This window comes from Castanea sativa, chromosome 7, assembly GCF_040712315.1.
Source record: "Castanea sativa cultivar Marrone di Chiusa Pesio chromosome 7, ASM4071231v1".
NCBI classification, from domain to species: domain Eukaryota; kingdom Viridiplantae; phylum Streptophyta; class Magnoliopsida; order Fagales; family Fagaceae; genus Castanea; species Castanea sativa.
The window spans coordinates 12,689,820-12,761,908 of NC_134019.1; the positions used below are offsets into that span (position 1 = coordinate 12,689,820).

At 32.9% G+C, this 72,089-nt stretch overlaps 1 protein-coding gene across 1 annotated transcript; it reads right to left on the reverse strand.

The window, feature by feature from the left end:
- Positions 1 to 15,607: 15,607 nt before the first annotated feature.
- On the reverse strand, positions 15,608 to 49,626 carry LOC142643983 (uncharacterized). Its single transcript, XM_075818678.1, has 7 exons — positions 49,503 to 49,626; positions 45,733 to 45,971; positions 44,901 to 45,436; positions 39,810 to 39,865; positions 19,398 to 19,469; positions 16,112 to 18,103; positions 15,608 to 15,963 (listed from the first exon to the last, which is right to left on the reverse strand). Exons 1-7 carry the CDS (start codon positions 49,624 to 49,626, stop codon positions 15,608 to 15,610), a joined length of 3,375 nt encoding a protein of 1,124 aa, XP_075674793.1.
- Between the last annotated feature and the right edge of the window lie 22,463 nt (positions 49,627 to 72,089).

Genomic DNA, 72,089 nt, shown 5'->3' on the forward strand with positions numbered 1-72,089 from the left:
GATCATATGTCCACAGCTCTCCATGCAAAACCTTTTCCACGTCCACCTCTAACTCGAAAGCAAAAAGGGATATTTTATCACCAGCTGCCCTTATCTCGAAATTTCAATGCATTCTCCACAAGGGTCGGAACATTTTTGCAAGAGCCTTGATGTTAATCGCTCGCCGGGTGAAGAACTTCCCCACAAGAATAAATTCTGGTAAGGGCTTTTCCTTAGACAAATCAAACTTGGACCCCTCCATATCTGTTAGAAAGAGTTTTTGCCAACTTTGGGCAAGCTCCTTCATTAAACTGTTTCCCTATACCCCTGAAAAAATAACCCCACTAGACTCCTAGCAACTGTGTTGCTAAGAGGAGACAGCGCTTCCTCCTCCAAAGAGAAGGGACTCCTATGCTACAGGTAGATAGCTACTTCCCTACCAGAGAACCCCTTTTTCCTTTAACGTTTTTCTATTATACAATCTTAATTCATTTCTTTTAACAATTACCTTAATTGGTTGAATTTATACAGTTTTTATGTTATCATTGGCATTGGTGTATTATGATTCAATATAATTACTTTTCACTATCCATTTTAAGGATAATTATAACAGCAATAAGAAAATTTAAAACCCAAATAAACATGATCTTTATTGTACAGTTTCTTCAGCCTATAGGAATATGAAGTCAACATGTCCGGTTTATTGATGTGATAAAATCAATTTTGTTGAGGACACTATTTTCATGTAAAAAGAAAACTCCCTAAATATTTGCTGAGTAAAAATTCTAGTTTCATGAAAATAATATATCATTATATATACATATTTCTGGGTAAAAGAAAAATACTATTGAGAGTTTCCTAATCTAGAAGCAATATAGGTTTGTAAGGATAATCAGTGAAGATAGTTGGGTTGTTATATCCTGAGGCTAGCATGCGCAATGTTTAGTCTATTACACTAAAAACCCCATAGATGCTTATTTCGTCTCAAAACAGTGACATAGTACACAACTCAACCCCACCATCTAAAAACATTAATAAATTGACAGTAATTTGCTCTTGATGTTATGAGATTATTTTAAAGCATCATCAATGTAATATCTCTCTATTGTTCTCTAATTTTATGGTATATTCTAATTTATGTGAATTTTAATCATTTATATGATATGTTCAATGTAATGAAATTCAATTTATTTATCAATTATTATTCTTAGGAACAATAATTTGAGACGATTACAATGTTTACGGTATATATGATGTGGTTATATATATTTTTATATATATTTGATAAATTAGAGAACTCACACTATATTTCGTATCCATGAATAAAATTATTCCAGATCTTTTTTTGAATTCATTGTTTATATATGTATCAATAAATTGTTTATGGTGGCAATGGAATAACAATTTCGTGGAGATTCAATTCAAGAGCCTCGGAGTTCAGTGGTGGAAGTCTCAGCAAGCCCTTAAATGAAAGGCAATCTAAGAGGCAGGAAATTATGAGTTTGCAGATATATTGCTACCATATAAGAATAAAATTTTGTGTTCAAACGCTTAAAATATTTTGCTATTGCTTAAGATATGTGTATATATAATAATATAATTGGGGTCATATGTCAAAAAATTTACATGACATATAATTAGATATCTACATGAGAATTGAAAATAAAATGAATTTGTATTTATGAAATTTCTAATCTTGTTTTACGGAAACATAGGAAGCAATTGGTCAGCTATATACTTGCAATGTCCATAAAAGTTTGTTATGTGATTTAATGGGGAAAATTAAAGCGTTTTGTATATCCGAATTCCCATTAAAACTTTTGTTTAAATATCAGTAGTTTTTTTTTTTTACCAATTTCAAATCTTAGCGTCAGCTATATTTGGAAGTTTCTTTAATGCCTAGCATTTGGCTGAATATAAACATAAGATTAAACTACCAATCAATTAATGCATTATGACGCCCGCTGTCAAAAACGATTTCCTTTCTGAATCTTACGGACAAATATGTCTATATACATGTTTAATGGTTATACGTTTCAACAGCTATGTCTTGAATTCCACGTGAAATTTGGAATAATCAAAAAAAGCTCGTGTTTCATACGAAAAAATTTTGATGGTATTTCTGAGTATTTGAAAAAAAAAAATTCTCATGAATTTTTATGAACACTACAAATTATGGTGTTTCTATTTTCAAGTACTTTAAATTTTGAATTTGATTTACTTTCAGTATTTTTTTAACTAAAAATCTCATTTTATATTGACACGTGTAAAATATGACATGTGCATTGCACATTATTACTTAAGTAAACTTAACCCAATTAACATTAGTTAATTACACCACTAAACTAAAAAAGTAAAAACTAAAAACCTATACGTAAAATCTCTCTCTCTCCTCTCTCTCTCTCTCTCTCTCTCATCGACTGCTCTCTCTCTGTAAATTGTAACCCAGAAACGCAGCTCCCACTGGTTACCCAAAGCCTCCTATCTCCACCGCCGGACAACCTCGAATCCTGTACTGTCTCCACTGCTGGCCTACTGCCTCAAATCCTCCTCTGGTTGTATTCATCTCAACAAGTAAAGAAATTAATGATGTATCTTTGGTGGGGGAGCCGGTCAAAGAGGAGATGTGTAGATTTAATGATGCCAGAGATGGCATAAACATGAAGCAAGGAATTTGAGGCATAAATGTCCAAGCTAAACCCTGTTTTATTTATTTAAATTTATTATTTTTTTTATGTGAGCATGGATTTGTTGGGTATCTTCCAAGGTTAACAAACAGGAACATGCTTTGAGCAAGGAAGGGAAGGTGTAAGCATTGTGTAGGCCTGAATGGCATAGCTGTTGATGGTACAGAAGCAGGGCTTATTTTGGCTCATTGCTATTTGAGTATCCCCTTATCATGGTGTTCCACATGAAAGTATTGCGTCTGCTAATTCAATTCTGTCAAAAACCTTCCGAGCATATATTAAGTTTCCAAAATCCAGTGAGGCACTGAAAGTTAGAAGCCTGCTCACTGGAATAGGGTCTATAATAAGACCTGTTTTGTAAATGTGAGCAGGAATCTGCAATAGTCCATCATATTTGTACATCTCTCAAGCAGAGACACTGTTTGTGCTACATTTGATTCGACGGAGAGCTGATTTGGTGGATTCAACAAAATAGGTGCCATTGAATTATAGGTACTCTCTATTTCAACTTGACCGCCTAGGCTCAACAACATTCGAAAGATAAGCTTTTGATGATGACCATTTAAGAGGGCTATGATTCTGAAAACTCATTAATTAAACAGCTTTGACTACAATGAGAAGCTCCCTCCACAAGTTACTGACTCCAAATTTTTGATTGATCAAAGTTTGTCGGTACTGAATTAGAGAACCACAAGAGATGCTTGCAGAAGCATGAAGATGCAAAGACTTACCAAAATGAGCACACTTATAGAGAACGAAAATAACATGAATGATGCAGCATAGTTATGCATTGTGTAGCACTCTGCTATAGCGATAATGTTTACCAATAAATAGACATACAAGCTTCAGTAGAGCTCAATAAGGAAGTGCTGAATGGCAAGGTTTATCTATCAGGTACAAGATGCTTAGAAACCATGGGAGCCTATTAAAAAAAACGCTTAATCAAAGGAGCTCTGGAATTACCCACAGAATCATTCTCGCTCCCACAGTAAAAAGAAAATTGTTAGGTTCTAGGTATTTAGGAACTAATGTATTAGAACTCTAATGAGTATTGTGTTGGCAAACCATGATCAAAATATTTAGTCTAGGTTTAGACTTGCTCAAAGTTTGGTTTAATGTAAGTTTGGAATCAAGTAGTTGCAAGAAATTATTGTTCTATTTCTGCACGGCTGATCGATCAAAAAATAGACTCAATCGATCGAGAATCGTGTATCAAGAATTTTCTACAGAATTTTAAGTCGGCCCAAACACAGTTCAAGCCCATTAAAAATTAGGGTTTCAGATCTACTTCTCTCACTATATAAAGAAAACTCTAAGCACGTTTTTAAAGGCTTCTAAGAGAGAGAAGAGTGTGCCTCTTTTTGTATCTAGGGTTTGTACCCAAAAGCTCTCTAGAGTCTTTGTTGCTCATATTGCTGTTTGTGTGAATCTCTTGTGAGATCAGAGAGGTGCTTGTCTTCACACAAGTTTTGGATTATCAAAAAGGAGATTACTTCAAGAACTTGATGATTATTCAGTTGCTGCTATAAGAGCTTAAAGATACACAAGCGGGAGTGCTTGTACTTGCTGGAGAATCCAAGAAAGAAGGAGTCCGTAGTCTTGGAGTTTGTACGTAGTCGTGTCAGTAAGTTCTACTGGTGGGTAGCAATAGGATGTTAGTGGTCTAAGTCGCTATTGTACAATTTCGATTCTTTCATAGTGGATTTAAGTTTACCTTGAGGGTAGCTAGGTTAAATCCTCCCCAGGTTTTTTACCGATTTGGTTTTTCTAGGTCATCATATCATTGTGTTATTTATTATTTCCACTATTTTGCATGATATGATTATATGATTGTGTTAACCTAGATCTGGAATTCGGACTAAGTAATAACTTGGCTTGTTAACTAAGTTAATCCAATTGTGTGTTTAAGGGGTCTAAACAAACTATACAAGTGGTTTCAGAGCAGGTAACTCTTTTGTTTTAGATCTTTTGATCTAAGAGCTGATCCTTGATCCCTGTTATCGTGGATAATTTGAAGTGTCTTTCTGCTCATGTTTGTGATGATTTAAATAAAAAGGACACTGTTGTTTCTGTTGATTTTTTTGATGCTTTTGAAACTCTTCGTAAGGAATTATCTAAATCTTTAAAAATTGCTAAGAAATTCAAGGAAGAGTTAAAATTGGCTAATCTTGAAAAAGAGGAATTGATTGTTAGATTAGATGAATCTAATAAAAAGAATGAATTTTTGAGAAATCAAATTTCCTCTCAAGATGAGAAGATGAAAAGCTTGGAATAAGAGTTAGTTGAATCCAAGGCTAAAATTGAAAATTTTACTAGTACCAAACCTACTGTTGATAACAGAAGTGTTTCTGTTTCTCTTACGCCTAAAGCTGAAAAAGTTTATGCCCCTCCTTTCAAGAGAAATAATAAAGAAAAGACTTATTTTGCTAGGTTAAACAAGGGTAAAAGTTCTGATGTAGACGCTAAAGTTTCTACACCTAAGTCTAAACCTACTATTAGAGAGCATAAGAAATCTATTTTTGTGCCTACCTGTCACCTTTGTGGTGTTGTTGGTCATATTAAACCAAATTGTTCTTTGTTGAGGCAAAAATCAAAATCTGAGAATAGATTTACTGTTAGGAATACTGATGTTCCTAAATTTGTTCTTGTTTGTCACTTTTGTGGTGTCTCCGGTCACATTCGTCCTAATTGTCATAAATTGAAATTTAAACATTCTGTGTTTCAATCTAGGATATGTGATGATATTTCTCCTGCCATAAGTTCATATAAATTGTTTCATATGCTTTTCAAAAATTTAAGCTTGTTGGCTTGTGAAAGAAAATTGTAGGATTTTAGTCTTTTTAGAAGATTGGTGTAATCTCTCAAATACACTCTGCTTCGCATGGATTTTCACCTACAAAGCCGAAGACTCACGCTATATGGGTGAAAAAAGATTCTCTAAGGTGAGTGTTGTTTACTTGTCCTTGATTTAATTCTTTCAATTAATTGTGGACATATTTTTTTCTTTTAGTTTTTGGTTGTTTTATTTTCTTAGGTTGTTTTGTTTTAAAACAAAAAATCCAAAAACATTGAAAAATTTCAAAAAGGCAAAAATATTTTATTTTAAGTCTTGTTTTATTTTTCTTGAGAATTACATGAATTATGATATTTCTCTCTTAATTTAGAACATGCTTGACATTGTAAAGAAACTTGAATTGTATGTGATATATGAGTGCTAAGCTATTTTTTATTTTATGTGAGTATGTACTAGTTTGTACATGTATTCAAGGGTTAATTAAGAAATTGATATTTCTTGTTTGTGTACCCTCTATAGCTTAGTTAAGCACTGTCATGCATTGCATTTGCATTATTGTTCATCTAGCATAATGTGTGATCTTTGTTTTTGGTCATAAAATTTTTTAAAATAAAAAGATTTTTATTTCTTTTGTATTATACATCATGGATGTGTGATTGAGGTTGGCCATATTATCTTTATATAACAAGTTTATGTACTTTGTTTAACTTGGATAAGCTTACTTTCTTGCACTTTATTAGTTTGAGCTTTGTAGTGCATGTTGTGTGGGAAGATGTTTATAGTTTTTGATCACTTTGTCTTGATCTTGAAATCATATGCTTTTAATTGTCGAACTTGAACTTAATGAGAAAGGCATAAATAACCATCTCACCACTGTTTACTAGCCAATCATGAACACCTTAGTGCATATCGTAAGTTTTTTTACTCAAGAAAGTGTAGCACATGCACAAAAAGAACATAAGGTGTAACCTCGGTTTAAATGCTTAAAATTGGTGTGTACATTATCCCGGCTATTTTTAATAAGTTTCTGAAAAACTTAAAATTTGTGTGTACATTATGAGGCAAAATCAAGAAACTTACATGATTGCAAACTTTTATTTTAGGAGATGTGAGAGTTATATGATGTAACTCTTTAAGGGATAGTCTCTTTTAAATTTATGTGATGGATTTTGTAGAAATTGTGTTTGATTACTATCTACAGATCACCTCACATGTATCTCAAGTTTTTGCTAGTTGCACACACTACACAAGTTACTCTTTGTTAAACTTGGTACATGATTTAGTGTGTGAATTTGTTTTGGCCATCCAAGATTATATGTTCCTTGATTTTGATGCAAAATGTGTTTAAAGTTTTTGTTTTGAGGACAAATTGATTAAAATCTTGTTTTTGGAAAATCTGGGTTGAATTCATGTGTTTTTGAAAAATTTTAAGCTCATACTCATGCATTTCGTTCATGAAACACTATGCTTTGAGGAGTTCTTGCATTAAATTGCTGTATTTTTCAAAATTTTGATTTTTCCAAATTTTCGATCGATCGAATCTGTCTCTTGACCGATCGAAATTGCGATAAAAATTTTGGTTTGAATCTACCTGACTCGATTGGTATTCGATCGATGCTCAATCGATCAAAACTGAAAAATTTTCAGTTTCTATGTTTTTGACCAAATTTTTTTTCATGCATCATTTGTGTTTATGATTCACATGCATTGATTTTTGTATCCATCTTGCAGTTTTGCAGTCATATCTCTCATTGTTTTCACACATAACATGCATACACTTTGCCAAATTAGGTACTCAACTTGATTTAAAAAATTAATTGATTAATTTTTAAGTCCCTTGTACATTCTAGTATATGCTATTTTTTATGTGTAAATTGCAGAAAATATTTTTCTTAAGAGATATGATGGATGATCAATGTGCAAATATTTTCTCTACTTATGCAACTGTTTATGGATCACATAGTGTCAAGATTGAATTTATTGAAAGAGAGAATATTTTTTTCATGTGTATCCTTAACTTTATTTTTTTTAAAGTTAGGTTTGTGAGTTTTTTTTTTTTCCCCTCCTCCTAAATTTTCCCCAAAATTGTTTTTTCCAAAACTTGTTTTGTTTTTCCTATTTTTATAGGGGGAGAAAAGTATTTTTTATACCTTTGTTGTTCATAGGCGGAGTTATTGCTCTTCATAGGGGGAGTTGTCTCTATTTTCTATAGATTTATCTTGTTTTGTGTTCCCTTAATTCTTTATTTCCTCTTGTTCTCTTTTGAGTTACTCTTTGTTTGAGTTATCTTTGTCAATACGTGACAAAAAGGGGGAGATTTCAATGAAATGTGGGAATATGTGTGGAAAATACAAGAATGTTCTGTTTAGGGGGAGTTGAAATTGTTTTTGATCTATCTAACTTAGGGGGAGAGTTAGTTTGTACATTTGTTGTTTTACTGTTTTTCTGTCACACATACGTTTATGCGTTTTGTTTAGTGTTTCAGGAAATATACAGGTTGATTCAATTAAGCTGCTGTCTACACTTGCAACTGATGGATAGTAGTTAGGATTGGATTTGATGGGCATATTTTAGTAAAGGGTTTTTCTTTGTAAATTTTGAGTTTTTAGTTGTGTTTTGTCACGGATTGCCAAAGGGGGAGTTTGTTAGGTTCTAAGTACTTATGAACTAATGTATTAGAACTCTAATGTGTATTGTGTTGGCAAACCATGATCAAAACATTTAGTCTAGGTTTAGTTGCTCAAAGTTTGGTTTAATCTATGTTTGGAATCGAGTAGTTGCAGGAAATTACTGTTCTATTTATGCACGGCTCAATCGATTGAAGAATAGACTCAATCGATCGAGAATCATGCATCAGGAATTTTCTGCAAAATTTTAAGTCGACCCAAACACAATTCAAGCCCATTAAGGATTAGGGTTTCAGATCTACTTCTTCCACTATATAAAGGAAACCCTAAGCACATTTTTAAAGACTTCTAAGAGAGAGAAAAGTGTGCCTCTTTTTGTATCTAGGGTTTGTACCCAAAAGCTCTCTAGAATCTTTGTTGCTCATATTGCTGTTTGTGTGAATCTCTTGTGAGATTAGAGAGGTGCTTGTCTTCACACAAGTTTTGGATTATCAAGAAGGAGATTACTTCAAGAACTTGATGATTATTTAGCTGCTGTCATAAGAGCTTAAAAATACACAAGCGGGAGTGCTCGTACTTGCTGGAGAATCCAAGAAAGAAGGAGTCCGTGGTCTCGGAGCTTGCACGTGGTCGTGTCAGTAAGTTCTACTGGTGGGTAGCGATAGGATGTTAGTGGTCTAAATCGCTATTGTACAACTTCGATTCTTTCATAGTGGATTTAGGCTTACCTTGAGGATAGCTAGGTTAAATCCTCCCTAGGTTTTTTATCGGTTTTGTTTTCCTAGGTCATCATATCATTGTGTTATTTATTATTTCCGCTGCTTTGCATGATATGATTATCTGATTATGTTAACCTAGATCTGGAATATGGACTAAGTAATAACTTGGTTTGTTAACTAGGGTAATCCAATTGTGTGTTTAAGGGGTCTTAACAAACTCTACAAAAATGAATCACATGGATGAGACGTTATCACATTGATTGATTTTCCCTTTCAAAAAAAAATTAGTTTCTTGTTTCTTTTAATTTTCTTTTCTGCAAACAGCCCCCCATATAAAAAGAGAGAAGCAGGATATAAAAAACAAACAAGAATAGGAAAGCTTCCCACTTACAAAATTCTACAAGTAATCTACTCAATCAAAATTTTACTCTCATGATCATTTACCGTGAATTGAGAAAACCTCAAAAAGTGTATCAGATAGATTCCAGAGGATCCACACAGCTATATGATAAAATAAACATAATTAATAAAATAAAAAATCAAGCTTCTAATGTTGTGAACCAAGTCATATGCACCTAGAGACAGCATTGTAGTTTGTAAGGAAATGTGAACAGAGTTTTCTTGGTTTCCTATCAAATGTAAACTAGGACTACAAAAAAAGTGATACCAGTTTGAGCCACAAACTTTATCTCTCACAATAGCTAAAATAAATTTAGCCTAAACTGTAAATATACATAACTTTTTTCTCTATAAATTTTATCTCAAACAATAACTTAATGCATTTCAAGTGGTCTAACAATAAAAAATAGTCATCGATCTGCTAATGGTCTAACAATAAAAAAACCAGCTTCAATCTGCCAATGGTCTAACAATAAAAAATACCAAAAAGTTAACAGTTTACCAATGGTTTTGCCAATGGTTTAACAATAAATAAAAACAAAAAAACAAAAAAGCAACTTCAATCTGCTAATAGTCTAATGATAAAAAAATACTAAAAAGTTAACAGTTTACCAATGTTCTAACAATAAAAAACAGTCTTCAATCTCTAACAAATAAATTTGCATAGTCTTCAATATCCATTCAGTAAAGTTGCACCCTAACTCCAGCCTATGTAGTACTTTTGCCAATATGATAAAAAAAATACTAAAAAGCCAATTCAGTGAGCATATTTTTTGTAAAATTCATATGCATTCTCATCACAATCAAATTTCATGCCAATTGCTGGAGTATTTGATTTGTTTGGGCTTCCAGGAGTAAGTTCTACTTTAGCCTCCTCTTGTTTATTAGCTATCCAACCAATGAATTCATATTACAATACAATTTCTAGTACTTCTACAATTTCCTTGCTTTGTCTACTTGAAGAATTTGATTTGTTTGGTCTTCCAAGAGCAAGTTTTACTTCAGCTCCTCTTGTTGATCAACTATCCAACTAATGATTTCATCTTCCAACATAATTTCTGGTACTTCTACAATTTTCTTGCTATGTCTACTTGGAGTATTTGAGTTTTTTGAGCTTCCATGAGTAGGTTCTACTTGAGCCTCCTCTTGTTGATCAACTATGCCACCATTCAATTCATTTTCCAATAAAAAAAATTTGACTAGTATCCATCATCTATAGTCAAGATACATTATCAAAATCAAATAAAAGAAAGGAAAGTTTTATAAACAATATTGAAAAAAAAAAAAAAAAGGTATTCCAATATTCTGGACCCATTAGATAATACTCTCAATGAATCACTTACAAACACTAGAGTTTTAGAATTTCTAAATCTCGAAGCCTATAAAGTTTACTTACCCTCAGTTGCTTATATTTTTGAAAATCAAGTCAATATGAGCAAGAACAACAATTTTTTTTAGATTAATCAAAGATAAATTCAATACTAAAGAAAAAGGAATACATGCAATTTCTACAACTCAACTAAATTTAGTATCACAAAAACTACAACAAAACCACAGTACAAGACAACAAATAGTAGCACTATTACATATTAGAGAAGAAGAAATACACATAAATTCTTTTTTTTAATAAGTAAATTAAGCTAGATTTGGTAACTTATAAACAATAGCTAGCAAATCCTCTTTAGTTCTTGAAGGAATCAAGGTTATCAATGAACGGTCAAACTAAAACACGCACATTTAATCAAACAAAACCAGAAAATCCAAAACTCACATTAATAATTAAACACAATTCATTCAAAAAAATAATAGAATTAAAAAAGTAAATTTAGTTATCTATGAATAAAACAAAAGAAAATTTAGTTTTGACCGGTGAAGCGACGAAGCAATGTACAAGAGGTGGCTTTGAGTGGCGAAGATTGGGTGGGTTGGCAGTGGAGATAGAGAAGGATTTTAGATGGTGGACCAACGGTGGAGACTTACAAAATTTGAGGTTAATCGGCAGTGGAGACCTGAGGGTTTGGGTTGGTCAACCAGCGGTGAAGACAAGAGGCTTTGGGTGATCAGTGGGAGCTGGGTTTCTGGGTTATAATTTACACACACACAGAGAGAGAGAGAGAGAGAGAGAGAGAGAGAGAGAGAGAGAGAGAGAGAGAGAGAGAGAGAGAGAGAGAGAGAGAGAGAGAGAGAGAGAGAGAGAGAGAGAGAGAGAGAGAGATAGAGATTATACAGAAAATTTCATAGATAACTAGTTAACTAGGGTTAGTTGGGTTAATAAAAACTAAAAATTTCATAAATTTAGTACTAGATAACTAAAAATGTTCATATTAGTTTTTATTTTTTTTATTTTTATTTTTTAATAGGCGGTGTAGTTAACTAGGATTAGTTGGGTTAAGTTTACTTAAGTAATCATGTGTAATACACATGCCATTTTTTACACATGTTAATTTATTAGATCAATTTATAGCCTTAAGCTACAACTGGATTTATAGCTAAAATTTGTCCTTAAAAAAAATATGTTTCGAGAAATACTATTTGGGACTCATAAAATAGTTGATGATAAATTTCAACTATATGAATTATCTTGAGAATTGAGATGAAATTTTTTTTTTTTGGCCAAGTGTGAAAAATTTTAGTCTTATAGTGAAAAGGGCATTCCTATTGTTAAGTGAGAATAATGGTGCCACATGAAGATTGTATTCCTTGTATAAAGTAGACGCTTGTATTTGTGTCAAAAAAAAAAAATGAGAATGAGTAGGCATTCCTATTATACAATTGTGTGGTACAGTGATGCCAAGTTTTACGAAAATATTAAGTCCCTTATTCTTGTAAAACTATGAACATTTTTTGTTCCGAGAAGTGGTTCCTAGTAGTTAGAGACTACTAATCCTATGTAGATTCTAGTAAATCTACATCTCTTGCCATATACTTATGAGTTGTGAAATGGTGGGAAAACAATTTTTAGTGGGATAAATTTTGTGCTTAAGTAACCACCGAGAGCAAGAGTAATATTTTAAAAAAATTTTATATATCATATACAAAGTGGTTTCTACTACACTAGAAACACATACATTAAAGCAAGTTACTCAATTGAATATATAGTGATGAAATTATAAATAAATAAATGTGATTACCACTGGCCATGTTTATGGTGACTCTATCCAAAAGCTAATTAAGTTTAAGCTAGTGAAGAAGCAAATAGCTTATATATGTTTATGTTGTTAAATATAAATATATATATATATATATATATATATGAATTTATCTTATATTAGCACGTACTTTTTTATTATAATATCGTTATATAAAATAAAGTGTTGTTCCTCTTAAAAAAAAATGTTGTTTCCCTAGACTTTTGAGCTTTTATATAAATGAAATGATGAATATTTATTTGGAATCGAAAATCTAGATGTATATCGAGGGGGATGTGACTAAAACCCAAAGAAAATAAATTACCTACCTAGGGACTAGAGTTCCCAAGAACTAGATTCAAAGGAAAGAGAAAATCATAGAGTATTTTGTATAACACACTAAATTTTTAGTACACATACTCTTGTCCCTCCCTATGATGTAAGTGCATATATCTCATAACTTTTGTAGGATGAGTTTTCTATTTAAAACTCTTAATGTGATCTATAACTCTTATGAGTGGGGTGTTAGAGTTACAAGAGTATCATGGTTTTGAAATTTGGATCAAACCGTACGGTCGGACCGGATTAACCAAAAACTGGTAAACACTTTGATTTTTTTAACTTACAAAACCGAAAATTCCACTTTTGCAATGAACCCCTTGAACCGCGGTAAAATTGTGCAGTTTTCAAAACATGACACTGGTTTGCCAGTTACTTCTCTGGAAAATTTTACAGCAAAGGTGGTGATAGATAGTTTCGGTCTTCATATAAAACAGCTTCCCGTTTGCCAGATCTGTTCTTTAAGGAAGAAAGAGTGAGGTAGAGAGAGAAAGAGGTAGAGTGAATGAAAGACCGAACATAGAGAGACTTTGTTGTTATAGATTTTTTGAGGAACTGGGGAAGACATAGTCAGAGAAGTGGGGAAAGGAAGAGATGAAAATTAAGAAGTGGGTTAGGAAGACAAAGTTAAGGACTGGAAAGGAATTTATTAGATTGGTTGGAATATTGTATCAGATTTCTTGGAAACCGTGATTTTAGTGAGAAAAAGCCAATGCTGAGACTTGAACTAGATGACGTGACAGTGAGTAGAAATTTGATTTTAATGAGTTGAAAATTTTATATTTCTATTTTTGTTGATTTAGATTTTAGAGTAGATACTTTTCTATATAATTTCTTGAAGAGTATTCTCTATTTACTTTTCTTTTCTTAAAAAAAAAAAAAAAAAAAAAAAAAAAACCTCTCTTTATTTACTCTAAAGTATTATATAAAACATTAAACATACCAATAAAATAATCATTATAACTAAATGTTTATAAAAAAAAATTCATTATAACTATAAATACTTGAATGATTAAATGTAATTTTAATGTATTGTTTTATGCTTTATTATTTATTATTTAAATTTGTGATAATATACTTAAAAATTATTAAATTTCTATATGTTTTTTAAATCAAGATTGCTCATTATTATATTATTTGAATATTATTTTATTATTAAATGATTTATGACATCATTACAGTCCGACCTCGGTTCAACCTCAAAAACCTTGAACCTCTCATTTGTTTGGTTCTATTAACGGTCTGGATTTCAAAACAATGATGAGCATTCTTGATAGATACACCAAAGTGAGCATGGAAGTGAGGCTCCTTCCTCTGAGAATAGGGCTAATTCTCTAAGTTGCTTATGATAGCTAGGATCAAGCACAATGCCGTAATGTGCTGGCTTAGAAGCTCATGGCAGAGTACTGGAATATTATGTGTGTGATGCAATGTCTTGTTTCCACACAAAAAGTCATAGTTCAAGAAATTGCTTACTATTGACTTTGGAACAACATTGTTGAAACACTAAATGAGGGTTCAAGCCTTTGGCACCCTCATTATGCACAATGTTCTATCTTAACCCAGAAAATATTTACATGTATTTTATCTATGATTTTATAAAAGTAAGTGGGGGAATTATAGGAATATTTTTATGAAAATAAAAATACTTTATATTTATTATTATTTTCAACTATTTGTTAAGAGTTGGCTGCATAGTAAATGTTAGTGACTAGCGTTTTTCTTTTTACAATCTTAATTCATTGCTTTTAACCATTACCTTAATTGGTTGAATTTGTACAGTTTTTATGTTACCGTTGGCATTGATATATTATGATTCAATATAATTACTTTTCCCTATCCATTTTAAGGATAATTAAAACAGCAATAAAGAAAATTTAAAACCCAAATAAACATGATCTTTATTTTACAGTTTCTTCAGCCTATGAGAATATGCAGCCAACATGTCCGGTTTATTGATGTGAGAAATTCAATTTTCTCATGGACGCTATTTTCGTGTGAAAATAAAACTTTCTACATATTTGCTAAGTAAAAATTCTAGTTTCATGACAATAATATATCCTTATATATACTATATTTCCGAGTAAAAGAAAAGTATTATTGAGAGCTTCTTATCCTACAAGCAGTGTAGGTTTATAAGGATAGTCAGCGAAAGTAGATGGGTTGTTGTATCTCAGGGGTGGCATGTACAATATTTTAGTCTACTACACCGAAAACCTCGTAGATGCATGTATCGTCTCAAAACAGTGACACCATAACTCAACCTGCCATCTAAAAACATTCATGAATTGATGGTAATTTGCTCCTGATGTTATGAGACTACTTTGAAGCATTATTGAAGTAATATTTCTCCATTATTCTCTAATTTTTATGGTATATTTTAATTTATGTGAATTTTAATCATTTATACGATATGTTGAATGTTATGAAATTCAATTTTTTTATTAATTATTGTTCATAAGAACAACATAAGGATGAGAATAAGAAGAGGCAAAGAAAAAGGAAGATAAAATGATAGAGGAAGAGTGATATTAATGTAGATAGTAGTGGGGCGATGAAAAGGTAAAAGGAAGGGAAAATGTTGGAAAAAGTGTGACAATAATTTGGTGATTAATAAGTTGAAAAAAGTTAAAATAGAGAGAGAGAGAGAGAGAGAGGTGGATGATGTGGGTACTAATATGACTCAACAGGAGCATAGCAACAATAAATGTTACGCTTCAACTTTTAGATATATATAAATATAGATATGGATAGGTTGGGTAAATTAATGTCTCTAATATATATAGTTAATCATACATCCTTCAACATTATTGTAAACACAAATTGCTTTGAGTTGCTCTACTCCAACAAGTTTTTTAGGGGAGTACCATAACTTACAAATATATAATTAGTGATACGAACAGAAAGGAAAAACTATAGACAAAATTCTCAGTTGTCAATCTTCTCCAACATCCTTTAGAAACTTCAATTTGATATTTTTGAGTGTTGTTACGACATCTCTCATGTTTGACCTCTCTTCAGGTGCCTCTGTTGAACAAGTCATAGCCAATTGCATAATGGACAACATACAATCTAGCTTAGCATTAAAATTCTCTTCACCTTTCTTTAGCAAATTAGAATCTATAACTTCAATTACTGAATGGGGTAGTGATTGTCTTACCCAACCTTTTAGGCTCATTTCTCCAGCAAACATTTCATCTATGGGATTCTTTCTTGTGAATGTTTCCATTAACAAAATGCCATAACTATACACGTCACCGCGAGTGGAAATAATCCCTTGTGATCCATACTCTACAAGTTTGATTGAAATTTATTATCAAAATGTATTAAATATCTATAATTGATGGTGAAAAGGAAAATGCACAATGTGTTTCTAAGAAAGCTTTGTATGTGCGTGTGTTTGTAAAAGTAAAATTGAATTGGAAATTAGGAACAACACCTGGTGCCATGTAACCAATAGTGGCCAATGTCATGGTTTTTGTCATAGAGTCTTCATTGCCTAAGAATTTTGAAATGCCAAAGTCACTCACAAGTGCTACCTTATCTTTGTTTAGGAGAATATTGCTTAGCTTCAGATCACAATGAACAACAGGTAAAGGACAACCATGATGGAGATACTCTAATGATGATGCAACATCTATCATCATACCCAATTTTTCTAGCATATCCAAGAAGTGGCTATGAGAATACAACCACTTTTGAAGGCTCCCCTTGGGCATGTATTCTAGTACCAAGGCTTTAAAATCAATGCTACTACAACTACTGATGATTTTCACAAGATTTCGGTGGCGAATACTACACAATACATCACATTCAACTTCAAAACTCTTAAATCCTCCTTCTATATTCAAATTAAAAACCTTTATTGCAACAGTAGTCCCATCTGAAAGTGTACCTTTGTACACTAAGCCAAAACTCCCTTTCCCAACCAAGTTAGCTTCGCTGAATCCATTTGTTGCTTGTTCAAGTTCTAGATATGTTATTCTTCTCCACGTTGCTAGAGCTAACAAATCTCCTTGACCATTATGTTTTGCGTCTCTCTTTTGGCGTCTCAGCAAAGCATATATGAGGAATAATGCTAGTATTGTTGCAATCATTGCTGGTAATATATACCTTACTATAACTGTAGTGGTTGATTGTCCAACATTACTTGTTTCACAGGGTGGAACTTTAAGTTGGGGTGGACCACATAATGCTTGATTTCCCATGAATGATGAAGCTGAGAATTGAGCAATAGCACCCCCAAATGGAATTTCACCTCGCAATCTATTGAAAGACACATTGAAATATTTAAGGCATTTGAGTTTCATTAGAGACTTTGGAATTTCTGCTGAGAAGTTGTTATCAGAGAGATCCAAGTGTTCCATGCTTATCAACTTACCAAATGACTGGGGAATAGGACCTTGGAATTTGTTATGTGCTAAGGATAGGCTTACCAAAGAACATAGGCCTCTAATAGCATGGATATCACCTGATAGTTTATTCCATGATAGGTCCATATGTGTTACATGCTCCAATTTCCCAACATCTAATGGTAGATAGCCACTTAAAGAATTAGAGGACAAGTTTAATTGCAGTATTTCTGTAAGACTCCAAAAGGATGAGGGTATGGAAGTTAGCTTATTGGAATTCAAGTACAACTTTTGAAGTTTAGAAAGACTTCCCCAGCATGTTGGTATTGGTCCAAAGAGCTTATTATGGTTTAAAAATAATTCATCCAGTTTCCTCAACTGACAAATACCCTTTGGTATAGATCTTTGTAATCTATTGTGTTGAAGATACAAACCTTGGAGGTTTCTCATTCCTCCAACCGTAGATGGAATTGGTCCAACCAATTCATTGTTTTTTAGGTTTAAGGTCATCAAGTTGCTTAAATTACCAATCTCTCTTGGAATTATGCCCTTAATGTTGCAATTAAATGCTTCAAATTCTTCCAAAGAAGTAGAGAAATTTCCTATGGAAATTGGAAGAGTTCCATTTAGTGGGTTATCTGCTACCACTATACTTGTCAAATCTACGCAGTTTGTCAATGATAAAAGAAAACTCAATTCTAGAGTCGAAGAGTTGCTAGTCAAATAATTGTTGACTAAGTTAAGTCTCTCCAGATGCCTTAAATTTCCCAAAGTATTAGGAATAGAGCCAGAGAAATAGTTTGCACCCAACTCAAGTTCAACGAGCATAGAAGCATTTGAGATAGAACTGGGGATTATTCCCTTTAGTTCATTGCCCCATAGGTAAAGCACCTTAAGATTTGGAAGCCAATTGCCTATACTTGGTGGAAGATGGCCTGAGAGCTGGTTCATATATAAACTAATGACTTCAATCTTTGAGCTATTGAAGATTGCATCTGGGATGTGATCAGCTAAGCTGTTATTAGCTAAAGTTACTTCCGTCAGATTTTGAAGTGCGCCAATCTCAAGTGGTATTTCACCTACCACAATAACTCAAAACAAATTCAAACCTCATTATCCACGAAGTATAATTTTTTTTCTCTTTGAAATATACATCCAATGTATTTAGAAAAATTGATGGTAACTATCATATAAAAGGTAACAACCATCCTATGTACTAAGTGCATTTGAGCCAAGAGCCTTATAGTTCAACGTGTTAACAACTCCTGAAATTTTCAGTGAAGATATATATGATTCAAATTTTCCTCTCCCAACTAAAAGAAAAAAAAAATTAAGTGCATTTGACAAGGTAAAAAAAAAAAGGATCGCTTTTTGGCGAATCTCGCACAAACACACATATACAAATAACAATACTAATCAAATAAGCAAATCAATATACAATACTCATCCAAATCACTCTATGTAGATAATGAAAGAAGATTCAATTCTTTTAGCCAAGGTGGAAAACCTGCCCCTTTAAATCTTTTCTTTAAGGAGAGTACTTTTTGTTTATTCTACTTGCTCTATAATAGTAATATGTGCACGACTTATAATATATAATTATGCAAATCAATTTAACTAGTCCAGTTAGGCTTTATTCCATTCATTTTGTAAAATTGATTCACCAGAATCTCCACTAGTATGCTTGTCTAGCTACTGAAATCACCATAAACAAACATATCAGTTTGTAACAATTTTTTGGTAAGACACTAAGACTTGTAATACGAACCGGGTACACTAATTACTGTGGTCTTTATAAACATATTGCACCATGTGTACACAATATTCGCCACTCTGGTTGGATGAGAAATTATTCTGAATAACCTAGTATATTATAAATTTTTCTCACATAAAAGTGAATCTCATGTACTTAACTTATAGTGAGATTTATTTTTATGTGAGAGGAGACATATAATACACCATAAACACAAAATGACTTTTCAAGAAAAAAAAACAAATGATATACTAAATCTTTTTCAATTTTTGATCAATAATACTTGGCCTCCAAGTCTAGATTCTCAAATAATAATAATAATAATAATAATAATAAGAGAAATGATATGTCCATAACATTTTTACAACATTTTTACAACAAATCCTAAGTGGCAGGATGTTACTGGTTGTTATTGTTGGGGCAAAAAAGTAATCTTAGTGTTAGGTTCAAATTTGAACCAATAACAATTAACCACTTATGATTTATTGTAAAAATGTTGTGGACGTAGCACCTCTATAATAATAATAATAATAATTGCACTTGATGGGCTAATTTTTTAAAATTTCAAATACTCTTAAAGCAAAAAGGGAAGTATAGTATTTAAATTGAAGTGGTCATACCGATAAAATTGTTATCATCCAAGTGAATTATCTCAAGGGAAGTACAGTTTCCCAAACTTTGTGGTATTACTCCTGAAAAATTTCAAAAGGTATACAAGTGATCAATGGGCAAGTAGGCTTAACTTAACTTTTCTTTTTCTTTTTTTGAGAAACAAACACACAAACATAAGAGAGAGAGAGAGAGAGAAAATGGTTCTAACACAAATGCACACAACTCCACTTAAAAGTCATAATTAGGCTTAACTAGTGATAGAATACAAATTTTTTATTTGGAAATTAAAATAATCAATTTTACAACTTATATCTTTCTAGGTTTCATAATTAAGGAAGATAATAATAATAATAATAATAATAAAAATAATAATAGGTAAAACTGTGAGAAAATCCAATTAGATTTCAAATTGAAATTCAATTAGAGTTTAATTTTGTGCCACATGTCTCAACTAATCTAAGTTTTTAAATTTTTGTGTCAAGTAAGTTAATTCAATGTAAAAATTGAATTTCAATTAGAGTTTAATTTTGCATCATGTGTCCCATTTAATCTAAATTTTTTAATTTTTGTGTCAAATAAGTTAATTGAATGATTTTATATTTATGAGCCTTTTTTTATAGAACTAAAAACAATTCAAGTTTATAAGTTATCTATCTATCTATCTATCTATCTATATAACTACATATATATATATATATATATATATATATATATATATATATATATATATATATATATATATATATATATATATCCCATCTAATCAATTTTTTTTTTTAATTTTTGTGTCAAATGAGTTAATTTAGTATAGAAAATGAGGAGTCCAATATAAATAAATCATAAAAAAACATAATCATATATCTAACATTATATGTAAAATTAGAAGAAGAGAGTTTGAATTATTTTATATTTATGAGGCTTTTTTTTTTGTATGACTAAAAATAATTCAAATTTATAAGTAATCTATCTATATATATTAATATGTAGAGTTCAGAGAAAATTTAATTAGATTTTACACTTGAAGACCAATTTTGCATCACATGTTCTAAATTATTTATTTTTAGATAGGGTTTTATTTTTTAATTTTGGAATCAAATGTGAGATGAGTCTAGAATTAATGAACATAAAAATAATTTAAAAAATGGACAATTTACATTTTCTACCTAATAACATTCTTATAAGACTTTTTAAAGAGTTGAAAAAAAAAATATAAAAATGACTATCAATAATATTTAAATTATATATGTAAGAATTATATTATGTATCTTAATGTGTATCTTTTAAGCGTACATGGGATTACAAGCTACTTTGTTTAGCGTGGAAAAGCTTGGGAAAGTTTAAACTTAGAATTCTCAAATAATTCAAAAAAAGGTTATGTCTACAAATCCTTAGTAGATTTTTTTTTTTTTTTTTTTGATAGGACTAAGTAGTAGATTGTTAATAGTGGATAAAAAAGTAATTCCATTGATAGAATCAAATTAGAACTAATATAATAACTTATCATCTATAATTTGTTGTAAAAATATTGTGAACATAACACTTCTCATAATTTGGACTGATGTTACATTTTTACATTAAGTTGGGTTCAGCACATCACCATTGGGATGTGAGGAGACACCAAATGAACCCCATGAATCATTGATTAATTTGTAGCTATGTCACGTATGGAGTGAATTTTCTTTGAACTTTGATTGTTCAAATGACTTGTACTCATGTTGTGAATTTTAATCTCTTGGATAACTAATACGGTACTAAAATACACTTATACCTTTATTATTTAAGGCTTGCTCTAGGCCTAGACCAAATATTCCTCAAAACTTCAAATAAATTTTAACTCTCCTAATGTAACCAAGGAAAAAAAAATTACTTGACATGGTATATTATAACAACTAGCATGTAACACATACAAACACATGAATGCATTTAAAATTATACACAATTTTTATTATAAGGATATAAATAATTAATCAAATTATGAAGAAAAAAATAGCATTTAACACATGTATACATATGAATACATTTAAAATTAAACACAATTTTTTCATAAAAATATAAATAATTAGTTAAATTATTTTTTTAAAGTAAACGTAATTAGTCACCTATTAAAATCTTACCTAAATTTAATACTATTTTATGATTTTTTTTCCAAAATTTTGATAATATAAAATGTATGGTGATCTTTATTGTGTAGTGATTTTTATTAAGTATATATGATCTTTGTTGTGTGGGTTTACTCCGTCAAATGAAGGAATATGATAAAGCTGACTTGTGTTCATATTATAGAACTTTATGGTAGTCTCCTATCAATTGAATAATGTAAAATAAAGTGTAGCCCCCCAGATGTTGGGAAAAACAGATGTGAATTTCCGATTCAGAAGGAAAAGTTGCCTGCTTTTCCGCACCTTGACTTCTTCTACCTGCAAAGTTCTGGTTCAATAAAGCTAGTTCCATGCGGTTCACGAAGCCTTGAACCAAAACAAATTAAAGACTTGCATGTTCTACCTAACTTCAATGGAGGCCTTAAGCATGACATAATAATAAGTCCAATTTTTCATCTCTTTATATTCTTTTTAGCCTTGTTGAAACTGAATACATTATTCGATCACAATTAATGAAGAGGAGGCCTATATATATATATATATAGAAGTAGAGTCTAAAACTATTAGTACACAAGTACAAAATCAAAATTACCAGTATATTCCAGATTTGGGGTACTAGATCAGCTATTGTGGCTTTAAACGTGGTTATGGAGAACATTCCAGAGATGCTAGTGCAGGTTCCTGAAGTTGAAGGATATGTAATGTAGTCAGCAATGAAGTATTTCTGAATTGGGCCATCTGGGAATTTCAAATGTAAGAGTGACCTCAAATCTAGAACTAACGTGAAAATCAAGTGGGAATTGAAAGTGCCCTAATTGGAAACAAATTACTTGCTAGAAAAATTAAACAATGAAGGGTGCCAATCAACATTCAACAACAGTGCAATTTTCATCGCTGCTGACATGGCATAAAATGTTAACACGTATGCTGACATGGCCTAAGAAGATGGCATGTCAATATTGATGGGGCTAGGTGATGTGGGCCATATATGGCATAGTATTGACGTGGCAGGAGGGGTTGACCAGCTGATGTGATAATATTCTTACGTGACAGAGCTTAGTTGTGATTGTGACACGTGGCAGACGCAATTATTTGTTGGCTGGGATGTATATCCGCAGGCTAAGCGTGTGAGCGCGTGGGGCCAAACATTAATGCGATGTTGAGAGGCTATGAGTCTGTTTGGATAGAATTTATTACTAAAAATTAAAAGTTGAAAATTAAAAATATTGTAACAAAATAATTTTTAAATGTGTGAATAATACTGCGAGACTTATTTTTAATGAAAAAGTACGTGAACAGTACCATCAGTGGGTGAACAGTAACTTCTGTCCAAAAAAGAAAAAAAAGCTGAAACGTGAAATTTCCCAAACGTGGACGCAGACTCCCAATCCAAACAGATACTATATAATATTTTGCCAATGCTTGCAGAAACGATTTTGGATTATTCTAGTGGATTATTCTAATTTATTTTTCCTAACCAAATCCTCGGCAACGGCACCAAAAATTTGTTGTGAAATTTTAAAATACTCGCAAGTGTACGAACTGCACCAAAGTATAGTTTGACAAGAACGAGGTCGAGCCAATAGAGACTTGAATGAATGTAGGAAAATTAATCAAATCTTATCCAAATTAATCCTAATCTAGTTTAATAAAAATTGGTTGTTTGCTATTAAATATACTAAGCAAATAATTAAAGTAAGCAAAGATATAATATAAAGCAGTAAAGAGATGTAAACAATCTAAAGAAATGAATTAAGATTTTGGAATCTGCCTTGTTATTTCATATCAACATATATTTACGATCATTAATTTTTTCTAACCACTACATGATAATGTAGAAATCAATATTGCTATCATGAAAAATATTCTAATTAAAATCCTTGTTTTAAAAATCAAAGACATGTTCTTCTTTGCTTCTTAAGTATAAATCAAATCATCAATTGTATCCGTTGTCAAACAAATCACAAGAGATATCCAATTTTAAAATCAAAAAATAATAAACCAAGCATTTAATTAAATAAGAAAAATCCTAAATCATGAGAAAAACATAATTGAACTCATATCTAGAATCTCATCTTAGTCAATTGATATGAAGCAAGAACAATTTAAATCATTAAAGAACAACTATTGTGGGAAAAATCAAATCACATAAATATTACTGATAATCCTTAATAGGGTTTCATCCTTAACCCTGATTATAAATTTAACTACTCATGGTAATTGAAATAAAACACAAAAATAAAATACAAAACATTAAATTAGACAAATAAAATAGAGAGAGAATTAATAGTCACAATGCTATTATGGAGAAAAGCTACAAAGAAGCCACATGCAGCATTGCCTCTTGCTCCAATTTTCTGTTTTGCATCCTAGCCCTAGCACTAGCCTTCCTCTGAATTTTGCCATAAAGAGCCTTTAAATAGGTCAAAGAATCCTATTACAAGTTGAATTCCCGTTTGGAGAAAATCCCAGATTTTTAGGCTTCACGTAACCAATGATTTTTTCCCATTAAACGTAAGAATTCAAACTTTTGGTGAACTACAATGTTGTAGCCCTTTAAGTTAACTTTCCAGCCCAACTTGAATCATCTCGATTGAACGTCTGAGCCAAAAGTTATGCCAAATATACTAACTGATGTGCAGGCTGGAATCCTAATCCAAATTGGACTTAGATTTGGTGCAAATTTCCTTTGATTCCTTACTCTAATTAGACTTCAATTTAGTTGGGTTGACCTTCTTTAGCTTTATCATGGCTCTTGTAAAAGTAAAGTCCATTAGCTTTCTTCTTTGCACAAATCCACTTATTTAATTTCATTCTTCTACAAAAGACAAATTCACGCAATAAAATTCAACTAAGGACAAAATTGATTATTTAAAATTATTCCAAAACTAAATATAAAATGCGTGAATTAACTCAAAATAAGCATGATAATGCTTTCTAATAATGAAATAATTATGCAAAATTAAGCTATTATCAATGCACATCACACTTCTCCAAGATTAATACATAGCTGTAATAATACCATATCAATCGTATCAAAATTTAATAAATAATGGCCATTTGGATTGAGGGGGAGAGAGAGGGAGTAGAGGGGAGTAGACTCAGTAGAGTAGCCCACTCGCTCCCCCTCAATCCAAACTGATTATAAAAGATATATATGAAAAAATTACTGTCCCATTAATAAATGAGAGCAAGGTAGTCGATACCGTATTGGTACAGGCCGATATGTACCGTACCAGTATGTATATCGGTATCGAAATGCTAACGTTTCGTACCGGTTTAAATACCGGCCATACCGGCAGATTTCGGACAATACAGGCCGGTTTCGGGCAATACTCTGTTAACTTTAATACTCAACATCCCATTAAAACATACACCAAGATGAGAACTCGATCTCTTTTCTCTCTCTACATTTGGCATGTGATAAAAGAAATTAAGGCAATACAATTTCGTGATTAATGTTTCTATTTAATTGAAATCGTGTTTTTAAAATTCAAAATATGTTGATTTTATTATTCTATAATATTTTATAACTAAAAACTTATTTACATATGATGATATATATTTTGCCTTTCTAAAAATTTATTTGAAATATTTTAAATTATCGTTTTTATTTTCTATCAAATAAGATTTTATCATTTAAGTTGATGATTTTTGAATACATCATTATTTAGGGGTGTGCATGGGTTGGGTTGAAAATTTTTTTTGACCCAACTCACTATGGTGGGTTAAAAAAATAATTCAACCCAACTCATCACATAAATCCAATCCAACCCACATGGGTAGAGTTGAACCCATGGGTTGGAAAAAATTTTATTATTATTATTATTATTATTATTATTATTATTTTTATTATTATTATTATTATTATTAAATTGAGTAGAAAAAATTATAAATATAAATATATTTAAAAAACTCAAAGATTAGTATCAATGTAACTCCTTAAAGGCAAACAACACTAATGACTAAACAACAATAGCAATTTACTAGAGTTTATATGAACTAATTGGCTTTTATATAAGACGAGCTGGTTATTTTAAAAATTTTATTAATTATATATATTTTTAAAATATATATATATATATTAAATATATGGGTGGGTCGGGTTGGGTTTGGCGAGTTTAAAATTTTATGACCCAAACTCGACCCAACCCACTATAAAAAATAAAAAATAAATAAAATTAACCCAACCCAACCCATCAAGACCTAAAAACCAACCCAACCCAGCAGATTAGGTTGGATTGGATCGGTTCTAGCAGGTTGGTTGCACACCCCTATCATTATTACCGCATATTGTCATCTTAAGATGGTAACCTCGAATGCAAAAAGTGCTTGGACGTTTAGAATGAAGGATTTTGAGTTGCATGGTTATCGGCATATTAATGTATGTATAACTAATTATTTTCAAAAAATATATATAATAATAATAATAATAATAATATCATTGTTACTAATGATTTTCATAAAACTAGAATCTTACTTTCGCAACAACCATTGATAGTGAACCATCTAAATCTCTTCTTTTCATAACGTACTTATTGGGTAAATAATTGAATCAGAATTCTTAATCATAAAGTAGAATGTGCTTTTTGATAAGGTTTTTGTCTTTTTGAGAACCATATAAGTACCTATCTTGTTCCTCTGCTTTATTTTCCTTTTTAGATGAATATATTATTTTTATATAAAGTACATATCGGCTAAATTTGTTAATCTTTATTTGTTGAATATGCAGCATGTACTTATAGTCAGCGTAAAAAAAATATTTTAATTAAAATTTAAAAAGAGAGAAAAGAGAAACTTAATCTTGGTTTAAATAATTGTTAAAAATACGGATTCAGATTCTCTAGATTTCTTAGGGTACTTTACTAAATAGATTTCCTTAAATCCTAACCACTCTTTAATGATTTAATGATCTGGATTCTACCATATCAGTATTCCACTAACAATAATAACTTACCACCACCTCTCTATGGTAAGTTATAACTTATAACTATCAAATTTATATAAATAAAAAAATATTAAAACACCGGGCAATCAAGATATCAATGTTTTTATTGTTAATTAAAAACAAATTCAATATCTTAAATATAGTTTAGGCTTCAAACTTCAAAGTTAAAAACTCATATTTTCAATATATTATTTTTTTAAAGTAAAATATGACAAAAAATGATATTGACATATATACCTGAAATATAGCATAACGTATGTCAAAATATTAAAAATAAAAAAAATAAAAATAAAACTGAAAATGTGTCGAAAAATATAGGGAACTTGTAAGAAAATATTGGATTATTAAAACACAATTAAATATCGATCACTAAAGAATTATTCGACCAAAGACCAAATCTTTCAGTTTTTAGATTTTAAAATTAAAAAAATAACGCTAAGTTGTTGTTGTGTTCTTGTTGTTGTCCCTTGTTTGACGCTCCAAAGTATAAAAGTTTCATGGTCAAGCCGTATTATAAACATTAATGTTGGCCCACATTCTAATTCTCACTTTAGAGTTACTGTAAGATGACAAAGATCATTGTCCAATTTTAGGTTTAGCCTAAGGTCTATCCATTATTTGGTGAAAGACTCGAAGTCGTTCAATAAAGCAAAACGTGTGGCGATGTCTCTTTTTCTTTTGGTGATGTTTACGTCTCTTTTGAATTAATTTTTAAACCTAAAAATATTTCAATTAAAATCATCTGTTTTTTTTTTTTTTAAAGAAATCGTTTTAATTTTTAACCTTTTAATTTCTTTTCATTGATAATGTCATTTGCTAAAAAAAGACTGTCCCTAAAAGTAAAACACAAAAAATACAACTACACAAAAGGAAAACACATAAAATAATAGGAGAAAAAAAAACATTGTTTGGTGCTAATAAAACTATTAAAATCAATCCAAAAAAAAAAACTATTAATTTTTTAAAAAAAGGCGAAATCTTTACCATTGTGCTTGACCACTTCTGTGCTTGACCCAAGTGCTAAAACTCACACTAATGAGAGAGAGAGAGAGAGAGAGAGAGAGAGAGAGAGAGAGAGAGAGAGAGAGAGAGAGAGAGAGAGAGAGAGAGAGAGAGAGAGAGACTTTGGCTTTACCAAGCACCAAAGGGGTGTGGATATTGGTTAGGCACATTTGTTTAGCAAATAACATTAGAGAAAAATAGACAAATGAGGTGAATTGAATCCTCTCAAAAAGGTTTAAAATAATTCAAGTTTATGGTTTAATTTGAGAGCACCCTCAAATTATAAGATTTGAATTAAAATTTGTCCAAAAAAATAATATATATACGAGATTGGGTTTAAGAATATGTCATACATTTTTTAGATCATTACACATTTCTTTTAAATATAATGGTCAAGGGAAACACTAATAATTGTCATATCAACAACCTTCTAGAAATTATTCTCAAAAAAAAAAAAAAAAAAAAAAAAAAAAAAAAAAAAAAAAAAAAAAAACCTTTTAGAAATCAACATCAAGTCATTAACTCCAAAATTTGATTAAAATTCTCCACCCTCAAGGCCTCAACCCTGTTTTCTTCTTCTTCATCTCTCTCTATTCACCTGGACGGCTAGACCTCTCTATTACCTTCTAATCATCTAACCTCTCTAAGAACTAGAAGCACAATAAATAAACCGTTGATTTGGTAAATTCTAACTGATTCTCATTTAAGTACATCACTGAAGTAATTTTTTTCTTCCCAATAACCCTTCACGATATCAATAGTTTGTAAGAAAATTTGTAAAATTAAAGTTTGTAACTTTAGTATTTTCCATATAAAAAAAATTAGGAACTTTAAAAAAAAAAAAATACAACAGTACATGATTTAAGCGTTAAAAAAAAAAAAAAATAGTGCAGATCATCCAATTGCTGAGATTAAAATAAAAAAAAAAGGGTTCAACCACCTCGTTCCAAAAATTAATATCATCCAATTGCAATTCATCCTTGTTTAAACATGGGCTGAGATTATTAATTAACAAATAGAATTGCAGATCATCAACTAGAATCATATTCGTAATGCCACAATAGTGCACCAAACATTACTACAATCATGCCCTAGTCCTAGATTATTACTCATGGTTGTGAAACCTAGTTCAAACTGTAGAGTCCGATCAGATTAATTGGAAACTGTCCATCAAGACAGTTCTTTTAACCTCAAAAATTGGCCTATGCACAAAAGTCATGAACCATGCAAATTGCAATTGAACCTTCCAAGTTTGAAAACTATGGACAGTTCTTGTAGGTGTATTTCAAAAAAAATTTGTCAACTTCGAGGTCTAAACTAGTGAGCAAAAACATCTCTTTGTCAACTTTGGCAAAACAATATCTTTTAAGTTTTGAGGTCCAACTAATCTTTTTGGGCATTCTTCTGATCAACTATTAGCATAATTTGATTTAAAGCACTTATATATAGTTAAATTCATTATTAATAAATTCAGAAGATTTCCTAGGCATTTTCCACTTTCATTCTCAGCATCCTCAAATTCTAAAGAAAAAAAGAAAACCTAAAAAGTATTTTCCTCAACAATTCACTATCAATTTACATATGAGAATAACACCTCCCAAGGCAGATTGTTATATTATTGCCCCCATGGAATTTGACCAACTTCCATCTCTTGATGGATATTGGTTACAAATTGAAAAGACTAACATGAAATTTTGGGAAGATCCACTTTGGATGAATTAAGGCCTTTTTTTTTCCAAGTAATTATTGTGTAGTTTGGGATCAATGTTAGCTCTCAGACTACTCAATAAATTTTCCCGTTTGTCAATGGTCTTAGTGTGTGAAGATCTACTTTGAATGAATGATGGCCCTTTTCTAGAGTAGTTATTGTAAAATAATTTTGGCAAGTTAGGGCTGTCCACGAGTCGGTCCAAGTTGGGTTTGTGCCCAACTCGGAACCGACCTAATCACTTCGGGTTTTCCATGCCTAGACCCGCCACCGATCGGTGAAAGGAGTCAGTTCGGGTGGTCGGATTTTCATCGAGAATTGATCAGTTTTGGATTGTGAGAAATTCTGCCGGATTTTGCCAAAAGTCGCTGGATCTCAATGAGATCTTGGCATATCTCGAAGGGATTAGGCCAAATCTCGACGAGATCTCGCCTGATCTCTTCAAGTTTAGGCCGGATCTCGACAGATTGGACAGAAAACATAGACAAACCATTATTATCGATGGTGAACGGCGACTTTTTGGTCAGTAGACAATCGGGTTGGTTGAAAATCGATTTCTCAGCCTCAACCCGCTAACCGACCTGTCGTTTTTGTGTTCAGGGGGCAGAGACCTGCCGCTGACCGTCACCGACATCGGGTCAGTCGGTTCTCGGGCCGGATCGGACGGGTTGGGCAGGTGGGTCAGGTCTTGGTTTTGTTTGGACACCCCTATGGCAAGTGATGCATGCAATAAGTGCTACTGGCAGTATGCTTGGAAATTATCAAAAAAAAATCATCAAAAAATTAGAAAAATAGAAATATTCAGATTTTAACTAGAATAGGAGACAATGGTTAGAACTCAAAAAGTTATTATTAATTTATAACTTCTTGGCAGGGAAGAGGAAATTGCTTCTTCTAAGAAACTTATAAATTATCGAAAAATATTTCAAATAAAAAAGAGTTCTCATTCTTTTTTCTGGGCATTTTAATGATTGCGTACAATTCATTACCAAAGATTGTATAATGTTTTATTTTTGAATTGTCTATGTGCAAGTAAAATTGTCAATTATGTATGACCAGTAAGGGTCCATTTGGTTGGAGGAGTGGAAAAGTAGGAGGATACAAAAGATCTTAATTTCCATCATTTTTGTTTGGTTGGGAGTGAAAAAGTAAAAAAATAGAAAAAATGAATTTATATAAACGTATACATATACCCTTGTTAAAACATGATGCCCAATTGAAAAAAACAAAAACAAAAACAAAAACAAAAACAAAAACAAAAACAAAAACAAAAACAAAAAAAAAAACAAAAACAATAACAACAACAACAACAATCACCCAAATTTATTAAAAAATAAAAATCATGTCTAGAAAATAAAAAAAAATCATGTGTAAAAGAAAATTAGAAGGAGACACTAAACAAAAGAAACACTTAACAACTTATTATGATTAATGGAATTAAAAATAAAAAAAAAAGTACTGAAGAAACCCATGAGCAATTTGCACAAGGGCATTTTTGTCCTTTACCTATAAGATTTTTCCACATCAAGTTTTTCTCCATTTTGGAGAGAAAACTTTTTAGTTGGCCTAAGTGGGCCCACCATCATTTTACTCTCTTTCCCTCTCAACCAAATACCCTCTAAAAACTAAAAAGTTTTCCCTCCTTATTTTCTCTTCTTTTCTTTTTTTTTTCATTCTCTCTAAAATCCACTCTACCAAACACTTCTCAAGTACTTAAACCATTTGAAGTTCTGGCAAAGCCACTGGCAATAATGCCGTACAAGTCTTCTCAACCCTAGTTCAATAGAGGGGCATGGCCTTCGATATGAGTAGGTTCGCTTTAGTTGGAGGTGGCCCAAATCAAGAGTGGACCAAAGACACGGGTTGGGCCTAAAGAGAGTTTATAGTAAGCTGTAGGCTTAGTATGTTTTGATGGATTTGATTTACTTTGGTAGGTCTGGATATTATATTAGTTTAGAGAAGTTGCTAGTTAATTATTATATTGGGAGTTTGCTATGATTGTGAAGATTTTAAGAGATTGTTAGGTAAAGTGATGGTGTGTACTATTTATTAGAGTTGAAATGGGAGAGAGCAGAGTTATGAGATTTTAATTAAAGTTATGAGATTTCCTTGAAGCCTTTTAATTTAATTTAACATTAACATTTTTGGTTTATTTTTCTTCAATGTCATTTGTGAAAAGAGTGTGCCTAAAACACATAAAATAAAATAAGATAAAACAATCTTGTTTAGTGAGTTTTAGTTAGCTCAACTAGTAAAGTTTCTTATCGTTGAACACAATCATATCAAAGTTAATTAGATATGCTAGATTAGTTACTTTAAGAGGAAAAAAAAAATAGTAGGGAAAGAAAACAATAGGGTTAATCACACTTTTCCCCCTTAAAGGACCTAAGCACAAGATTTCTCTCTCTCTCTCTCTCTCTCTCTCTCTCTCTCTCTCTCTCTCTCTCTATATATATATATATATATACATATATATATATTTAAAGCCAAAGCTTAGACAAAATTTAATTAAATTCTACGATTTAAGTCTAATCTTGTGTCATGTGTCTCAAAACTTTTCTTAATTTTGGGGTCAAATGTGACTCTATACCATAAATATCCATCCAGATATTCATTGTATTTATAACAATGCAAAAATTGACGAGTCCAATTAAAAAGCATTTGAAAAAGTGAAACTCCTTTACATGTCTCACAAATTATGGAAAAGCAAATTAAAAACAAAAAACTCAAATCTATGAAGAGAAAATTTGATTGCCACCACCTACTGTTACATCGGCCTTCACCCACCAAGACGACAACTCAGCCATGGCTTGATGCAGCGTTACAAGTTTTATCCTCTAAAAATGTTTGGTTCATTTTTAATTTTAATTTTTTATATATAGTTTGGTTGGATTTGATTAGTGGGTTTGATTGTTTGGTGGATGAAAAAAAAATTCCTAAGCTACGTGGAGTTGAAATCATAAATCCAGAGCAGAGACAAGGAGATAGAGAGTTAGAATTCCATAGCAAAAAGACATCAATCTTATTCAATAAAGATTTCATGAAGAGAGGCTCGAGAATACACCAATCTTACTAAATCTAAGGCTATTTTCCATTCCAATTTCTCATTTTTTTAGTAGTGCAATATCAAATATTGGTTGTGGGATTTTTACCGACAACTATTCTCGTGCATTAGCACAGGTTACAACCTAATATTTCTAATGGAGACATATATGGTTCAAATTTCCTCTATTCCAACTATGGAATTAAAAAATAAATAATTTTAAGAGCATTTGACAAGTTAAAAAAATCATATTTGGAGAATCTCGCGTAGACACACATATGAAAATAATAATATTTATAACAATAATCAAATAAGAAAATTAATAGAGTTCATTCAAATCACTCTATGTTTTTTTTTTTTTTTTTTTGGCTAGAAAAGGAATTAAAACATAGAAACTACACAGCAAAAGAAGGGGCAGGGCAAAGTCTGGTACAGGACAGACCACAGGTATCTGCCTCCCACAAGGCTAAAAGGTCCACAGGCGGACTTGAAAAAAAATTAAAATCAACATCAAGTGAGGCACCTAATTTAGCAAAAAATTCTGCACACTTGTTTGCTTCTCTATAGACATGGTTGAACTTGACTTGAGGGATTTGAGTAACCAACTGCTTGCAATCTGCCATGATGGCAAAAATAGTAGTGCTAGCTTCAGCATGGATAGAGAACGTATCAATAATAACTTTGGAATCCATCTCGACTATGACTACTTGGGCATGGCTTTGAAGACATAGAAGGAGTCCATCACGAATAGCCCACAGCTCAGCCATAAAGCTGCTAGCAATCCCAATTTTCCTAGAAAACCCAACAACCCAATCACCATTTTCATCTCTAATCAAGCCCCTCCACCACCTAATCTTGGATTTCCTACAGACGAACCATCCGTATTTAGTTTAAACCATCCACTACACGGTTTCTCCCAACAGATGCTCATCATAATCCTTCTATTTTTTGCCAGAGTGGTACAAGCACAGTAAGTGAATTCAAAGGCATGTTCTAAAATCTCTTTGGCAATATTAGGATTTGGGTTTTTATTATTGAACAAGCATTGATTTCTACTTTTCCAAATCAACCAGATTGCAAAAAGGTAAACTTGGTACCACGGACACTGACCTGGGCCTTGGTAGTGCATAGCTTAAGATTTGGCATTTGCTATAAGCCAATCTTGTAAGTTAGCAGAAAAGAAGGAAGAGTCTGTACTATGCTTCCCCAGCTGGATCCAGGCACTCTTGTTTATTGGGCAGTCTCGGAGAGCATGTAAAATAGTCTCAGGTTCACCATGGCAGCAGGGGTACTTGGGATCAATTGAAATTCCTCTTGCCAAAAGGCACTGTTTGACCCCAATACTTTGATACATACATCTCCACACAAAGGCTTGGATTCTAGGCAATATTTTCAAATTCCAAACCCACTTCCCCTTGAAGGGCACCTCCACCGTGGGCTCTAAGGTAAGAAGATAGGCACTTTTGAGATCAAATTCTCCTTGGCTAGAGAATTTCTAGGCTAGCCTATCCTCTATCCTGGCAGTAATGGGAATCGGAGTGGCTTGAAGCTCCCTTATGATTTCAATAGGAAGGTCCATTTGGATGATTGGCCAATTCCAGCTTCCTAAGGCTCTCACATCCTTAACTTTCAACTTGGAGGAACTACAGGTTAGGGGGCCTTGAATGACATTCCTCAAAGGACTAAAATTGGACCAACTATCATTCCAGAAATCAAGGTTGCTTTCATAACCCGGGCTCCATTTAGCCCCCTTCTTAAAGATGACTTCTCCATTTTTTAGACTTTTCCAAGTTCTGGAGCTAGGCAGATTGTTCTCATTCCTCGCATTTAGACGTTGGTGGTTGTAATATTTTAGTTTCAAGACTTTTGCCCAGGGAGCATTGCTTTCCGTGTGGAATCTCCAATTTAATTTAGCAAGAAGTGCTATGTTCCCTTTTGTTGTTTGGAGCCCCAATCCACCATCCTCTTTTGGTCTGGTTACCTTCTTCCATCCTACCCAGTGCATCTTTTTGCTATTCTCCGTAGATCCCCACAAAAAAGTTTCTGTTAACTCTGTCAATTCCTTCCAGAACCTTCTTAGGCAGTACATTGCTTTGCATGACATAAGCAGGTATGGATGAGGATGATGCTTGAATAAGGACTACTCTACCCGCTAAGGATAGCAAATTTGCCTTCCAACCCGCAAGCTTCCTCTTCACCCTATCCAAGATAAAATTCAAATCCTGATTCGCCCTTCCTTGGTGTTTAATGGGAAACCCCAGGTACCTCCCTAAACAAGATGTCTGTTGGAATTTGAGAATGTCGCTCAAGACCTCTCTGTTTTCTTGGCTAACATTTGGGGAGAAGAACACTCTAGATTTAGTTACACTCAAGAATTATCTTGAAAGGTTGCAGAACATATCTAGGACCTCCCTGATGGCTAAACAGTTGTCGGAGTTTGCCTTGGCAAAAAGAACAAGGTCGTCGGCGAAGAAAAGGTGAGAGAAGGAAGGACCGCTTCTTGAAGCTTTCACTAGACACCATTTTTTAGTCTCACATTTCTCTTGGATAAGCTACCCAAGGAAGTCCATACAGAGGATAAAGATATAAGGGGAAATAGGATCACCTTGTCTTATACCTCTAGAAGAGTAGAAAGAGTCTAAATTACCCCTATTAAATAGAAGAGAAGTTGAGACTGCTGAAATACAACTCATAATTAGCTCAATAAGATTATCTGGCAGATTGTATCTTCTCAACATTCCCCTTATAAATCTCCATTCGAGCCTATCGTAGGCCTTTTCCAAATCAATCTTCATAGCCATGCAACCCACTCGCCCTTTCATTTTGCTAATAGTGTGAATAATCTCCTTAACAATAATCGCGTTGTCCACTCCCCTTCTACCTAAGACGAAAGCACATTGGCATGGAGAGATAAGCCTATCCAAGAAAGGTCTAATTCTGTTGGCAATGACTTTAGTAATGATCTTGTAGACTGAATTCAAAGGCTTATGGGGCGATAGTTATTAATGGACTCTGGCCCCTGCACCTTCGGAATAAGCACGATGTTAGTTTTGTTGAGATACTCTAAGATTTTCCTACTTTCAAAACTTTGTTTTATCTCTTCCTTAACTGAATCCCCTACAATGAGCCAAAACCTCTTAACGAAGCTTGCATGAAGGCCGTCTAGTCTAGGGGCTTTATATGCCTTCATGGACCAAAGAGCTGCGAAAATTTCCTCATCAGTCACCATATGATTAATGCTATCCCTCTCTTTGTCTGTGAGCTTTGGTTGCCATTGTGAATGATAATCAATTCCTCAGACAGCCACCTCTTGAGAAGTGTAATACAGACTCATGAACCCCTTCCTAAAATGATTCATGACCTCTCTTTCCTCTATCAGTAAATCTTCTACCTCATTTTTAACTGCCGAAATTAGATTTCTCTTTCTTCTGGCAAGTGCAAAAACATGGTAGAAGGAGGCATTTCTATCACCCAACACCATCCAGTTAATCCTAGATTTAAGCGCCCATAATTCAGCTTCTTGATTAAGCACAACATCCAACTCTCTCAATAAGTGATTTTTTAGATCAATAAGGGAGGAGGGGGGATTAGAAGCCATTGCCAACTAGATACCCTTTAATCGAGCCATAATTCTTCTCTTCTTGCCAAAAATATTTCCAAAGTGGTTTTTGTTCCATGAGCTAGCTTCTTTAGAGAATTTTTCCATAGCCTCGCGGAGTTTTCTTGGCTGTCTCCATGCCTGACTTACCACACTTGGGAAAGAAGGGTCAAAGAGCCAGAAACTTTGGAACCTAAAGGGTCTGCTCAGGTGAACAGCTCTCCTGGGGCTGGTTTCCAAGAGCACGGGACAATGGTCTGAATGACATCTAGTTAGGTGAGACCTTTGGCATTTGGATACAACAAACACCAGCTTGGGTTCATAAAGAACCTATCCATTCTTTCTTGAATCAGATTATTGACATCTCTTCTGTTAGACCAGGTAAATCTTGGCCCATTGAACCCCATATCCATCATGTTACATTTGTCCAGGCACTCTTTAAATAGGAGGGATCGAGAAAAACTCACTGGCCTGCCCCCAAACTTATCACCCTCTGAGAGAGGCTCATTAAAGTCCTCGGCTATCACCTAAGGTTTATTGTGCAACTCTGCAACCTTAGTTAAATTTTCCCAAAGGATACATCTCTCTGCACTCCTAAAGCTAGCATATATAGCAGAGAAAATCCAAGATAAACTAGAGGAAAGTACCTTTACTTCCACATGAATTTCTTGCTCCGTGCTAGCAAGATGCACCACCTCAACCATATTTGAGTTCCACAGTAACCAGATACCTCCAGAGTGGCCAATCGTCTCAAGGTGGATGGCTCCCTCAAACGGAAGACGATCAGTTATCTCTTTAGCTCTGTCACACCTTAGTCGGGTTTCCATAATCATAAGCAAAGCAGAATTGTGGCTTTAAGTAAGCTCCCTGACATGAGTTTGAAAACTGGGTTTTAGAACACCCCTACTATTCCAAATAACAATACCTATGATAAAAGGTAAAAAGAGGGTAAGAAGACTCATTATGCGGAGGTGGTGGGGCCACTTTCTTCCTCCACATCCATTCGTTCTTCCCCATTACTTCCTTTTCTTGCACTCTCCCCAACCATAGAGACTGGGTTTGCTCCATTTCTCTAGCGATCATCCCCCTCGCCATGTAGAATATGCTAATCTCGCTCAAAATCAAGATCAATAAGAGTTGAAGTACCTTCTTCCAAAAAACCCCCATCTCGATTGACACAATCATCCTTCTTTTCCTTCCAAAGCAACCCATGACGACTGTAGTCTCTACATCGATTACCTCGCACCTCTCTATTTGGTACACCATGAGTATTTCTATGAACTTGGTGTCCCATAGTAGCACTGGTTGAGGCAATAAATTGGAAAGACCCATCAAAGCCAACTCTAGCACTATTATTACTCAATAGGAATCCAGTTGAAGAGGATTGTGGGTGTTGTTTTCCAGCTCTCCCTACGCCTGTATTATGATAATCTTGGAAGCCCTGTTCCTGGCAATTTCCTTTTTGCCCTTGACTGATGGGCTTGACCGAATAAAGGGGTCCACTTGGGTTTTCTCATCAAAGTTGATGTTAAGCGCAAGCCCCAGTTCCATTGGCCCATTATATAAGAATTTCCTTTTGGATCAGTGCCTAACTCCTCACTTCGGCCCAACTTGGTTAAGTTATTGGTAAGACGGTTTCTATTATTTTTGGACTCCATGCCCAACACCTGTCCTGTGGGGACCTCAGAACTAACGGGATTCTTGTACCTCCTCTATCCTGGCCTTCTCCGTGTCACAATCATCCAAGGACCATACCTATCATCCTCCAAATCTGCTTCATTGTCCTTTTTCGTACCATTGCCAGGCGTGGTACTGGCTATGTCATGCGACCTGTGTGGGCTTGTAGTCTGCTTCCTACTAGCAGCTTCCTCTTCACCTGCCTGAGGGTCTGCCAATGGCGGTCTGGGGTTCTTAACGGTGTACGGACAAGAGACTCTTTTATGGCCTATTCTACCACAGGAAAAACATAGCTCATGTATTCCTTCATACGTAATGGATTGCTCAAACTTACAGATGAGAATAGTGTTGATAAGTGGTTTATTGATATCAACTTGAATACATAATCTAGCATATCTTCCTCTAGCTTCCATGGCAATGTGAGAGTCAATCTAGAGTACCTTTCCTATGGATGCACCAATTTGTTTGAGGACCTCTACTTCATACAGCTCCATGGGAAGTTCATGGAGTCTGACCCAAACTGCTATCAAAGACACATTCGCAGTGGAAGGTTTAAAGAATGGCTCCCATGGCCTAATGGACAGAAAATGCCCACCGATGAACCATGGCCCTTTCTCTAGAACTGCATCCATATCTTCTTTAAGAGAAAAACGGACCAAGTAGAAACCATTCCCCAAATCCACACAACCTATTCTCCTAGAAGGCTTCCAAAGAAAGTTTAGCTTGCTATGAAGGTATTGAAGACCCATGGATTTCCCATAAAGATTAATAATCAACGCTTTAGACCAGGGACTCCTAATACGGCGTTTGGTTTCTCTGGTCAGTGTCACAGCAGCAAGGCCTTCACGAAGGTCCTCCACCTCGTCATCTGAATCCGCTTCATCCTCTGCTTCCATAAAGTCAGTAAAGTTGAAAGCTTGGCGTAAGCACCTGGTATTACTCCCACCAACTTGTCTCTGAATGATTTCCTTGGGGAATCCCATGCAGTCTGTTGGTCCTGAGAGTGGCCACTCTCGCTGGATCCATCGTTAAAGCCAGCGTGATGACCATCCTTGACCTTCTTCTTGCTTCTGGCGAGTTCTTCTTCCTCTTCCCTAGATAGCCCACGGGGCTTAGAGCGAGAGGACATATCTTTCACGGTAAAAAATAATCACTCTATGTAGATAATGAAAGAAAATACATTTTTTTAACCAAGGTGGAAAACTTGCCCCTTATATCTTTTCTTTAAGGGTCGTGCTTTTAGTTTATTCTACTTTCTCTGTCTTAGTAATCTGTGTACGAACTTATAATATAGAATGATGCAAATCAATTTAGGCCTGTTAGGCACTTTTTTCCATTTTTTCCCAACAAAAAAAAAGGCACTTTATTCCATTTATTATGCAAAAAATTGATTCTCCAGAATCTCCATTAGTATGCTTGTCTACAGGAATCACCAAAAACAAACATATTAGTTTGTAACAAATTTTTTGTAAGACACTAAGACTTGTAATATGTATAATATGTACTCTGGATACACTAATTACTTCTCTAATTGTTGTGGTCTTTATAAATGCACTGCACCATGTAAACATCATATTCACCACTTCGGTTGGATGAGAAGCTGTTCCATATACCTAGTATACTACAAGTCACATAAAATTACATGACCTATAGATAGATGGGACTTAGTTTTATGTGAATAGAGAGCATATAATACACCATATCATAAACACTAAGTAAATTCTAGCAAAAAAAATAGTATACACTAAATATTTGCACTCGATGGTCCTAAGTTTTTAAAATTTCAAACATTCTTGGAGCAAAAAGGGATATCTATGTACGAACTTATAATGTAGAATGATGCAAATCAGTTTAGGCCTGTTAGGCACTTTATTCCATTTATTATGCAAAATTGATTCTAAATCTCAATTAGTATGCTTGTCTATAGGAATAAACATAAACAAACATATTAGTTTGTAACAAATTTTTTGTAGGACACTAAGACTTGTAGTACGTATAATACGTACTACAGATACACTAATTACTTCTCTAATTGTTGTGGTCTTTATAAACGCACAGCACCATGTAAACACCATATTCGCCACTTTGGTTGGATGAGAAATTGTTCCATATACCTAGTATACTACAAATCACATAAAATTACATGACCTATAGATAGATGGGACTTGGTTTTATGTGAATAGAGATGCATATAAAACACCATATGATAAACACTAAATAATTTCTAGCAAAAAAAAAATGATACACTAAATAATTGCACTCGATGGACCTAAGTGTTTAAAATTTCAAATATTCTTGGAGCCAAAAGGGAAGTAATATTTAAATTGAAGTGATTATCATCATACCTGTAAAGTTGTTATCATCCAAATGAATTATCTCGAGGGAAGTACAATTTCCCAAACTTTTTGAAATTCCTCCAGCAAAATTTTCAAATTGTATACAGGTGAAGAGTAGCTAGTAGGTTTAACTAGTTATCGAATATGAGCTTTTATTTGGAAACTAAAATAATCAATTTGAAAGCTCATATCTATTCGTGCTTTTTTTTACCAGTTTCGATAGAGGAGAAGGAGGGAAAATATAAGAGGGTAGAATAGAGTTGGCCGGAAATTAGATAAATTTCCAAATACCTGTTTTATGCTGAAATCTTGGGAAACTTTAAACTTATAAATTATAATTTTCAAATGATTCGTACTAATGTTACATTTTTACATTAAGACTCTGTTTGGGAGCTGATGAAAGTTTTAACTTATTTTAGTTTTTAGCTTCTTTTTACTACTATTCAACTAGTTTCTAATTTTTTTTTTATACTTACAACAAAAGGTTTTCAGTTTCAACTAAATAAATTGTTCCCAAAACGAACCCTAAGTTCAGTCCTGGACATCACCATTGGGACATGAGGAGAAGCCAAATTAACCAATGGATCATTGATTTGTAGTTATGTCACATGGGAGTGAATTTTATATTCTCTGCATTGCTCTCCCTCAGGTCCCATATGGTCCAAAACCCAATTTTTTTTCCCTATTTGACATGCATTGCTCACTGCATCCTCTGCATTGTTCTCCATTATAATGATTTTTACATACCAAAACACTAGCATTCTAACAAATTTGTCAAAGGGTACAAACATATGAAGTTGGACCATGTTGAACCAGACATTTAACATAAACTCAAAATAGCAAAACATGTAACAAACACAACTCTCTGAGGCATTTTGTTAAACATCTAGCAAATAAGACTGATATTTTTACTTAAAAAAAAAGAACAAAAAAAAAAGAAAAGAAAAATGAAATGTGGACAACATAAAAGGAATTTGGACTTACAAAGAGAAACCCCTTTCACTAAAGGAATGAAAACAAAAATTCCAGTATTGGCAATTAAGAAAAAGCAAGAGAGAGAGACTAGTTGGAGAGAAAGAGAAAAGAAACTCACCAGCACCGTCGCCTTAGGCCTGATTTGGTCGAGTTGGAGCCGTCAACGATGAGCATCAACAGATCTGGATATTGTGATTTGGGAAAGTGTTTTGAGTTTTGGTGAAATGGTGTCGTTGCAGATGGTTTTTTTTTTTTTTTTTGCTTGGTATGCTTAGTGGAATTCAATCGCGTCATATTATAATTTACATATGCTTGTTTCTTCTCATTTCATTATCTTCTCTTTACTTTCTTTTAAATCAAATCCAATAACAAACTATATATGCTTTTTTTATTAAAAAAATTAAGGAAATTAGAATAAATTCTATAGAGTAAATCTTTAGTTTCTATTAATTTATTTAAGAGGAACTTTTCTAAAACTCCCAAAAAACCAAAACTCTTTTTTTTTTTTAGTTCTAAATTTTAAAGTCCTTTAAAATATGAATATAACCACTAATTTTTTATAACACTCCCTCTAAACTGACCATGGAAATCTTTTAGACTTAAGTTACACATATTTTTTAATCCAAGTGGGCCCATTTATGGCTTTTCCCCCACTCACAATCTTTGTAAATTTGTAAAATATGTTAAGTCTTTCTCATTCAGTTACAAATGTAATTCTTTCTAGACATCTAGTCTTTGCCTAACTTCACAATCTAGTTATATCAATACTAAGATTCTTATTTGTCCCCCTCAATGTCTCTATCCAATATCTATCTTTTGCATTTGATAATGCAATTTTTTTATGATATGATCTGGGTTATGTCTAACAAAGGCTGTGCTGCTTTTTTATTGAGGATCTTAAAAGGTTCTGTACCCGTACTTAAATTGTGGCCAACTGTGAAGATGGCAAGACTAGAGTGGAAAATATGTGTTGGATTTATGAGAATATTCTTGGTGGTGTTGTAATTGGGAAATCTTCCCATTGTGCTATCAGCTATGTAAGAAGCTAGATAGTATTGTCTTGTCCAATTTGGTGAAATGCTGCGTATTGGGGTTTCATGTTTTGAAATCTGCTGGACTCGGGTTTCCACAACTTTTAAACCACAGTTTTTATATCATTTTAAACAACCATACTAAAAATCTCCAACCAAATGGGCCCCAATTCTTTACTTTTTATCTTATTTTGAGTTTCCATAAAATCTTTCCTTAATTAATATATATATATATATAATTTTTTTTTTTTTAAATCAGCCCTCTAACTTAACTTGTTCCTAAAATCTCAAAATTTGATCTGCTTTAGGCTCGGCTCAACTTGTAAATTGGGTTTGGGTTTGATTCTAGGCTTAAATTTCACATTCTCAAATTAAAAGTCTAAAACATATACTCTAAACCACTACGTTCAAATTTAAACCTGAAAAAGCAATCAAATTTTCTTGACACACCTCGAACTTAAAAGCTTAGATCATAATTATAGGGTTTAGGGTTTAGGGATTCCTATTATCTTTTTTTTTTCCTCAAAGAAACATTAATACTCAAAACAAATTTTCATTTAAAAAAAAAAATCAGTGAATCAAAGCATCAAAATTACATAGACATAGAGATAATTCGAACTACTGACCATCAAATCAAAAGGCAAACCTTAATTCAAAATTAAATTAGAATTTGTTCCTTTTGTTAGAGTATTCGCATCCGGTTTCTTCAAAAAAATTCATTTTACCATCTTAAAAGTTACTTTATCTATTATATTATACCATTTAACAAAACACCCAACATCCTAACTTTTATTTTCCTATACAGCACATTAAAATAATATATATCTATACAATAAAATATACAACACAAAACCATCTCTCTTCTTTTTATTAATAAAAAATTGAAAATACAATAAAATAATATTATTTAAGAATACAATCTTGCTACAGTAGCCTCTTACTTGCAAGAGGCTACTGTAGCACAATGGTATATTTTTTTTACAATTGAAACTTGGAGTAAAGCTTGCTTTTAGTGTTTGTAGATGGTATAATACAATTTGGATAGAACTTATTGCTGAAAACTGAAAACACTGTGGCAAAATAATTTTTAAATGGGTAAAAAATACTGTTCATGCCAAAAGTTACTGTTCATGGCCAATGAACAGTGACAAACACGCGTAAAAAAAAAATAAAAAAAAAACTTGGACGTGTACACGCATTTGCACTATCCAAACGCCCTCTAATGCTCCAAGGGCCATCATGATGTTGTGTAAATATGGTGTGCAAATAAGAAGGTGATTCAATTTAATTTAATTTAATTTAGGTATTAAATAGGTAGTGCACGTGGTTTTGTAGATTGGATAGCGTTTGCGGATTCCAGCCTCGTACAGGAGGATTAGGATTCCGTACTTAAATACTACTATTGTACAATGTAACTCTCGAAGAATCATCATTCCCCGCAAACTCAAATCCTAAATACAACTTAAATAGCAACTAAAATTGGGCTTGTAGCCCCCACACCCAACACTAACATTGCCACACTTTGACTTTAAGGAGTTTTTTTTTTTTTTTTAATAATTTGGGTTTATTAAATTTTAATTAATCATACTAGTTTTCAAAGACTCTTCTTTAAAAATAAAAATAAAAAAATTGAAATCAAAACCAAAATAAAACCCAGGTTCTTGTATTAAAAAAAACCACTTTAATTAAAAAGAAATAAAACGTATCTCCCCCCCACCCCCTTTTTGTTTTTCTTTAACCTTTTTTTTCTTTCTTTTTTGTATATGTTTAGCTCTATCAAAAATATTCCATAAAAAAAAATCTATATACAAAAAAAAAAAAAATAGAAAGTGTAAGGAGATGTGTTACCTAATTTTATGGGATATGGAGAAACATGGTGAAAAAAAAAACTGTGCTTTTTTTTATTTATCTAAAATTTTGAAGTTTTATTTAGGCTCCACGTCTCAGAGTCCATGGCTTAAATGCCTTTTTTTAAATAGGGTCAGCCTCCTAGAGTCCATAGCTTAAATGACTTGAAATTCCTTTGTATGATAGTATAGATAGATATAGATATAGATAGAGATAGATATATAGACATAGATATAGATAATTTCATGAGATAATAATTCATTTTGTAAAAAACCACTATTAGAAAGATCCTTGGCCATCCTTGGCTCTTCGGACCACATGCCTTGGAAAAATTGATATCTTCCTTTATATCAAAGAATCAAACAGATCATTGGCCGTGCCTAACTCCTCAGATCACATGCCTTGGAAAAATTGATATATATATATATATATATATATATATATATATATATATATTTTCATCTCCAAATGTCGAACAAACCATTTATTGTGTTTAGTCTCTCGAACCGCCTACCAGGGTAAATCAGCACATCACATTGCTTTTGCAAGTGTTGAAATTAATATTGATTATGGTTAGTCCTTCCGACCATATATGTTGGGGACCCTTATAATAGTGATCTGGATGATTGAAAGTCCATGAGCATCACTTAAAGCATTTTGTAAGCGTATCGTACATACATATTTGTGATTTAGCTGGTATCTGGATGCCTCATAGAAAATATCAAGTTTATAAGGAATGATGTGAATGATCACTCCATTGTAAAGGATAGATTTTAAAAGTTGTGAGGTTGTTTTATTAATTTTGTTGATTTAGGAACCTTTGATTCCATTGGATAAATAAGAGGGTATTATCCCTCAAGTAGACTACGAAGTGGAAAATGTCTTGCTGCCTCCCTAGCTAAGTACTAAGAAAAGAAGAAATTCTATGATTTAAACAAGGTGATATAAATTATCATAAACAAGGAACGCATGATCTTCATTGATTTCACTCTCGGCAATTTGCTTACAAAAGTTTACCTACATAGTGTCAGAACGCCATCATCAATGAAAGCATATAAATCAAAAGTCGCGAAAGAAAAGAAAAGTAGCTACAAAAGAAACAAAGCCCTAGGAGCTAAACCTTGGAGGCAGGGGCAGGATCTTCTTTGCATGGAGGAGAAGGGTCATCCTTCTTGTTTGGTTAAGAGGCGGTAGTATCTTTGACCGAGGGCCCGATCTCTTTAGATTGAGCCTCTACCTCTTTCACCTTAGCAGCATCTTGGCCTTGGAATCATCCTTTGCTTTGGCCGCGCCTTCAGCCTTAGTATCATCCTTAGCTTTAGTAGCTTCCTTGCAAGTGATATTGTCCTTGGCCCTAGTAGCAGCTTTGGGTTCTTTGGGGGCTTTAGGGGAAGGAAGAAGACCCTTCATGACCAGGGGTTGCTTAAAGGATTCTAGGTTTATGGCAGGGGCACCGGGGATCTCGCGAATATTGGGATGGTAGTATATTTTCCCAGGTTGCCTCCACTCCGAGGAGGCAAAGACCCCTGCAAGGTCAAGGGCTTTCTCCCAAGTTTCTTTGCAGTAATCCCTGCATACCTCGGCTAGTTCCTCAGCTAGCCGAATCTCAGTCTTTGCTACTCCTTGTTTATAGGATGCTTGCTTTGCGGCCTCTGCAGCTTCCTCGGCCGCCCGAGTAGAGACTTTAGCTTTCTCCAACTTGGCCTTGAGATCCGCAACCAATTTTTGCAGAGTGGCTAGATCTATCTCTTTGAGATGGAGTTGTTTTCGCTGATCTTCTCCCTGCCTCTAGGCACTCTCTATGCCAGACTCAGCATTCATCCTCGCTCTCTTCTCAACAGTCAACTTATTAAATAGCTCCTGTCTTTCTTCCTTCACGGCCCCCAATTTTTTGATGGTTTCATTGTGGGTCTGGATCTCAGCACCTGTTTCTTTCTTTACGTCCTTGATCCATTCCTTAGCAATGAAGACTTCTTAGATAGCCTACAGAAGAATAGTAAACTGTTACAGAAAGAAAGATGACAAAAAAATATAATATACTATAACATTTGTCTAATTTCCATGATAAGGGGATTTACCATGGCAAGGTCCCTCTTCAGTGACAGGAAGAGGTCTGGCTGCCTTATACGCTTTAGAGCGTCCATGTCCTTTGGCAGGAGGAGAGGCTGCTCCAGTGCTTCAGTGATGTAGGCTGAATGCCCTCTCTGCAATTCTCTGATAGAGGCATTCAGTGGAATAGCCGCCCCCTCTACCTCCAACCGAGGAGCCCAGATGCGGTGCTGGCGCCCTTCAGTAGCAGTTGTCTCCTCGCTATCGTCTGTAGGAGCAATTTTTATATCTTTGCCTATGGCCAATTTCTATTGTTTGGTCCCCTTTTGAGGGACCATCTCTCCCTCCTCCAGCTCTTGCTCTTCCTTTTCTTTTTCAAGTTATCCATAGGAAGCAAGGTTCCAGTCATGGTTTTGGAAGGGGGAAGCTAAGGAAGGGTGGGCGGAAGTTGTGTTTTTGGGGCTTCTTTAGATGACAACCCCATCTACCGTGCAGCCAACAAAGCCTTTAAGCTCTTCCCCGGGTTCAAGGCCATTGACTTGTCCTTGGATTCACTATCTTCCTCGATGATGATTAGTGAAGGGAAGTGGGCTGTTGATCTATTGGGCTCGCTTTCAGAATCCGAGAGTTCGATTAGTTTAATTGGTTTTTCTTCTTCTTCCTCTACTTAGTATTGGTCTATTCCTCCTCGAGAGATAAACGTGAGGAGGTAGATCCTTCTTGGGGTGTTGTTGCTGCAGGACGTGTAGGAAGAGGAGTTGCTGCTATTGGACGTCCAATGAGAATGACAGAAGGGTCGTCAAGCAGATCTTATGAAGTAAGGAATCCTACTTTAAAGACGTCTATCCTTCGGCGCCTACGGTCACCCGTGATGATTGCATTACCAATTTCTTGGAAGTTAGACGATAAGAGTTCGTATCCCAGAATGAGATGGACTGCCCTCAATTGTCCGTCTTTGCTCACGAACACTTTGGATCTTAAAACTCTGTTGAGATTCTCGATATTGGACAAACTCAAATGAGGTGCTACGTGTCACCTATCTGCAAAAACATCCGAAAAGCCACAACCAGTTAGACCAATAACAACCGCCACCTAAAAGGAAATTAAAAGACAATATGAATATGAATGAGATAATTAGAAAAATTCAACCCCCTGCCAAGGGACCTAATCCTATGGAATCACACCTAGTGTTCCCTCCTCAACTGGACAATGAGGACTGTTGTACCACTCCTTGGAGGCGATTAGGTAGTCGTCCTTCATGCCTTTGTTAGATTTGGAGAGACATGATATGACCCCAACGATATTAGACCTAGACTTAAGGTAATACCCCGCATCCTTAAGTGAACGACATTCGTACATATGGACAACATCGTGTTATGTGAGTCTCAAGCTCATTTGCTTGTTGAGAGCATCAACACAACCTAAGATTCTAAACATGTTAGGTGCACATTGGTTCGGGCATAATCTATGGTTATACAAGTAGTCTCGGGTTACGTCCCCCATGGGAAGCATCATTCCTCCTTCTAAAAATGTGATTATGGGAATCACAACTTCCCCTTCTTTTCTATCGTTGTATGTAGCATCTGGGGCACAGTACCTCAAACCCACTCCCTAGGAAATGTGGTATTTGGCTCGGAAACCATCCATACCGGTGGGGGCGTCTACTAAACATTTGAATCTACCTATTTAGATGAAATAAAAATGAAGATTTAGAAAAGAAAAGGGGTAAAATTAATGGCCGAGGACAATAGCCGAGAAGAAAAAAAGTTTAGAAGCGTGAAAACTTATAAGGAAATGAATAGACGATTCTTCAGGAACTTCTTGGAAGTTAGGAAAATGAGGAATTCTTAAGGGCTAGTCGATTTCTAAAGTAATGGAAAAGTTGCAACCTCCCAGGCGTTTGATATGAGAGGTGGTATTGGGCGGGAGTTATCCCGCTCAAATTTCAAGGAGAAATTTAAACCATTAGATGTACATCCCACTGTTGGACGTGGAAGACAATGCGCTGCCTGGAGCAATTAATGGGGGCGTTGTGGGTTTTGAAGCATCAGAGGTAGTTTTAAAGGAGGGAAATGACATTCTCACGTGTAGCAGTTTAATAAGCGTGGGAAAGTTGTGGCATTGGGTCAAAACCTCAATCTTCTCCTCGGATGGAAGAGAAAAATGAAGTTCTGAGGGGCTATTGTGAGGACAAAAGGTCCAAGGCATGTTTTTGGGCCTTGGGCCTGACCCGGGAATAATTACCTATCCGAGGAAGAATTGATGGTAATACAGGTGTCAAACTTAAAGGCCACAAGCTGACTATTGTGAAATAGGTTAGTGGAAATAATCCGAGGAAGGGTATCACCTCAGCCAAAAGAAATGAAGATCAGATGGTACGCTATGTTGACTAGGATGATATTTTTGAAGGTCTGGTGGGTGAAGATATATTTTCCAAAGGCACAGAGAGGAAAAATGGATAGGAAATATCTTAGAGAAAGCTACTATCACCGCATTGAATGCTCTGTACCTAAGTCTCTAGCCGCATTAATGAGGAAGTGATACCTGAATAGTAATTTTCAACCTTACAGCTATTACCTAAGGACTTCAAGAAGGGGTTGATGGGACAAGTATCAAGCGAGGCAGTTGGAATCTACACATGGATAGCAAGAATGAAGATAAAGAAGAACTATAAGAAGGAAGGAGTGCCTGTAAAAAAAAGGGGGGGGGGATCGGGAAAATAGAGAGAAGATTGTACTGTAGACCTAAAGATCAATAGTTATAATCTGTATTTGAGAAGAGTGAAATATAAGATCCAATATTCTCGGCTTGAGTCTGAGAACGATTTTTGTTATATAAACTACTCCATGTGTATGGTGTTGTAATCTAGCCTATCATCGTTGTTATTTAAAGTCATTAGAACTTAGGTGTCAAGTCCACTCTCTACAAATTCATTATATTGGGCTTTTTGGACCTATCCCAATCTTAATCTTGGGTTTGGGAGTAAATTGTGACCTTACAATAATAATAATAATAATAATAATTCTCCACCCTAAAGCTTTAACCCTATTTTCTACTTCCATATCTCTCTTTTCACCTGGACCTCTCTAATACTTTCTAATTATCTAACCTTTTTAAGAACTAGTAGTCCTATAAATAAACAGTTGATGTAGTAAATTCTAACTATTTCTCATTTAAGTACATTATTGACGTAATTTTTTTCTTCCCAACAACCACTAACAATATCAATAGTTTGTAAAAAAATTTGTAACTTTAGTATTTTCCATTAAAAAAAATGTACTTTTTTTAATCTACAACAGTATATAGTTGAATTCAAGATTTAAAGCATAATTTGCCCAAAAAGGAAAATAATTTGATTTAAAGTTCCCATTTTTTTTAAGCGTTGATCAATAAAAAAAAAGGTTGAATATTGCTAATTTTTTTTTAAAACTATATATCAATAAAAAAAAAAAAAACATAGTCCTATTTTTTTAAAAGAATTATGCTAATCAAATTATGCTAACAGTTGATCAATAAAACATCTCATATATAGTTAAATTCAAGATCAACAAAACTAGAAGATATCCTAGGCATTTTCCACTTTCATTCTCAACATCCTCAAATTCTAGAAAAAAAAAAAAAAAAAAAAAAAAACCTAAAAAACCTAAAAAACCTAAAAAATCTTTTCCTCAAACAATTCACTATCAGTTTACATATGAGAATAACACCTCCCAAGGCGGATTGTTATATTATTGCCCCCCATGGAATTTCACCAGCTTCCATCTCTTGATATATATTGGTTACAAATTGAAAGGCTGACATGAAATTTTGGAAAGATTTACTTTGGATGAATTAAGGCCCTTTTCTAGAGCAATTATTGTGTAGTCTGGAAGCATTGCTTCGAGAGCAATGCTAATTCCCAAACTACTCATTAAATTTCCCATTGTCTGTTAATAGTCTCACTGCGAAGATCCACTTTGGATAAATGAAGGCCCTTTTCTGGAGTAATTATTGAAAAATCATTTAGGCAAGCAATGCATGCAATAAGTGCTCTTGGCAGTATGCTTGGCAATTATTAAAAAATAATAATAATGAATTCACCAAAAAATTAAGAAAATAAAAATATTTAGATGAAAACTGAAAATGGAAACAGTGGTTGGAACTCAAAAAGTTATTATTAATTTATAACTTCGTGGCAAGTGAGAAGGAAATTGTCTCTTCTGAATTATTAAGTCCACTAAAAAGACTGCTAAAATAATTCTCGTAATCAATGAAATGCTAACACCTATATAGGTGTAAGTCAACTTTATAATCGACGCAATAAAAAAATTAAAAAAAAAATCATCCGATAATGTCACATATATATAAGTGATAGTGTTATTGTTGGGGGAGACTAGGGTGGACCAATTCATTAGTCCTCCAGGGGGACCTACCCTAGTCCATGATTTGAACACTTCATTGTAATTAATTGGGTTTGAAATTTGATGGTATTGAGTTGAGTGTATAGTTTACTTACCTCTATATTAACAACACTGCAACATTTGTTATTGACTCGCCTTCCTGATAGAATCTCACTTTTTTTTTCCCCTCTTATTTGTGTTTGTTTCTATTAATTAAGCGGGGGAAAAAAAAAAACTAAGAAACATATAATTAATCGAAAAATTTCAAACAAAAAGAGTTTTTTTTTTTTTGGGGGCATTTTAGTAAATGCGTACAACTCATTACCAAAGATTGTATAATATTTCCCATTTGCTATTTAACCCCTTATGTGATGTAGCTAAAAAGGCAACTCAGGTGCCTATAAACCAATGCTAATATAACCCAGCTCTTTTGTGAACTTCTCCCTGTTTGGTATCAAAAAAAAAAAAAAAAAAAGATTGTATAATATTTTATTTTGTATTGTCTATGTGCAAGTAAAATTATCAATTATATATGATCAGTAAGTGTTTGATTGTTCACACTACTTCTGAATCTCAAACACTAAAACCATTTGAAGTTCTGGGGTAGCCACCGGCAATAATGTCGTACAAGTCTTCTCAACCCTGGTTCAATAGAGAAGCATGGCCTTTCTTGTGAGTGGGTTTGCTTTGAATGGATGTGGCCCAAATCATGAGTGGACCTAATGACACGGGCTGGGCCTAAAGAGAGTTTCAAGTGAGCTGTGGGCCTAAAATGTTTTTGATGGATTTAAATTACTTCGGTAGGTCTATGGGTACTGTATCTGCTTAGGGAAGTTGCTAATTAATTATTATATGGAGAGGTTGCTATGATTGTGAAGATTTTAAGAGATTGTTAGGTAAAGTGATGGTTTTTTTTTATTAGAGTAGAAATGGGAGAGAGCTGAGTGAGGTGGTTTTGCTATAACCACAACTTGGACCACATTTTAAAAGCCTTGAACCAAAAGGCCAAGCCTCCTTAATATACTGAAGATGAAGTAGAGTTATACACCAGCTGCAAAAGACCCAACAGACTATTTCTATGTGGAGATTGCTTGCGACATCTTATACTCATTGATAATCCTTGCTCAAGGTATTGAATCAAATCCGAATTCCCAGGGGCATCACTCTTGAAGCTTTGAATTCAATGATTGGGTCCATGAAGAATGAAGCCTCTTTATCATGTTTTATGATATGGATCTACCACACAAGGGGCATCAACCCATAAAATATTTTAGTTAAAGTTATGAGATTTTCTTAAAGCCTTTTAATTTAACATTAACACTTTTGTTTATTTTTCTTCAATGTTGTTTGTTAAAAAAGTGTTTAAAACACATAATGAAATAAGATAAAACAATCTTATATTTAGTAGTTTCAGTTAGCTCAATTAGTAAAGTCTGTTATTGTTCAACGCAATCATATCAAAGTTAATTAGATAGGCTTGATTAGTTACTTAATAGAAGGAAAATAGTAGGCAAAAAATAATAATAATAATAGGGTTAATCAAACTTTTCCCCCCTTAAGGACCTTTGGCAATGAGATGAAGGAAAAAAACTGGTTTTACATCTCATGCAAAACACACAGTAGAAGCAACAAATAAGGATCTATTTCATTCATGATTGATAATGTGCACTATGTAAATTTTAGAAATTTAAAAACAAGATAGCGTACCTTGGTGTAGAGAAATTCAAAACAAAGATTAGAAGCACTTGAAAACACTCTTAATCTTCACTCCAATTCCACTTTACACCCAAGATGTGTGGTCTCTCAATCAGTTTTTAAGGGAGAATGAAAGTGTGTCTCACACTCTCTCACACACCGTTTCTTATTTCTCTTTTTCACTAACTTAAAAAAAAAAAAAAAAATTCTGTATGTTTCTCCCTTTATAACTAACTGATTATCTAATTGGGCTGGCTTATTGGGCCTTTCCAATTGGGTTTTAGTGTGTGGTTTGGAGTGGAACCAAAAGGGAACCAATAAGACACTAGCTCCAATGGGCCTTGAGCTTTTCCGTCAACTCTTGACAAATTCAAAGTTACCATTAATTATATTTAATACCACTATATAAATATAATTGCACTCTATGCCTTATTAATAAATTATATCCCAAGACTTTATTGTACATCCAACCCCTTCATAAAATATTCGTAGTAACACAAAATCATAAATGTAGACTGCCACTTTGTAAATTACTACATCTTATCCTTGAATACCCGGTTTAATCCTTTAAAGTTATTCATTATATATTTATGAAATCCAATTTCATAAATATATACTTTAGCAATTTCTTACTAAAGTGGTTAGGCCTATGTGGGGAGTAAAAAGACCCTGATGGGGATGTGGGCCTTTGGGCCATGCTAAGGAAGGCCGACCTGCTCTTGGGTTTAGAACTTGTTAGTACTACGGGTCGGCCCATACGCCGAAGATCCGAGGATTCAGCCGAGGATGAATTTCCCTTCGAACGGACACCGGAGAACCCGGGACTTCATGGTAATGGTTAGGGAATGACACGGTCAAGACCAATGGTTAAAGGGGGTGAACCCTTGAATGTCCTAGAAGCACCGATGTTATAGAAATACCAAAGATAAAGGCTGTCACCTCCACATTAAAGACCCTGCACCTACCACCCTGGCCGCATTAATGAGGAAGTGACACCTGAACAGTGGAAGGGAAACTTCTAGTTACTATTCAAAGGCACTGAGAAAAGAAATATCTAGGCTAAGGGGGAGTTGGGGCAACACGTGTACAAAGTATCAAAAAGAGGAGTATTTAAGAAGAAACCTAAAACAGGAATAGAGGCCTCCCTTTTTTGTAATCTAAAAGAAAAAGAAAAAAGAGAAAGAGATAATATAAGAACAGCTCTCGGCTTACGTCCGAGCAGGTTGATTTACAATATTCCTTGTTGTTTTCAAGTGTTTGCAATCTTTGGCTTGTCATTTAATCCTCAAACACTTCTAACCTGGGTTTCAAGCCCACACTCTACAAATTCATATTGTTTAAGGCTCATTGGGCCTGAGCCCGTAACTGTTCTTGGGGCCAGGTGCAATTGTGCACTTACAGCCTAACTCTCTGAATAACTGAACCCATTAAACTTATCTCAAGGGAATATTTTATATCTCCATCAAGAGACTATAAATTCCATCTTGAGAATATATGTTCCATCAATACTAAATGTGGCTGCCCGACATACTGAGGTTTTGACCGTAACTTTAGATTTCACTCCTGATATATCAAAGTAACCTACACTTCATGATCATGTTCATTATTCTCTCAGGATTAAGAGTTCATGCAAATAGAAGTCGTGAGATTTATTATTCATTTGACAGTCGTTAGGAGAATAATAAATCTCACAGCGGTCCTGTTCAATATGTTTTAACTCTTAAAACATATCAACATATCAACTAGAAGTTTCCACTTCCATGATCAAGACAAATCATCTTAGTTGACACGATATAGTCTTCACAAATGAAATGCCCAATTTCATCACCGACTACGAACTATAAATTCTGAGTTTACAAAGAACTTGTGATTTACATCTTCTGTGTTTTTTCACATAAATCACATACAATGCATCTCATTGACTATATGATAATGTCACATATTCATGTTACCATTATTTTAGATAATAATAAAATAACTTTATCAATCACAATATTAAGTCATACATCATTTCTTACATAATGTCATACATAATATCATACATAACATCATACAATAGGATTTAAGGGCACTAATCCTAACATGAGAATCACTTATATAGATGAGCCTATGAGCTCTAAAATTTCTCTTTTAGCAATTCCATGCACTTCAATTAGTAGAATAAGATTTTAATAGTAATATAAGTTGTTGGTGCATGGGTCACTATGGCTTTAATAATTGCGTGGGATTACCACGACTTTCAGCAATGTCAAAGTAGTTAGTTCTTAATTAGTTGTATGCCATCATGTGCTTGATTTCATAAGTTTTAGATATGCCCTTGACATTATAATTAGTGACTGACTTGGGCCCATGGTCCTGCCACACTCTTGATCTAGAGTTATTCGTTAATTTAAAGTGCAAAGGAAGTAAAAATTGATTTGCGTGGTAGTACGTTGAAGATGACAAGTTGAAGCTTGGCTTGAGTCCATCTGTGAAGGTGATAAATATGAAGACAGTAAAAAGAAAAATGATAACACAGGGCTCACACTTTATGCCTTATATTTGCTGAACAACTTGTACTAACTTGAGCTGGGTCTAATGATCTAATCTGTGGGATGCTCACTGCTTAACTTAATTATTCAAGTTAAGCTGTGACCATTAACAGGGGCCGCTCTACACTTTGTTCTGGGGGTTCATTTGAACCCCCTGACTTCAAAAATAATAATAAATATTATATATATTTAATAATTTTTTGTTATTTAGTACATTAATTTTTTCTTAATATTTTTGCACATCCTAACTGAAATCTTATATAGCCTTACTAAAAATATTTTCGACTTTAAGAGTGTAATAGTAAGTGTTTATGAATTGTAAGTGTCACTCTTTATTATAAATTTATATTATATGTGTATGAGCATGTCTAATATTAATTGTATGCATTACCTTTTTGTTGTAATGTTATATGTATGAATAATGACGTGTGTGGATGTTTGTGTGTACAGTATAAATATAATGTAACTTTATATAATTTAATAATTAGGAAATAGAAAGGGTTTGTTACATAAGTGTGTATAATTATCATATTATAATAACTTTTTGTCATAAAGTTAGAAAAATTCAAGAAAAAAATTGCAAAGTTAGTGACTTTTCAAGCATTTGATTGGTTAAGTATACAAGTAATGAATTATTTTATTTATGAATGAGTGTGGTTGTGTGCATTAATAATTAATATAGAGCTAATAAGTTGAGTTTAGTCATTTAGTTTTAAATAATTTTATAAAAACAATGACAACTACATAATAATAACTGCATAAAATAAAAGTTTAAACAAACTTAACAAAATAAAATTGTCAAAGCTACCCACATTGGAAATAAATACTCATAATGATATATCGTGTAACAATTCAAAATTTGAAAACTTGTAGAATGAAATTGAAAAAATTCATGTTTAATTTTTGTCGATAACTTGATATATTTAAGTTCTCTTTTTATTAAAATTTTTTAATTTAAATTTCTTAATGACCTCCTAAAAAAAATTCTTGGAGCCACCACTGACCATTAATCAATATTTCGATGAAGCAATAACCACGACAAGGGGAAGTAGTGTTGATGGTTGCTATAGGGTGCTTCAAGCACCATGGTCCAGCCCACACCGAACCAACTGCAGTGCTCATTTTAATTAAATTGATGGACATGTGTCATATTTTTATTAGTAAAGTATAGAGTAGAGCAAAAAGGGTATGATATAGAAGATTTGGAGTCATGTAGAGTCATAGACCTACAACGTTTTATGGAAAACAACGATTTGCACACTTTATTAATATTTGACACATTATAATGAGTATAGTTGAATACTCCTAAATAAATTACCATTATACGTTTTTGACATTTGTAAATTTTATTATTTATATATTCATTTAATTCAAGAGTAAATGGGTTTCCCGACCATTTTCTTACATTTCTCCAATTATTTAACATATTAAAATAAAAAATGGCACTAAACATGTTAGGTTTTATGTTTTACCTCTGCCATTCTTCTGATTCTTTTGTAGTTTGTAGTTGATAATGTTCAAAATCGTTAGTAAGTCCATCGCCCAAACTCGCATTCTTCAATGAAAAGCGAAGAGTAAGGAACTTGCAAAAATGGAAGTACCTTCAGAGTACACTAGTGTGGTGCCGACCTAAGACCCTCCAAATGTTAAGTCTCTAAAACCCTCCGAATGCTAAGTCAGAAACTCATAATGATCTCTATGAACTTTAAAGGAGTTTCCAAATAGTATTTTTGTGTACCTCAAAATTTGGGTGTCTTGGTGTTTATATAGGGGTTTGTGGGTGACCACCTTAGCCAAAATTGTAAGGACCTAGGGTTATCCATTAGCTAATTTGTAGGAGACAAGAGTTATCTCTTTACTGGTAGTTATGTGAATTTAGGAGTCTTAGGTGGTGCGAGCGTTGTAATGTAGGCTTAGTACGCCCATCTTTACCTATTCGTCCATAAGGGTGACAAACAGGTGTCAAGGTCAGGTTCGCAAGTGCTTATTTGTCCTTTTTTGTGTGTGACAAGCGTCTTATTATAATAGTCGTGATAATTTGCATTTGTTATATTAAGTCTTCCATTTCTAATAAGTAGGTATTTTCGGAAGACTAGCTCATTTTGAAAGTCTAAATGTGGAGTTAGCTAAAAAGTTCCCATTTGCAGTAATTACTTATTGATTTATTATAAAAAAAATACCTACTAATTCACATAAAAAAATTAATGGGATTTAATGGTAGTATATTATAAAAATCAGATCCACGTAAAGATGATTTTTTTTTTTTTTGGGTTAAAATGGACAATAGAAACGCTCTAAAAATAGAGAACAATAAATAAACACAATATAAAAAACAAAAACTCATTTATTAACTCACTCTGTAATTTTTCAGGAACGTGAGTCATTTTGTGAATTGAGGCCTACTGTAATACTGTGTTTGCCTCATTAATTAATATCTCTTTTGTTTGCCTAGTCCAATTATATATCTCATTATAGTAGTTCCTAAAAATCCTCCCATTAAATTAATTTAGTGCTTGGATGCTAACATTAACAGTACAATTGATGGAGACCTCTTACAATGGATTTGGAAGGTCATTTGGATAAGTAGGAAAACTTTTTAGTTTTCTCCATAACTTTCAACTGATTTGAAGAGTGGCATTGGAAGTGATAAATTTTATATAACAAACTATTTTTATTTGTAAAAATAATAATTGATTTAGAAATAACATTTTTCCTCATGTTTAATTGCTATGACAATAATTTGCCACCAAAGCTATCAAAAGTTAATTATTTGTGAATTCACTAAAATGAATCTTGACCATTTAGTTTTCTTAATTGCTTTTTAAGTGACATAATATATATATATATATATATATATATATATATATATGAAATTATTATTTTTATTTATTCTATGTAATTAAAAATATTATTAATAAGATAAATACATTTGTTTTGTTATATTAATTATTTAAGTATAGTGAAATTTTGATGTTATTTTTCTAAAATTTATGTGAGAAACAATTTATTTGAAATATGATATTTTTGCTCAAATTTAGTTGGTTTTGCAGCCGTTGAAAAAAAGTCCAACGGAAGGAAAAAAAAAAATCACACAATCTAGAATCTAAAAAAATAACTTAAGAATATTTGCATTTTTATCTAATCAAAATTATATTTGCATTCTTTATAGGCGTGAAACATGCCTCTCTCTCTCTCTCTCTCTCTCTCTCTCTCTCTCTCTCTCTATATATATATATATATATATATATATATATATATATATATATATACATATATATATCTTGTAATTTTCTAACTTGTAAATAGATATAGCATGATTAAATCAGTACATCACTCTTATTGTTTTTATTTTTTATTTTTTATCTATAAAACAAAACACTAAAATTATCAAATTTAGCAGAAAAATTATTGAGATATTAGAGGAAACTAATAAAAAAAATGCTCTGCACATGTGCGGGAGCGGGAACTTAGCTAAAAAACTAATGAAAAAAATGCTCTACACATGTGCGGGAGCAGAAACTTAACTAAGTTTCCTCATTGAAATTTCCAAATTTTCTTTTTGAGAATTAAGAAATACTCTATAATTATGGACATTGCGGGACTAGTTTTGGGTCAGTAAATGGCGTAATTGATCATAAGGTCAAGCATGATTTCTAACCATCGAGTGTAAAAACTTATTCCTAAACATGAACACGCTTGAGCAGCACAAAGCTAAATAAGATATCCAAGAACGCCAAGAAGAGAAAGAATATACGATATCATTCTTTTTTCCTTTCTTTTTTTCAGTAAAATGTCAAAAAAAAAATTAAATATGAAGATTCTTAAACTAATTTCTATTTATACTAAAAGTGTGCTGAAGTATATATAAATGAGGTTTATTATAATATGATTTTTCTCCTTTTTTTGTCTACATATAAAATTTGATAATGATAATAGTTATTAGTTGACATTTATTATATTGTGTTTGTATTTAGAATTATATATTACAACATTAGAAATTTATTATGTTTATATTCATATACAGAATTATATATTCTACTATTTAAAATTAATATGATGTAACAACATTTGAATGGAATGGTTTAATTAAGAAAAATAATTTAAATTCAATTGAAAATATAAATGAGAATAATGTCGATTTTTTTAAGTCTTCAAAAGCTTATTTATGTTGCACAATATTATTGGGTCAATCAAAAGTCAAACATATTTCCTATAAATTTTCCAATCAAATAAAAGTCATATTTATCATCTTATTATATGTCAAATATTTTTTGAACTAAAAATACTAATTATTGTTATGAAGAAAAAAAAAACTTCTCATACTTTTTATTGGTTATGTTTAAGTTACATTTGGTGTAACCAAACAACTTTTTTAATTAAATTAATATTTTAAAATTCTCACAGTTGAATTATATGTCCTTTGTACTAATAATAAGAATACTACGATTCATGTCAACTGAATGTTATTTACTTTTTAATTAATCTAGAAACTTATATTTTACTTACAATTTTAAATACAAAAAATTAATTGAATTTAAACACTTGATTGAGAACATAATTATTAATATAAAGTTATCTTGCAATTTTGTAAACATGTAGATTATAAGAAGAAAATTTAATTAAACAGTAGATGTATTCAAATTCGTATACTGTAAAAAAATATTAAGGAGTCCATGTTTAGCTATTATTCCATCTTTGGGTGCAAGTAGAACGTCTTTTATTGACTCAAACTTTTTGTTGGTGTCAACCGTGAGTGGAATTTATAGATAATTTTTGGGACCCATCTCAAATGGAGAGAATGCTAATACTTTTGGAATGAAGGTGAGGGTTTTGGCGTTTTGGGTTTGAGGACGTGGGGAGCACTGTCCAGAGAAGAAGAAGGAAAGTGCAAGGAAATCTTAAAAGGAATAAGAAGAGGCAAGGAAGTTTCCTAATTATTTATACGCACGGAAACTCCATATCTCATCCTTCCCACCATAGCGTACTTCAATCCATAGCGTCAGTCTTCCCACCCATACCAAGTCTCAGTCTGAGAGTTCATAATCCAATAATAGACCCCCCAAAACCACAACTGTCTCACCCCATATAGTCAATCTACCAGCCAACCAAGTGACTAGTTGAAGAAAGTGAAGAAAGGCTGAGCAGATATCAGATTGAGCAGCTGATACGACATATGCTCCAAGCCATGGTTTCAGGCAATTTTGTATCGGGGCTGTTTTGATTTGGACAAGGGAATGATATTACCATAATGTTTCAAAGTTACAATAATGTTAATAAATGAGAATTTACTAAACTAAACGTGATTTTTTTTTTTTGGACAAAATGCTAAAGATACCATAAATTTTATCCCATAACATTTTAAAATTGATGTAATAATAAATGTGATTGGTAAATGTTAATAACATAATAAACAAATGTTAAAATTATTATTTTTAATTAATGATATATTAATTTTTAAAGATTATATAATAAAATTAATAGCCTCCCTTGCATCACATATATCTTTTTTTTACTAAGCTATTCTGCCACCATTTGTTTTTATCTTTCTTTTTTTCTCCTTTCTATTTTCTATCTTTCTTTTTATCGCTACCCTATGTTTATCCACTTAATTCTTATCTCATTTTACTTTTATAGGTCATCACTTGTTGGCATATCTTGGGGAGATTCTAATTGAAGGACTAATATAACATATAAAGACATCATTTGACCCAAAAGCTTAAACCAAAGAATTTAGTTCCAATTATGTTATATTAACATCTTATTATCCCCTTAATTAGTATGCAATTTGGGATTATTCTACTTAGACATCCACACCACTTACACATAAATATTACAAGCATATTTAACCAATTAAACCAGCAAGCCACCAAATTTGTAAATAAAAAATAGATAACACAGGATATGGTGACCGCAAGGAAAATTGATGGAGAACGTTTGACAAGTAAAACCAAAAAACCACTACAAAAATGACTCATCTCAATTAAGACAAATCTATTACAAAAAGGAGTTTACAATATATAAATAAAAGCTAGGTTACAATTCCAATAAACGAACCTAATTTTTTGGCGTTGCAACGAAATATCAAAGAGGTATCTAGCTATAATTTTTTAGAAATGTTATTTTTATAATATTTTACGACCTTTTTAAAATAAAATAACAAATTATTATTGATTGGAAAAAAGTAATTAATTTGATTGATAAGTTTAAATTAAAACTAATAAACAGTTTATAACCTAAAATTTATTACAAAAATATCGTAAAAATATTATAAGGTGAGATATTTTTCGGTAAATTTTCACTACTTTTGTCTTGGTCTTTTTTTTCTTTCTTTAATTGGTGGAAGACTTTTGATCACTTGGCTTGCCTTTTGCTTTTATATGTACGATTCCTTTTTTCTATTATTGATATGCACGGCAACTCCATACGTGGATCCTTGCTAGTTTAGTGCTTAAAACACCAATCTTCCCCAGATGTTGTCAAAGTCTGTTGGAACCATTAAGGCTAGAACCACTCATGAGGTAATGATTTAAAAGCAAGTTTTAGACTTTTAGTTGAATGAGATAATTGAAATTCATCATTTATTTGGGTTCATAATTGTTGATTATGTGTGTTTTCATTTGAAGGGAGATGGAAATCATGGACGCAGTTGAAAGATATGTTTAGAAACTGTTTGTGTTTACAAATTATCCACCTTTGGGTTCTTTGATGTAATCAATTGCCCCACCTACCATGTCTCAGCCTAGTAAACCAATTAGTGAAGGTAGAGTTCCAGAAGCTACTGCTACCATAGCTTCAATCTTTCCACCAAACAATTCTGAGTCTTCTGGTTCTGCACCTAATGAAACAATTCCACAATCCTCTAATTCCATAGCGTCAGTCTTCCCACCAACCAAGTCTCAGTCTGAGAGTTCAGAATCCAATGAAAGAAACCTACAACCACAACAGACTCATCACATACAGTCAATCTTCCAGCCAACCAAGTCGCATACAAACAGCTCGGATAGCATGCATAAATGCTCTACTGAATCAATCCAACAAAGTACTTCAATCCGATTGTCAGAACCTGAAAGAGTTCCTCTGAATCGAGTAGAAGAAAGGCTGAGCAGAGATCAGATTAAGCAGCTGATACATATGCTTCGAGTCATGGTTCCGGCCAATTCAAAAACGAGCGTGGAATGCCTCCTCGACAGCACGAAAACGTATATAAACGAGCTGAAGGGTAAGCACCAGAGTTCGGAGTGCCATAAGGAGTACTTGCAGAAGCAATTGGAGAGCTTGGTGAATAATATCAACGTGGGGATAGCGGGAAGGAATGCGACGATTTTGATCCAATGTAGTAAGAATCACTCACCCTCGACCTTAATGGTGGCGTTGATGGAGCTAGAGTTAGATGTGTACAATGCGACCTGGACAGTGGTGAACGATTTGATGATGCTACATGCTGTGGTCAACATGGAAAGTAGATTTTACACACAAGAGCAGCTCAGGCTAGCGTTATTGGCCAAACTTGGCCTAGCATTCTTTCAGTAGGAGCAACTAGAGCTGCTCTTCATCATCTTCTTTTTTTCCTCGAACTTTCTACGAATAAGCCAATAAGATTTTGTTTGGTTATTTAGCTTATTTTCAATGCCGGCTCAATCCCTGAGCAATGAATAAAAATCTTTTGTATCATTTTTTGTTTTTCACTAATTACAATCTGCTATATGTTTATTTTTTTTCATTTTAAACTTTAATTATTTATAAAGGAAGTTAAATAAATACATAGTGAATTGTGATTGGAAAAACATAAACTTTTTATTTTTGATGCATGGAGAAACATAAACTGAAACACATAAAATAGTACTGAAAATTTATATTCTTGAGCAATTGTCTCAACCCTCAAATAAAAAAAGACAAGTCCTCTATAATATTTTTTGTATATCACTTTATATTCCACCAATTACAATTTGCTGTGTATGAATTTTTTTTTTCCATTTTCAACTTTAGTTATTTTATATATTACTTTTTATTTAGAATTTTTAGATAAAAAAATATTATATATATATATATATTCTAAAATCAAATGTCATGTGCTCAATGATTTATGTGCACTACATGAATATTATATGAAAGTATGAAATACTTTTTTAACAATTTGCTAATAGTAGGTAACACTAAGATTATGATTAAATCAATTATAAATCACAAATATGTGATGAAAACAATTGAAATTTAAATGGCATAATAAGAAAGGAATCAATGATAAAGACATATTGCATTTTTCACAAAAACCTCTTCTTCTAAAATTATAATCTATCACATGTATCATTACCTGACGTATATATTGGGAGGGTTATGATATAATTTGTTTGAGTATTCTATAAATTTACTTAGGTTAAAAGGAATATAAATGTTTAAAAATTTTGAGTGGATTGAATGATAATTTTCTTAAAAACTACTTTAAAATATAATTATATTTTAAAAGAAATTTTTAAAAAAATCAAAATTTCTGGGCCCATTCATCTCTGAAGCTTCAAAAAGGCAGAACCTTTTAAAGACTGTTATTTTAACAAATATTTTTGAAAAATACTTTAAAAACAGAAATGGCCTATGAGATCGGTATTCCAAAAGCAACTTGCCACTCAGCAATAAAAAATGAAATAATAATAACAATTATAATAAAAGTTAATGTCCATGTAATTTTAAGGAAGTTTCTTGTAAAGGTCCATCCCCAAGGGCCAACGTCTCAGACCCGGTAGTCAGTAGCGCGTAAAAGCATTTTTTGCATTGTGGTCATAATTTAGGGACGAGGAACGTCATGGTTTTTTATTTTTATTTTTTAATACACCAGTATTTTCTAGTGTTACTAGACGAAAGAATGAGTTTTAAGGATCATATTAAAATTTTAGGGATTCAAATTGATAGTTAAAGGCAAAATTTGAAAGAAAAAAACTGTATTTTATGATTTTGTCATCAAGTATGGTCAGAATTATACTACAAAAAATATGTAGATATGTGCTGCACAAGACGAAACAAGCATATATATGCATTTTTTACATCAATCTGTATTGAAATACCCTAACATATTATTAATTTATTATTATTACAAAAAAAAAATGTTGTACTAAAGACTCTCTCTCTCTCTCTTCCCCAAGCTTTTAAAGGCTTAAGGGGTTGATGGAGCCAAGTGGTTTCAAGGTGTGGTTATATATTGTCAATTGTAAAAATAAAAATAAAAATAAAAATAAAAATAAAAATAAAAATAAAATAAAATAAATAAAATAAAAAAGAATGAAGAAGCTGTCTCTCTCTTTTTCTCTTAAAATTTCCTTCCGCGTTGAGGGGACCGAAAGCATCAAAGCATAAACCGTGTGTAGAAACTAAAAACTGGAAATCTTTCTTTTGTCTTCCACATAAATTATTAACACACTTCAATTATTGACTGACTTTTAGCTCTGCAATCTGCAGCTACATTCTTGTGCTGTGAATTCACATAACTCTAGCTCACAACTCCAGTCAATCCAGTCCACTCTGTTGAAGCCCTTGTCAAACTAAAGCATCAAGAGTGTCCACTTTACAACACCTTTCTCACTTGTCAAGTTATATGTGTTCCTTGTAATTTGGTCTTAAAGTCAAAGACCATGATGAGCTCTTTTTTATTTCTTTTATGCTAATATTTTTCTTTTTATTTTATGACTTCTTGGCAGGTGGCAACTCCTTTTCGGCCGTGGGAAAGTTTACTGTTCATTGTCATGTATAAATATATTTTTGTAATTTTCGATGATACTCAATTCTTTTTCCATTTTTTTGTTTTAGTATATACATGGTTTTAAAACCTGAACCATTCATTGAACCGTAAAAAGAAAAAGTTCAAACTTTTTGAGGTCAAATCGGAGTTGAATTGTGATAACATCATAATTAAATTATTAATTATTTTAAATATAAATAAATGTATAAAATTATTACAAATAGAATATTTTATTAAAATAGTACAAATAAATATAAAGATGTGTCCTTTCAAGTTTAAAATATTACTTTAAAGTTTATCCTAATATATTGAATTAAAAAGTTTAACATTTAAAATTAAATACTACACATAAATGCATTAAAGAAAATGTCCACTCATGCATATAATTTACCATTTTTCCAAACAAACTCTTCCCCACGCGTCAGTTTTTTCCATCCTCATAAAACCATCAGACCCCTGCCCACTAGTACATTACCACTTAGGCTAGTCTTTTCTTTCTTTCCCTCACATGCTTCTTGTTTTCTTTCTCTCTTGCCCCTCTCTCTTCCAAAACTGATCTAACAAACTCTTCTCCCTCTCTTCCAAAACAGATCCGTGCAAAATCTCCCCCAAAACATCAATTTAGCGAACAAGATCAACTACTTTCGGCTTCTAGTGAACAAGATGACCTTCTCGACAATGAAAGATTGCTTCGCCCAAGAGAACGATCTTCTCCTCCCGCTTTAGCCAATAACGATCTGAAGTCCTATGGCAGTAGCAGAATTTAAAGCTTGCTTCGCCCAAGAGAAGAGTTTCTGAAGAGAGGGAGTTGTGTGATGTACTCTAAAGGGAGCAGAATTTAAAGCTTGTTTTTCCTTTTTTTTTTTTTTAAGTTCAGATTCAAAGGGAAGTAGGAAACCGTGAGAAGCGGTTTGATCACGGTTCTTAGAACCGTGAGGTCCGACCGCAGTTCGTACTAGTCCCTACTTTTTTCCCATAAAATGGTTCTTGAAGCTAAAAGAACCACAAAAATGAGCGGTTAGAGGTTTTCTCGGTCGGACCGTACGATCCAGTTCGGGTTTCAAAACCATGAGTATATATTTTGTTGATCTTTAGGTCATAAAAGAATGAAAAGTCACATGAGAGGTTAATTGACGCTCTATTTGTTTTAGCATTAACGTTTTCTAAAACATTGTTCATTTTCTCAAGAGCATTTTCTAGAAAACAGTCTTATTTTCCAGTGTTTGGTAACGACCTTGAAAATGAGCTCGAGGATATTTTTTGGTGTTTGATATGCAATTTTTTAAAAATATTTCTTGTATAATTTAAAACATATGTATTATGTAAACCAACTAATGTAATCATTATAAATAACAAATCAAGAATGAATTTGGTTTTATACTAGAATTTTGACAATAGATACAATCAAAATTAATTAGTTGTCAAATTTTCATAATCTCTACTACTCATCTTGCTCATATATATGGACAGTAATGTTTATATAAATTTGATAGGGGAATACATTTTCAATAAGTATAAATAACAATAACTTTTAATTGTCTACTCTTTTTGTTGGTATACTAATTGTCTACCATGGTCAACCACAAGTCTTCAATATTACTCTAAATTATCTATTTGCATAATATATCATCACTACATAGTATCTGCCAACAAAAAAAATTTCTACCAACAAATGCAATTCTCCTAAACAATTATCATTCATTATATAACAATATTATTAGTCCATGGTAAAAATTGTCCCATGTAAAATCAATTTAGAGCAATATAGGTATTATGTTTATAACTTTTTTGCATTTTATGTACGAAAAAGAAGTAACTTCTGCTTAGAATCAATCAAACTGAAAATTTCTTAGAGAAAAAAGAAAATCAAACTTGAAATTTAAAGAAAAGAATTAGGATTTTGGTAGAGATGAATGAAACAATTACCGCCATAAATTTGTTCTCCTTTGCAAGTCGGAGCTATTGATTGATCAATGAAGGGAGAAAAAAAATCTAATTAGAGAATTGTGTTACAGAGGAGAAGGGAAACATGGAGAAAAGAGAGAAGAGAGACAGTTAGTATATATATATATATATATATATATATATATATATATATGGGAAGAGAAGAAACCAGAGTTAGGAATAGTGAGGGTGTGAGGGGACAAAAAGTAAAGGGAATAGAGAGAAAGTGAGAAAGCTTACCATGAGAGCCAAAAAATTATGTTTTCCATGGCTACAAACGAAGATAATATTTATAAGAGATGCAATGTGTGAAAAAGAGATTGTTTTCCTTCTTTTTTTTTTTTTGGAAAACAACCTATAAAAAATAAGCCTTATTTTTATTAGTATTTTCCGCTGACCAAAGATAGTTTTCCATTGACTAGTTTTTTTTGTGCTACCAAACATTGAAAAATGTGAAAAACTAAATTTACAGAAAGTTTTCCAGTGAAACAAACAAAGCATGAAAACAAAAATGAGTTATTTTGAGAGATTTATTGAAAATTTTGTAAGATTGAATTTATTCAATCATTTTGTTGGCTTTATTTTGTGCCAAATTTGCTTGTAATTCAGTATTTAGAAACCTTGTATTTAGGTGGGAATCATGTAAGGGTAGTGTGTGAGAGTGTGTGAAGAAAAGCTCAAAAGTGTGCATCCAAGAAGAGTCTCACGACTGGATCTCGCAACTGGCTCGCGACTGGCTCGCTTCTAGCAGTCGCCAAAAGAGGCACACGTGTGAAGCATGCAAGGGGAGCTGAAGAGTCACGCCAATTGTCGCACTACAGGACAAAACCTCTAGCTGGCCGGCAGTTAACTCGCGACTCATTCCAGTCGCGAGCTCGAGTCGCCAGAATGCCTTATTTGGTTGAAATCAACTTTTCACATTCTATACATACCATACTATAAATACCCTTATACCCACGAAATGTGTAGAACTTCCAGAGAGAATTTTGAGAAAGAAACCCTAGAGAAAAACAAGATTGACTCATCCACAATCTTCATCCTTTGATTCTCTAAATTCCTTTACTCTTACCCTCTCCATTGTTACATCCTTGAGAGGTACATTTAGCCAAATCTTTTTCTCACCATACCCATATCTGTGAGAAGGTTATTTGGTGCTTGGGAAGCAATTAAGAATGGACCAATTGATATTGGTTGATGCTATGGGCTATAGCGGAATCCGATAAGCTAGAGAAGACAAAGGTTTCACGTAACCTCGTTGGAGAAAGAAGCTTGGAGGGCTTAGGTACACTAGGTAGATTAGGCTTGGAGAGTCTTCTGTTATTCATATATTTTAACTTCATTTTATAGTGGATTATTGACCGCTTTGGGGGAGGCGGAGAGGTTTTACGCTGAAGACTTCAGTTTCCTCTTCAATAACACATCGTTGTGTTGTCTTTATGTTTGCATTTCTCTTCCTTTAATCTTTACCTTTTAATTGTTGTTATGGTTGTGATTAATTTCGGTTTAGATTGTTTTACCAATTCTGATTTAGCTTATTTTCATATTTCACACATACATTGTTTGATAATAAGCTTGTGTTGGTAATTTGTAATTTGGGAGTCTAAACGTTCATAAGTGTTTTACACACTTTTTGAACATTCAAATTTTATTTCTTAAAATAACTCTTGATTAGTGCATAGTTTTGTTATTTGTAAGTGAAATAATTTTTATAAAATTTGTTAGTCAAATTATTGTTATATATGTTAGGAATCTAGTTTATATATTCAACATGTTTGTTAGTATTCCAAATGTTGTAGAGGGTGAAAGTTTTAATTAAAAAAAATTATCATAACACGTGAACAATTAATTAAAGCTAGAAATATATTATAGACACCACGTAAATTCTCAATATTATTATTATTATTATTATTATTATTTTTTGCAATATAAAACTTACAGATCTTTTAATTACTATGTAATATATATATATATATATATATATATATATATATATGATTCTTTTAAAAAAATTACTCAATAATATATTACTTATTCAATTTTCCATGAAAAGAGAGGATCTAATCCCAATAACAACATATGATATGAAAAAAAAAAAAACTCTAAAAAAGAAATTGAATTAAGGATCTCTCTTTAAAAACATGAAAATTCTCAGTCAACTATTCAAGAAAAATATAAAACTCATACATGAATTGTGTATATCTATACTATATATAAGAAGATTTTCCTTTTTCAACTAGACTTTTATGTGGTTCAAAAATACCCTCATTAGTGAAAGGGTAACTTCATTTAGAAATAATGTCATAAATGTTAAATAACAAATTTCATTTTGAATTAAAAAAGAAATCCTAAAATTTAGGATTTATTTTTTCTTCACATTCAAAAAAAAAATTATAGTTACTGCTTATTTCTAAAATTTATCATTTTTATTTGTTTGAAAAATAAAAATATATATTTCTAAATTATAATAGATGCAAATTGTTAACTTTTACCAAAAAAAAAAAGTTTCTAAGCCTGCTTAGAGGCTAGTATATATATGACTTTGAGTTTCATAGTATAATTTAATTTTGGTTCTAGAAGTCAATCCTTTAAAAAAGATTTCTAATTCCATCCTTAATTATTGGTCTAGCGATCCGACCTTGGCTACGTTTGAGAGCTCCCAGATTTGGTGAATTACAATATTGTTCCCTTAGTTCCGGACACTACCTAGACTACAGCCAATTGGAAAGCAATAGCCATCTTTCTAATCCTCCAATCTATCAACAAAAGAAACTATATACCATTTGATCACTTTATTGGTATGGGCCAAAAAATTGTATCAGCCAAAAATTCTAATAAAACGTATCATAGAGGGATTTTACCACGAATCTATTAAAGTTGTATGACTTATTAGCACCTTTTACCACCTTAATCTTAAGTAAAGTGAAGTCAAATCAATGAAGTGAACAGCCCAACCTCTTTGTTTGAAGCCTTGCCAGGAAGCTTCTACTTGTTGAAGCTTTGCTTCCCCTAATTCCAAAACACAACAATAGACTTGCAACTATAGTATAGGAAAAGGCTTCTCTTTGATAGCGGTCAGGGGGGGGGGGGGTTCGGAAAGGATCTGATTGTAGATAGAGACTTAAACCTGTGTGGGGGTAGGGGCGGATGTAGGCAAGTGGATCAAGGCAGTGGATAGAGTTCAACACTCAAAATGCTGTGAGAAATAACACCAATGTCCCAACTTACACTCACGAAAATGCATAGGCTTGGTTCATGATTTTGAAGTTTGAAAGAGAAAAATCATCAAATCTCCTTGCTGTAGGTGTCAAGTTTCTTAAGAAATCAGCTTGTTTTACTGTCTTGGCATTGATGCTTAATGTCCTGTTTGGACGGAGGGGGAAGGAGGGAGTGAAGGGAAGTAGAGTAGAGTTGGATAAAAATAAGCTAATTTTGTGCTAAATCTAGGGGTGTCAATGTTTGACCCAACCCGTGAACACGACACAAACCCGACATAGGTTTTTTCGGGTTAGGGTTGGGCTTTAATGGATTTGGGTCATAAACAGGTCGACCCAAAAGTGACACGATAAGAAACGTGTCATAAGTGGGTCAACCCATGTAACTCGCAATAGACACGTTTGACACACTAATTTATTTGTGTCAACTCAAAATGACCCACTTAACACATCCCGTATAACAAATAAATATTCATTTTATTTTAGATTTGTCAAATACCTTTTATATCCAATATATATTTTAAATTTAAAAAGAAAAGTAATTACAAAAATTAACAAGAGATATAATTAGAAATTGGAAATTGAAACTTTACAAATCCTAGATCTCTAAACCCTACAAATCCTAAATCTTTAAACCTTCTTATAAATATCTTTTTTTTTTCAACTGTACTACTCTTCTCATGCCCAATTCTCAAACTCAAAGTGTCAACTCTCAAACCGGTTATTGCTCTCTCTCTCTGAAGTGTACGTACTTCTTTTGGAGTGTAAAGAACTTATTTCAAGATGAATGTTATATTTTTTTTGAACTATATTATTTTGAACATGGGTTGAAGACTTGAAGTGTATGCACTACTTTTGGGAGGTAAAAAATATTATTTCTAAATGGATGTTAAATTTAATATTATGCAAGTTGAAATGGGTTGTGTTACATTCGTGTCAACCCAACACGACTCGTTTATTAAGCATGTCCAATGGGTTGGGTCAGGTCAACCCGCCTTATTAACAGGTTGGGTTAGGATTGAAGGATCATGATATGATTATTAAATGGTCGGGTTAGGGTTGGGCCATTTAGTCAAATACCCCTACCTTGACATGACATGAACCCGACACGCTAACCCGAATTAACACCCCTAGCTAAATCTACTATACTCTACTCCACCTCCCTCCCCTCAATCCAAACGGACCATAAAGTTTTTGATAGAAAGTTTCAGTAATTTTGTCATATTTACTCAAGATATAGAAGAAGAAGAAGTTGTCCTTGTAGACCTGTTTAAATGTGTTAATTAATTGTGAGGAAAATGGGATTTGAAGGTTATTTTATAGAAAGAGCCCATTTGCTTCATTAAGTGCATTAAATGTTTAATGGCTTTCTACCGTTTCAATCAAAAAAAAAAAAAAGTGCTTAGTGGCTCAATGGCCCGATTGATAAGTGTTGGCTTGGGTGTCTCGTCATAGAATAAGCCCACTTTCTTCCTTGTCTTCTAAATATCATGGGCTTATTTTCTGCCCATTCGTCATTTTGCATAGAGAAAGTGTAGTTGATTGTGGGATCGAAGTCGTGAAAAGAGATAGGGAACATGGGCCGTGATCTGCGTAGAGGAAAATGTTAGCCATGAACCTAATCTGTCTTGTAAAACTTTATATTAAAGCCTAAATTGTTGGTGCCTTGGTGGGTCATGAAGCCTAAATAAATGTGGGTGTTTTAGAGATTATGGTATACAGTTTTTTTTTGGAGAGGTTGAATCATGGACTCAAACTGTAAAACCTGCAACTTGTCAATTTCTTTTTTAATAAGTTTTAGGTAAGTAGTGCATTGTCTTTTACCTCAAAAAGGGGGAAAAAAAAAAGAAAAAGAAAAAAAAAAGGTAGATACTTAGGGAGGGGGGAAAAAAAAAAAAGAAAAAAAAAAAGGTAGATACTTAGGGAGGGGGGAAAAAAAAAAAAGAAAAAAAAAAAGGTAGATACTTAGGGAGGTGGGCTTCTAAATACATACATAAAACATTACCAAAAATGTTATTATCATATGCTCTTTTGAATATACACCACTGTAAATTTCTTTAAGACCTTCTCCCCTCTCCCCGTGTGTGTATTAAATATACTTAGTATTCTAAAAAAATGTTATTATCACTTGAACTTGATAATTCAAATTTTTCTCAAAAAAAAAAAAAAAAAACTTGATAATTCAAACAATTAAAAGTACTAAAGCTTGACTTTATTTACTAATCATAAAATTTAACCATTGAAGTGAAGTATATTTAACTCGCTGGATGACACATTTCATGCAGAAATTCAGGTTGGTTAAAGCGCATGCTATGTAGATGAAGTTGGAGTGATTGGCTCAGATTTTATACATGTTGTACAATAAATTTTTGTATTGTGGAACCATTAAAGGAACCAATAAAAACGGGTTACGGCCCTTAAAAACACAAAAAAGTCCTCCACTACATTAAAATACTAAAATTATGATCAATTTCACTTGAAAAATATTTACAAATTAGTAATAAGTTCATAACTATAATTGATATCATCTAAACAAGTAACAACATTTAAACAAGAAATTATAAAAAATAATAAATGTTATATTTACAACATTTTCATAACTCTTTCACAACTTTATCTATTATACTATATCATTTTACAACGCATCTAACATCTCAAACTCTATTTTTTTTTACCACTTTATTTAAATATTCTTTTTTTTACTACTTCTCTCTCTTCATTTTCATATCTTTCTCCCTCTTCCTCTTATGCAACCAACATCCACCACACCACAGTGCCACCACCAGATTCACCAAGCAAACCCACCAAATGACCAAACCCCCAAGCAAACCCACCGGCCACATCAGCCACCACACACACAACACCCAAATCCATAAACCCACCACTGCCAGTCAACTA

Excerpts from the sequence above, each read along its gene's own strand:
- LOC142643983 (XM_075818678.1), bottom strand. The coding sequence starts at position 49,626 with ATGGGAAATTTAATGAGTAGTTTGGGAATTAGCATTGCTCTCGAAGCA. Across the intron at positions 45,972-49,502 it reads AAATCTTTCCAAAATTTCAT|ACGATAGCGAGGAGACAACT; the intron begins GTCAGCCTTTCA and ends TTGCTCCTACAG. Across the intron at positions 18,104-19,397 it reads GGATGATAACAATTTTATCG|GTGAAATACCACTTGAGATT; the intron begins GTATGACCACTT and ends TTATTGTGGTAG.